At 40.8% G+C, this 60,948-nt stretch overlaps 1 protein-coding gene across 1 annotated transcript; it reads left to right on the forward strand.

The window, feature by feature from the left end:
* Positions 1-7,423: 7,423 nt before the first annotated feature.
* Positions 7,424-47,131, forward strand: LOC125880698 (mothers against decapentaplegic homolog 3). The gene is made up of 8 exons (XM_049563406.1): positions 7,424-8,126; positions 34,499-34,692; positions 34,956-35,090; positions 36,254-36,376; positions 38,385-38,597; positions 38,751-38,888; positions 41,354-41,498; positions 44,549-47,131. The coding sequence occupies exons 1-8, from the start codon at positions 7,924-7,926 to the stop codon at positions 44,670-44,672; spliced, it is 1,275 nt and encodes a 424-aa protein (XP_049419363.1). The 5' UTR covers positions 7,424-7,923; the 3' UTR covers positions 44,673-47,131.
* The last annotated feature ends 13,817 nt before the right edge of the window (positions 47,132-60,948 follow it).

The following is a 60,948-nucleotide window of genomic DNA, read 5'->3' on the forward strand; positions in this document are numbered from 1 at the left end:
GACAAGGTGCAGAAAAAATATAAATTTATAGCAAAGCCAAATGCCAACTGAGAGTGAATCTGAAGTTGGCTTTTACTTTCACTTTTGCTGGTGAGCTGTTTACAGCAATTTTGCATAGTGTACCTTTGGCCTACAAAATCCTGGCTACAGCCCTGAACTTTTACCAGCATTTTTAATTCCTATAAAGGAGTATGAAATTGAGTTGTTGAAAACACATCACATACTCACAGCAAAACCTAGAGAAGTGTAGAGCATTTACAACATGTCTTCATAAATGAGAACACTTCTTAGGCTCTCCTCTGTGCACTGTACGGTTAAATGTTCAGCTGTTACAGTTATCTGGATTTAGTTTGAACTCTGTCCTGCTTTCCTTGAAGAAACACCAAATTAATGTTTTTCAGTTTTGTTTCATTAGAACATAAACACGGTATTATTTTACAGTCCACTGTGGTCCAAGCTGGCAGTACATATACTGTACATTATAGAACATCCAAAATTAGACAGACCTCTAGTATGTATAAGAAGACGACAATCCTTGTGTATATATAGCACACAATCACAAACGTTATTTGTACATAGTTTAGACCAGTGGTTCTCAAATGGTGTGTTGCGGTACATGGTGTGCCATGATGTAAATCCAGGTGTGCCCTGGGATTTTCTGATAACCACACATTATTATTGCAGTATTCAACTGGGCACAAAAAGTTATGAATGAATTTTAATTGACTATATCAGTATGTTGTGCACACTCATTTCCTGATAAAGAGGCAAACTCTACCTAAAAAAAATACAATTTAATTTAATTTAATTTAATTTAATTTAATGTAAAAAAAAAATTTTGTCACCGTTTGTGTGAGGGAATTTAAAGTTTGTGACACATCACATTATCTTACATTATCTTCCTGTTAAAATAGATGTGTTACTCGTGCTTTGATGTAATTTTAAAAAGTTTAACATGAGTTCTTGAACAATTTCGTTAATAAATATTTCATGATTTATAGTTGGTTGTCAATTGTTATTTGATATCAGTTAAAAAAACAAACATTTATGTCGTGATAAGAGTGATAACACACGTTATAAAGGCTATAGTGCACAGATGTAAATGCAGGTGTGCCATGAGATTTTGGCTTGCCCTTTGGTGGGCAAAAAAAGTTAGAAAACCACTGGTTTACACTGCACAGTACCAACCAGATCACAACCATGTATATACGCTATCAGTTACAATCTAATCTGTAAATAGATACTGTTCCTATTTCTTGCCTACAAATAAACATTTTTTGTCTGCTTAACTGTTTTTGGCTTTTTTGTGAGTTCAGTTGTTTGCCTACATTTGTATATTACTATGCATTTGTTATGAGCGCTGTGTGTAAGCAAATTGAGAGCAGTCAAATTCCTTGTGTCTCTCAGCCATACACTGTATGAAAATAATAAACGTAGCCATGGTGACGTCACCCATTGCTTGGTAGACTTCAGTTTGAAGCCTCACATTTGTCATTTCAGCCATTGCCATTTTGATTTTTTGAATCCAGAATTGACCATATTTGGATGAGAGGGTGGAGTTGTGGAGGATTAAAGGGGTGGATCTGACTCCCAGACTTTAGTGATGCCTTACCTGTCAGACAGCCTGTCACTCTAGGTGGCCACACCTTTAATTAAATGCATAACTTTAAGCCCTGATAAAATGTAAACAGGTGAGTTATATAAGAATTCACCCTCTGTACAGTTGTCATGAACGGTGAAATTAGTACCAAAACCGTTTTTTTTGTACCAGGCTGTTTATTTCAGCTGAAAAGTTGAGCATTTTAACATGGGGGTCTGTGGGGACTGACTTGAAAGCACTTGTCCAAGTCCACAGAGGCTTCATTCCTCCCTTTATTCCTAAGACAGGTGTCCACTTGTTCAAACCAAGTTAATGGTCATTGTATCATGAACAAAACACATTGCCCACCACCAAAATTCAAGCCTGAAAATGTCTGCCCTTCCTCAATTGATTGGTATGTGGCCTTTTGCTGTAATAGAGGGACTAACACAGGGTAACAACTGTAAGTTATTGATTCAAATATTTGTTTACAACAGGAAAACAGCCCTCTATTTTCAGTCATGACCAGCTGACAAAATGCCTCAGCACATCATTATAAAAATGTCTCCAAAACAAAGAAAGTTTAAACTGATCTCCAAAGCGCCACATCTGAAGTATGTTATTTTAACAAACCCAACCTTTATACGTGGTTTGCATTCATGCACACTGCAGCTGAGGATTTTGCTAAGTGACAGGCAATTACCCTGAGAGGAAAAATAGCTGTCTTCCTGTTATTCATAGAACAGTGAGTTGTGCAACGGCCTGAAGTTTCAAAAGATTTGTCACTGGGGACCTATGATCCGAGAAGTGTTTCCTTTGCTTAAGTGGATTATCTGATGCAAACACTGGTCACACATAAATAAACACATGTTTACAGGAATACATTTGTATATAGGTGAAAATGAAGGGAGTGCAAACAAAAGTGAAAAAGACTAAATGTCATCCAGGGTACTGAAATGAGAAAGGAGGGGCCAGCTGAATGTGGAAGGGTACGTTTTGTGTGTGTGTGTAGGAGGGTTGTGATGTTCAGCCTCCGGTACACCATGTGCTCGTTGGAGGAGCTGTCAGGAGCTGTTGAGCGATTGATGGCTTTCTCAGAGAGAAAACACACTGTGTCACGTTATTGCCAAGGAGATCAGTGAAAACACCTTTTATACGTTTCCCAACACCCAAACTGTACACATGAAAAAACAAGATTCTGAGAAAAACTGTGTTGTGAGGAGATATTTAAATCTTTTGCTAAGACACAACAGAAAAAGTTGTGACCCCACGGACATTTGTGGCTCCATATGAACAAACTGTACACATTTTTCCGTAAAAGTATTTTTATAGGTAGATTTATAGTTGTATTGCTCCTGACTGATTTGCAGGTTACCTTTTAATTTACACACACAAACCATAATCAATATGGTGCATTGTTGTGGATTACGCTACTAAAGAGTATGGTAATAAAATGATCTCCATCTTGAGCAGCTGTAACATTAAAGGTCCAGTGTGAAGGATTTAGGGGGATATATTGGAAGACGTGGAATATAATATAATAAGTATGTTTTCCTTATAATGACCTGAAAATAAGAATTGTGTTTTCGTTACCTTAGAATGAGTTGTTTATATCATAGGGAGCAGGTTCTCGTCCACGGAGTCTGACATGTTGCACTGCTATGTTTTTACTGTAGCTAAGAACAGACAAACCAAACACTGGCTCTAGATAGAGTAGTTCGTGTTTTTGTGTCAGCCACCATAGTAGTCAGCCCCTCCACAATAACAGCATTGGAAAAACACTAATTTTTTTAACGTGAAAGTGATTTATTCAGAGTTTTTCCTGTTTAAATCACCGGGTCTGCTTGCTTTCCAGAAGAAGAGACCTCTGCAGATAATTTGGCTCCCGGTAAAAACCTCCCTAAACATCTGGACCTTACATTATCAGAGCAAAAAGATGAGCACATATTGGCAGGTGTTGGGCTAGCAGCTCATCTTCAAAATGCTGAACAGTGTCAGAGAAACACTGATTTGAAACATGAAACTGCTTTATTCAATGTTTTTACCGGTTTCAATTACCAGGAGCCAGATGCATAAAACTGTGAAGATTTATAACTAACACTGTGGGTTTGCACAGAGGCAGAAATATACATACGCGTTGTTTTCGTCAGATTTATAAAACCATGTGTACATCTGATTCTATTTTTAAAATCGTGATCATTGCGGCATCAGACACATGTGCACAAGCCTCATTTCCACACCCACACTTTGCTATTAAGACACGTAGAAACACCCTTAAATATATACTTGCTCCTCCACTACTCATCAAACCTCAATGAGTAATACGTCAAAGAAAGTGTGAGGTCACCGACTGAGTCGCCTTGGCGTGATTCTCTAACAGTGCCCAGGCAGCTGCTAGTATGCTGATATAAGCATGAGGTGATTTATAGCATCTGCGCTACTAATGGTGATTCAGTCATAAATTAATGAAAATTACATTTAGAAATGTGCCTTTGATTGACATTTTACGGAGCATTGTGTAGCCTGCAGAAATAATACCACAGTAAGTTAAGCTGGCCAACATCCTGAAAACAATGGTATCCGTCTCTAGGATCATAGCAGCTATCTCGACTAAAACCACGTGTACGCCTGTGCTGAAGAATGCATGAGGTGCGGGCATTCTCGCTGCACTTTCTTCTTATGTGTGGAAAAGACATTAGCATGGTTTTTGTGGGTACACATTGTTTACGCATCTGACTCCTGGTCTGTTTGTTTTGGAGAGAAGGAGACCCTGGAAGACAATTCAGCTCCTGGTAAAAACTTTCTGAACAAAAATTACTGAAAGACTCTAACCGGGAGAAGTTTCAGCTGGTTGCAATCTGCAATCCTCACCACTAGGTGCCACTAAACCCCCTAAATCCCCTAAATCTTAAACACTGTTTCTTTAAAATACATACACCATTTTGAATGCAAGGTTCGCACTTAGTTGTAGTGAAGTATTTTTTGATTGTGGTATTGATACTTTTAACCTGCATGATCTTAATACTTCTCCAATTGCTGTCAAATATAGAACTTCCTCTTTTATATTTCACAATCCTGAACTTTTTTAAAGACACAGAGTAGTTAATAATATGGAAATGTTTATAAAATAATGAAAAAGCATCTGCACTTTTCTATTTTTGTTTAATATAACATTACTTTTTATGCAATGAAAGTGTAGTAGAATATCACAGTGTTTATGTATTTATATATACACAGTAAAATTATACCACAGATGCAAGAGTTGAATGTGTTGTTGACAAGCACTGGGATTATTTTCTAATCTTTTAGGTTTTTTGGATACTGGATTAAAATGAAGAGGTAAATGCACTCTACAGGAACTAAATAAGTAAATAAAGTAAATTCATTGTGAAGATAAGTTTTAAAATGAATTAAGTAAGTGTTTATCAGCATAATTAAAATTTCCTCTTAAAATTGGCCAAACATTGGTCATCTGCTTCCTTATCACATCTCTCCAGACACCCACAGTTTCTATTCTTTCTGACCCTTTTACTCCATGGGGACACCAGCTGACATCACACACACACACACACACACACACACACACACTTTGGACCAAGTCCCTTGGGGTCGAAGCCAGCACAATGTCATTATCAAGCATCGGATTGCACGTGGTCACTGCCCATTCAGTCTTGCTGACGTGCCTTTTGTGCTCAGTAATTCTTCTCACAGAAGGACCCCCCCTCCACACACACACACACACACACACACTCCACAGTCCCCCAGTCCGCCCTGTCCTGCCCCCCGTCTACTGCGGCCCATCTGTAATCCCATCCCCCACCCTGCACCCCCATATCCGTCCAGTCTCGCCCTGCACTCCTCCAAAACAAACCAGCTGTCTTGGCCGGTTGTGTCCCCGGGGGCGTAAACAGGTGCCGAGAGGGCCGCAGGGCCTCAGCATGTGACACATGGCAGCACGCTCCTCCAGTCTTCTCCTCCAACCTGCCAACACACCAGAGAGGAGAGAAGAGAGTGGTGTGTTTTACAGCTGCAGACTTGATTGTTATCACAGATGAGGAGCTGTTGATGGCTAATAGCAGCGAAACCACAGCATATAAAACTTTCTCATTCCATCAAATCATTGATGCAGAGTAAATGTTCCTGATGGTTAAAACGTTTATATTTCACAATTATTAATGTAGTTAATAAAGATTTTCTACGTTGTATGTGACATTTTTATTTGTATTCATTAGTGTGCAGTGTGAATCTATTTATCCGACATCTTTTGGCTGTGAGCATGAAGGAAGAACCTTGACATGCCTTTAGAGGGTATAAAAATATACATCGCTGTGTGACCAAAATAGATAAAAGGAAAGGGGTCTGTCCTGCTGAGCCTGAAGCCAGCTGTATTTTTAGCACAAACTACACACTGTGCACAGAGAGGGGGACTGTTGGACGCAGGTCAATGCGCCTGTACACACAAACCAAAATGGTAACCACAGGTCAATGTTACTATTCGTGTATAAGTGTGAACTGTCAATGGAGGCACTGATTCTGGGGTTTACACTTCTTAAAGATAAGATGTGGGATGGTAAAGTTGACAGTACTCCTTTAATTTTGTCTCAATCACACAGTTTAATTTGGTTGTAAAACACTTAATGAATAAACTTTTTGTATGCATATTTTCCTGTGCTATTCGCAGTCTTTCTGAGGCCCTAAGTGTGAGGTTATTCTGCCTTTGCCAGCTGATACCTTTTTGTTTTACATTACTTTAAAGTTGGAATTTGTAAATTGACAACCAACAAGTGCACCATCTCCTTTGTGCAGAGCATTGACAACTTTTACAACTCTTTCAAGCGCTTGCAAATACGGCACCCAAGTTTGGAAACTGCTTTTGAGCGCAGTAAAGTCTTCCTTTTGAAGCCTAAAGAACAAAGGCAGCCTCACACCCTAAACTGTCCGACTATCACTCTCTCTATGTGGTGAGCTCAGCTGTGGAACACACTCTATTGTACATCTGGCACTTTGACTCCTTGACATTGTGTGTGGACTAGTGAGTGTGCGAGGGAGGGGGGTGCACGCATATGTGTAAGCGTGTGCAGACTATAGCTGCGGTTTTAGAGGGCTGAGCCACGCTGCAAACCAAACTGCCACCTTGTTGAGTAGGCATCCTGTACTCATATCTCTAACAAGCTGAGGCAAGTTAGTGGCTTGGCTTGTGTGTGTGTGTGTGTGCATGACTTTTATCACCTTCCATCTTACAGCAGCTCCTAGGTTATCTACCCACGTGGAGACAAACAACTCAGTAGCAATGGAAGCCTTGTGTCAAAGATGCTGAATTTCAAACCCCCATAAGTCTTTGCACAGTAAACACACACAGGAATGGATCCTTAAGCAAAAGCAGTTAACATGGCTGCCTGTTGGATAATTAAGAGTGTGTGGATTTCCAAAAATAAAATGGAAAAAAAAGAGTCCTCTTAAAAGTTAAAAAGCTCAACTTTATTACCCTGCGGAGGGAAATAAGGAGGTATGAACATCATGGCCTTCTTTGGACTACAATTACGTTACGTAGATAAACTGAAACAGATGGATGATTTCATTTTGGGGAGTTTTCAAGAGGATTCATAAAGAAAAAAATAAAGCATATTTGTGTATCTGTGCATGTGTGTGATTCTGACAGCTTACTAAGGGCACAGCCACACGTCATTTTTATCAGGGAGCAATAGCAGGGAAAAGGCAGAGATTGTGCAATATCAGGACAGAACATTTGGCCAGCTGCTCGGGCTGGCCTCTCGCAGGTCTGCTGTGCAGTCTGCAGCCTGAATGGTAACTCTCAGCAGCAGCTCCTGCATTTGCATTTGATGCAGACTTCTTGCAGACTTTAGACGGGGGGCACCCAGCACGGCGGATGAATCTGAACTCAACAAAACTTTGCTGATCGGAGGTTAACGCAGCAAAGTGGGGAAAACACTAGTGAGGTACATTTGCTTCAATGTTTGAGCCTTTGGTGGAGTTAAAGACGTAGTTTAGGTGCGACTTGCGTTGGTTGTACTTAAAATAACTCCGGTTTGAAGAGGTGCAGACGGGACTAGCTTCCCTGGCGGAGTGGCACTAAATCCACAGCGCAACAGACTACCGGTGCACAGTTCACCGCTGAGCTCGAGCCAGACAGAGTGCGCTTAAACTGGAGGGTTTAACTCTGGGATGCTTCTGTGTGGCGTCTAATAAACAACAATAATATATATTTTAGCTCACTAACAACTTCATCTGCACTGTTTGGACCGTCTAAGGAGCAGTTTGTTCCCGTGTTTTGTCCAAACCGCCGGGACTTCTCGACACTGGAAGGACTTTAAACTGAACTCGAGATGTCAATTTTGCCTTTCACCCCCCCCATTGTCAAAAGACTTTTGGGCTGGAAGAAGGGAGAACAGAACGGCCAGGAGGAGAAATGGTGTGAAAAGGCGGTGAAAAGTCTAGTGAAGAAGCTGAAGAAGACAGGACAGCTGGACGAGCTGGAGAAAGCAATCACCACCCAGAATATCAACACAAAATGCATCACTATACCGAGGTAAGGGGAGTTGGAGCGCTGTGTTGATGGTGACCGTGAAGTCAGCATCCTAGCTAGCTGAGGGGGGCTACTCCAGTCCAGACGTTTAATTACAGCTTTGCTACACAAAACTCAAATGTTATCCCAGTGTTTAGCTAACTGTATGTAGCATGTTCACCTATACCTATATACACACATGTATGGCATCCTCACTTGACTGATAAGTTTCCACTTCCTGCCTCGCGTCAATATTTCAAACCCCTGCTTTCCTTTACGTTGATTACACAGGTGGCTAATATAAGTTATGTAAGTATGCTTAACGAGCTAACAGTGGTCCATAAGGAAAGCTAGCAACTCGTCGCAGTCAGTTAGCTGCCATGCCATCATATGTACACTTTGTTTAAGTGACCTGAAACATTTTCAGCAATTTCTTGTCATCGAATTGACATTTGGCTAAAATAATGTTGTTGAATGAGGGGACATAGTGAGTGCATTGAGTGGCCAGCAGCGCACATGCAATGCAAAAGCACAAATGGAGTCCAAGTTATATAACTTGGCCTTAATCTGGGACGCTTTCTATCGCTGTGGGTGTTAGTGCGTAGGCGAGTCTGTGGAGCTGGGCTCCTGTGTCTCCTTTCATTGCATCTGTACAACCATTTGTCCATCAGTAAGTTATTTAAAATAAACAATCAACACCTGCATTCAACAACAAATTAGTTATTGTAGTTTTATGCATTAGGCTCAATAATAAGCACTCAATTCCATGCCTTGATGAGAGGCTGTTACAGGTAAGAGCTGGTGAGGCGTTGTTTGTAAACAAAGACGATGTCTGACAAAAGTCTGAGCAACAAAATGCAGTGTAGCATCTAACCAGAAATAAAGTGCAGAGTGATGTAGAAATACGTAGTGGTAAAATGGACATAACAAACAGTAAGGGCTAGATGTGAATACCCTAGGTATAGTGAACATTTGCAGCAGTTACAGTAGGCATGTGTAGTGCAGATCCTAACACACTACATGTAAATTGCATTTTGAGATAAAAGGACAGCATCTATTATGTACACTCAGTGTCAGTTTTCTTTGCACACTCAGCAGAATTTTGTACAATTTACATACAGTATATCAGTGAGGGCGAAGCTGCAGTGACAATAATTATAGTCCATTTGATAATCGATAAATTATTGGAGTCATTTTTCAAGTGAAAATATTGAACATCTGTTTTTTCCATCTTTTCAGTTGAGAGGTTTTGATGTTTTACTCTGTCATATGTGGTCGTAACTAGATATCTTGTGGTTTTGGACACAAAACTTTTGAGTTCATCTCCTTGGACTGTGTATTTAAAAGGCATTTATAACAATTTTCAGGCATCTTGACCTAACAATAAGTCGATAAATCAAGGAAATAATTGGCAGATGGATTGGTAATGAAAACAATCCTTTGACTGTATTATAAATAATGGAAAAAAAGTGTTCAAAGAAATTCAACAGCCACACAATCGACAGCCTCCTAAATGACAATGAAGTTGAATCAATGCCTCTTTATAATAGTCTCAACAAAAACTAAACATTGGAACCTTAATGAAAGTAAGGTATTGGTATTGCAGGGTTGTCATATTAGACTTCATTAGTTTCAGTCAGTTGTAACTATTACTAATTGTAATTATTACTACTATTGTATTTCTGATTCTGAACTAATAAACTGGCAACAGAGTGTATGTTCGCAGCTATTTTTACGTCTCTTCTATTTTTGCAGGTTGTAAGTAACAAATAAAGGCCTCAAAGGTTTGCTTGTGTCCACAGAATCTCACTAGCATGTGTGGGCAATTTAGATTTAATAGCATACTGTGTGTCAGATGAAAATTGAACCCCGCGCAGGGCACTCCCACATTCTTTATTGCCACAAGTGTGCATATCACAGCTTGCACAGGCCTGGGCCAGCGTTCAAAGTTAAGCCTACCCGGAAAGTTAAATAATGTTTGTCATGATCCAGGTTTCATGTTGCCCACCACTAATGCAGAGGGGAAGAGGGAGAGTGCATTAAGATGACCCCAGATCAGAGCTGGCTGTCAGTGTGGGCTAACAGTGTCCCTGGAGAGCTGCTGTTTCTATTAATTCCCCTACGTTCTGGCTCACTGACAGCAGCTGCCTGCGTGTTTAGGCCTGTCCATGAGGAGGTCAGCTCCTATCTCTCTGACATATGAACTCCCTGATGAGGCGCATCGCTACCCCTCTTGATGACGGTTTGCCGTGATGCTGAGTGCCTGAAGAAGCAGGCGATGCGCATTGATTGAGTCAGTAGTTGCATCCGGTGGTGGATTAGCAGATCAAGTATCTGTTGAGGGAATTTTAGGTAGGATTATCAGTACTGAAAAATGGGGAAACACGCAATTTACTCATCACAGCTGATTCAGATGTCATCTCTTAAAAGGCCATGTGCCAGAAGTGGATTTTGAAATCTCAAGGCTTATGTTTTCCAGTTGTGTCAAACAAAGTTAAGGCTGTTTATAGGTTTGTCTTAAGTAGCTCCTTCCAGTAAGTTTGTCCTTCGATCTACCTTGCCAAGTGGTAAAAAAAAATTAGATGGTTAGGAGATTTAGGAAAGCCAGCTGTCAGCTGTCAGCTAGATGACATTTAAAACAACATGACGGTCTCTGGTTAGAAGCCATGGTATCACAACTTGGTGTGTTTGGTCCAGACACAGTTATTTTTGGGTGTGGGCGGTGTGTGGGTGGTTTATGTGGGCGATGTGTGTGTATGTCCCAATATGTTTACACTGGAGATAAAGCCCGCATTCCATGAAAAAACATTTGTCACAGTCACTTTGATTTAAATTCCAATTCGAAGTAGGAAACAAAGGCCTTTTAACAGCACATCAGGTTGTGCCTATCACTCGGGCAGGGCTGCAGCTTTACGTGCCTTTCAGATCATTGTGGTTTTCACAGTGAGCTGTTTTCACTTTTTTTCAGGAGCAGTAAGCAAAGTGAACGCTGAGGCTCCTGTCCAAGTTCAAGCCTTAGTCACTCAACAACGGGCAATTGTGGCATTGTGGTGTTGACCTACCCTCCCTCCCTCTTTTTCTCCCTCTTTCTCCTTTTAAAGTCCTCTCTTCCTATGAGCTGTAAACTTGGGTTAGTCACAAACACTAGTGTGTAAAATGCGTCAGGCCTTGAAAGTCTACTAGTTTCCAATGATGGATGTGAAGTGCGGTAGCCGGCACTGTTTGAACTTGAAAGGATGACTAACAAAAATGACTTTACCACATCGTGCATTTATTAACAGAAGCTAAGTCTGTTTCAGTTATACCTGTGTGTTGGTAAATATGTGGTTAAAATGCAAATGCCCCATAACTAAATTTTCCAAAGCCCTCAGTAGCCATTGAAAATTTGACTTTTGTCCCAATTGACGACACCAGCAGTCAGTGTTAGTTTCTTTTAGCAATGATTGTTCCTTGACCTTAACCAAGACGATAAAGCTCCTGTAACCTTAAGGAAGTAGGGATTTTACCCAAACCACAGTGTTTCCCCAACATAAACCAAAAAAGTTATTTTAACCCTAGTCTCACTCACCAGACCTTTCTCAAGAAAAGAAAGGTCTGGCTGGGCCGACTCACTTTGAGATTGAAGAAAAAAACACCCCGACTGCTTGTATTTCTTTCAACCAATCACAATCGTTCTGGGCGGTGCCACAGCAACGGTGCACTTGCAAAAATATTGCCGGGGGGAAACAGGTTTTGGTGTAACACGCCCAAAAAAATATCACCTACAGGACGCGAACCATGGCAGAAATATGGCTACATCCCCGCAAGATCAAACACCGCAAAAGTTAGTAAAGGACGTGTTGAAAACGGTTGAAAACTACTACACAACCGGAGGTGGTAGGGTGGGACTTCAGCGGGTGGCTCGTTCCGCCCAATGAGAGGCTGATCTCTGCAGCGAACTTCCGCCCACTCAGACTATTTTAACCCAAACCATGACCTTTTCCTAATCCTAACCAAGTCATTTTTTGTCAGACCAGGATGTTTTTTTGTCTTTACAATAGTAATTTGTAACTTTTTTGGAAGGCAATTTGATGTTGTCCTAAGCTGTCAGAAAGTCTTATTTGTGTCCTTCTAGAGGACATTTACGCACAGTATATTTTGTTGGTTCACTCTTTAAGCAGTCAAGCATTTACCAAGTTCCTTCTGTAAGACATGTATCTATGTGACTCCCAGTGTTATGTACTCTACACTTGCCGTTAGTTACGCTGCAACAATAGTGTACTGCAAGTTTCTATATTGGTTACTTCCTCAAGATACAATATTAGGTCTGAGTGCATACATTTCTGACGCAGGCTACACACATTTTCTCAAGTTCACACTGACAAGCAAACCTGTAGCAAAACCATATGTATTTAGTTTTGTGATTTAAGAAGGAATAGCAGTATTAACATCGACCCACACCAAGCATGCCTGATGTAATTAGCAGGCAGACCGTTAAAGCAGACTTGTGTGAAAACTTCTGTCGGGCGTGTATTGTTTCCTGTAATTTTACACTGTCGCATTATGTAACATTTTGTGTATGTACCGAAAGGCTGCAACTAACAGCTATTTTCATAATTTTTTTGATTACTCAAGTCATTGTTCACCCTCTGAAACCCACCATAGACCATTTTTGTCTTTTTATGGGGGAATCCTTCGAGGAAGATAGAAGGGTTAACAGTATATGCCACATAGAAGTGATACCTATACATCATTTTATAATCTTGTATGTTCTTATACATACTTAACTTTCAAGAACATAACAGAAGTATGCCATTCACATGTTCAGTTATGTCTCATAAGTCATTGAAGCAATATTCAGATTGATACCATATGTTACACATTTTTGGTACCCTGGAAATCCAGAGTTCTCGCGAGAGCACAATTTGAATTTGCTCAGCGAGTCACTCTGGCAATCAGTAATGATGCTCATTACCTATGCCCATGAAACCGAGCTGCACCAATCACATCAGTGTATCTGATATAGGCGGGCCAGAGGCGAGCTAAACAGGTGACGACAGCGCTGTGACGACAAAGTCCGGAATCAGTCAGTAAACATTGCAAGATGGCTACGGATGAACACCAGTTGTTTGAAACGGCTTTGGCCACTACAATGAACGAGTTAGACTTGGCTTTTTCTCTAAAAGAGGAACAGAAGACGGTGCTCGAATCTTTCCTTTGCAAGAAGGACGTTTTTGCTGTTTTGCCGACCGGATACGGCAAGAGTCTAATCTACCAGTTAGCTCCGCTGGTAGCTAAGCATATACATCACCCTGTGTATTGTTCTGATTGGTCGTAGTGTTATCCAATTGTGAGCAGTGATATTTACAAATGCAAGCTTGGTGCCGCCCTTCAAGATGGGCCATTTTCATTACTCATGGCCAGACCCTAAATCTTTCTAGATTTGGGTCTGGATTTCCAGGCTCCATTTTTGGTGCAAAATTAAGCCATTTTATAGACCACTCGAGAATTGATAAAAATGTCCAAAAAAATGCTCAGGACCTTGAGGAACACCATAGAAAAATCCATGTTATGATTTGGTATGAAAAGCTTTTGACATTTGGAGATTTCTTTAAGAACTGCATATTTTTATCTTGATTTACACTGTTGTCATATACACACAGGCCCAAAATACACACACATGCACAAACAGGACCCATACATGCATTAAATGGAGAGATGTCCGAGCGAGGGGGCTGCCTTGGACGGGCACCCCGAGCAGTTGGGGGTTCAGGGCCTTGCTCAACAGCCCCTCAGCAGTGCCCAGGAAGCGAACTGGCACCTCTCCAGCTATTAGTTAATGCTCCATACTTTTGGTCCGTACAGGGACTTGAATCAGCTACCCTCCAGCTCCCAAGCGGACTGTTGACTGAGCTATGGCCTCTTGTGCCTCTTTGGTACCTATAGAACCCATTTTCATTTCGATATCTTGAGGTGAGAGCTCTAGGGACCCTTTTGAACTTTGAAGCATTATTTAGCCCCTTTTCCGACAAGCTAGCATGACATGGTTGATACTGGTCAATGCCTTAGGTTGTCTAATTTCACATAAAATTGCCACTGACTTGCTAATATCAGCCAAGATTGCTGGCGTCCTGCGGATCTCTGAGGGTTAAGCCTATAAAATGTCAAAAAAATGAAGGAAAGTGAAAAAATGAAGTGAAAAATGCACCATGCAAGTTCTTGATCAAGGGTCTTGATCATGAACATCACATTGAAGGGGATTTGATTCTGAAGAGAGACTTTTACAAACTACAACTTATGTAACAATGAATGGAAATTAGTCTGACGTTGAAATGAGTTAACAGGTACAGTCTCTCAGTAAATCCTTGAATTGTCTAGTCTTGCATGCCAAATGGCAATTATGACACGAACATTGTGTACCCATCTGTAACGGTCCTGTTATGTTTGAACAGAGACAGCTTTTTAACAGAACTGTATAGGAAAGACAAACAGTCCTTAACTGAAAGATAAACACATTAAAGTTTAGGTTCTATGTCTCACAGTGGTTAAAAAGGGGGGAAAGGATCTAATAGGAGCTTATAGAGCAGCAAAATAATGTTGGATTCCAGCAGCAGTTGAGTGGTGGAACACTGGTGGGAAATTAAATAGAATTATTCAAGATGTGTGTTGCATATATGTGTGTGTTATGTCTTTTCACAAAGCCTGGGGGAGTGGATTCCTCATTCTTACCTACCTTTACTTAGTCTGGGTTTTGGCCAGTGCTGGGGAGTGCTTTGGTCTTGTCCACACACATCCCTCCTGGCAGCGAGACGACAGTCTGATTCACCCTGCTGCATGTCAGGGCAGGAGGGAGGGAGTGAAGGAATCCCAAGCACAGAAATAAAAGATGGGATGAAACAAAAAAGAATATGGACTGAAAAGAAGAGAGCTGCATCCATTACAAAGCAGAAGAGAAGAACAGAGAGACCCCTATCCATTCACAGGATAAGACCTGTGTCCACAACCATGTAGAGGTGTCGCTGTGATCCAGAACAGCACAATTTATGACCGAAACAGCTTGAAGTCAAAACCAATAGATTTACTTTAGCAATCCCATAGTGGTCCTGTGGTAATCCTCTAATTACAGAAACATGTGGTCACCATTTTGAGTCAAGATTTGTGCTCTTGTTTACTTATTCTGTTCTGTTTGTCGTCATTCCTAAAACTCACATATCCCATTAGTCCCTTTGACACTGCCTGTTCAAAGCGGGAATATTGCACCGTTATTCTGCCTCGTAGTTCTCTTTTAGAAGTACGGTTGTGGAAAGGGGGGACAGAGTTGTCTTGCCTCTGTCTGTATAAACGGGAAAGCTGGCAGAACGGGATTGTGGATGGCACGGGTGTGACGTTTTGATGATGTATTTTGCTTGTGACCCACCGCAGGAGAATTTAGTGGCTAACTCAAAGAAGAAGAACAGTGGCTGTAAATGTCCGCAAATTGGGAAAACAATGAGGTCCGTGAGCTCCTTAACGTCTGAGCAGAGGAGTTAATTATGCCATTGCTATTGTTTATAAAGCACTGCTGACACATAAGTTATGTGTCACATTAGAGGCTAATGTGGTAAATGTCACACCCGTCACACCTCTTTGATTTTGTAATGACGGCATACTATCTATGTAATATCACAGGAGTGACATGCTGCGGTTGTTGTTTGATTCTGTGTAAAAATGCAAAGGCGGCATAAAGAAGGGGCTTTGTTGCGGCCCTATAGCACAATCTCTGTGTGTAAAAATGGCTATTTCCTCTTCACAGCACTAACAGGTTAATATGTTAACATCATATAATTGTATTTCATACAGATTCATGCTGTGGTGTCGAGCTCTGAGAAAGTGACAGAGTGAGAGACAGTATGTGAGAGATAAAGGGAAATACAGAAGGATGTGGAGTGGAGTTGGGGATTCCCAGTGTTGTGTCTGGGCTGCAGGGGAGGGCGGAGGTGTGATTTAATGAGGGAGGATGATACACAAATGATAGACAGAATAAGATAGTATAAAAAGAGTGAAAACAACAGAGGGGAGAAGTTTGAGGAGCTCATAATAGGAAAGAGAAAGGTACACCAGAGAGCCAAAGGTTTAGATGAAGGAAGAGAAGGAGACAGAATATTTGGCAAGAGGCAGCGTGTTGGATTCTCAGGCTTATCAGAGGGAGACTGTGGTTACTGTGGTTGGCATGCAAAAAAAGAAACACGCTAATAGCTGAGATAGAGTTGTTGTGTTTTCCAGATAGTCAGCAGTTGAGCATCAAAAGAAGCGTGTCTGAGTGTGTCTTGATGACACACATTAAATGACACACAGACACTGCAGCTACTGTGTCAAGAAGATATTTACGCACACCAGGTCTGCTTGAATACCGCACATACACACTGTGCAGTACACATAGCCGCCCTACACGTCCTGTCATTTGGCATAGCAGAGGTCTGCGTATCCTGTTTTTATCAATGCGTATTGTTTGTCTGAGTTGTGTGGGAATGTTTATTTGTGCTTCCTAGTGATTTTCATATTGCCACGACGTCTCGTGAATCATTTGTTAGCCATCATGTGTGATGGATGCTATTGTTTTCTTACTGTGGTTGAAGTTGGTAGATGACACAAACAACAACAAATGTCGCTTTTTTGTCAGTGGAAATAGACATGATGATGATACACCCACAGAGATTTACCTTTAAGCAACACCTGCCCAAGTCAAGTCCAGATTTGAAAACAAATTTGGAGTGAATTTTTAAGTTGAACCAAAGCTTTATTTTAAAGGCTGGCATTATTTTCACAATCTATAAATTGTTTGTGTGGTCTATAAAACATAAGAAAACATCATAAAATGTCTCATTTATTTATCATGCCCCAATATTTTCAATTAACTATAAAGTTAAGACACAGGAAAGCAGCTAATTCTCACATTTGACAAGCTTTCACCAACAAATTTGTCATTTTTGATTAAAAAGCGACTTAAACTAGTGCTAGTGTGAAAAAGATCCTGCAAGCAGGGCTGCTCAATTAAATGGAAATATTATTGAAATCACAACATGGCTAAGTGCAATATCCAAATCGCAGGAGCTGCAACTTTTTTCATAAAGGTACAATATGTCATTATAGAAGAAGCATTTAGTTCCTACAGAGGTGCCAGTGCATACAAATCATATTTCATATGTAAGGGAACATGCGCATTTGGTACAGACCTAAGCAAAAATCACATCGTCATCATTTTTATATTGTAAAAATTACCATTTTCACTTTGTGACTCATATTGCAATCACAGTCTCTGTCAAAACAATCACAATGCGATTTTTTTTTTTTTGCTTATCTTGCAGAGCCATCTGTAAGTCACTATAATGACAAACTCTCTCAGAATAATGACTTACTTATCTCAAAAAAATGAGTTAGTATCTCAAAATAAAGGCAAATTTCCTCAAAGTAATGATGATAATGACTTACAGGATCTTTTTTTTTCATCACACTGGCAGGAATAGCCTTTCATAAATTATTAAAAAGTTGTTGATTAATTTTCTGTCAATAGACCAATAAATTAATGTTGGGCAGCTCTAGATTAGATTCTCCAACAAGGTACGTTGCCTATCTCGTTGCCTATCTCATGATGCACCCTTTGCAAAGTCCAATATTTATGAAGTCTGACTGGAAATCATAAAATGATCACAGTATCTATATAATAACTATTTTTAATGGACACTTAAAGAATCAATACATTTAAGTATGTGGGAGATCCTTGCTGATTCCCTCCTTGCTGTTTTCTCACAACTTTATCTTTATTGTGCTTCTGTCTACTATATCTTTTTTACACCAACACACACACACACACACACACACACACACACACACACACACACACACTATCTCTCCCTCTTTGCCTCTCATTCACTTAGCTTTCATGTCAAGTATCACACCTGAGTCATCCGAGACAGCATTGTTCGACAGGGACACGATACAACACAGGTCACAGAGAGTTTATGTGTGTTGTCTGTCTGTGTGTGGTTGGCTGCTCTAATGATGGTAATAAGCTGCCCTTGACAGTTGGGTTCAGGATTCCTGTCATTGTTTGATTTGCTTGACAGAAAGTGAATACTGCTGCACCGTGTGTGTGTATGTGTGTGTGTTTGAAGACTACAATACCTGTGTTGTGTTGTATACCTTGTAACCAAAGAGTATTAACCTGAAAAAAACCTGAATGAGTCAAAGCTCAGTGACTTCACCCAGCTGCTACTGCTGGGTAATAATTTAATTTAATTGTTTACTGTTTCATACAGTGATGATATTATGATACCAGTATGCACAATAACATATATTATTTCTGATATTTGCGATGTTTAAATGGGTAGCAGCTCATTATTAATAAGAAAAAGACAAGATGAGGGATGAAACAGTTTTTTTTTAACAGGCTAATTGAAATCACACTGAATCACATTGGACTGCATGAACTGTCATGTAGTTTTAGTCATTATGTACTAACAGAAAATATGATTACCGCATTCAGGCCGCTTACTAATATCAAATGGATTTTAAGTCATCGTACATGTTGAAACTCTGTATGTGTGTGTGTGTGTGTGTGTGTGTGTGTGTGTGTGTGTATGTGGTTAGTCAGCTCAGAGGAATGCTCCCTCTGCCTGCCGGGGCCTTGAGGAGGGCGTCGGCTGCTGTTTGGTTTTCGGCTTGCTCCAGGGGTGGAGGGGGTTAGAGAGACAGCTCTGCCTCGACTTGGCCTTCTCACTATCTGCGGGGGAGTGCACGTGCACAGCGCAGAAACACACACACACACATATGTACTCAGACACGTTCACCAGACAACAAGTCGGTCTTTGTGCTCCACTGGCCACCACCACCACCACTACTGCTGCTGCTGCTGCTCTGGGTTGCTCTGGGACTACAGCTGGATGTGTGTGGCAAAACAACTTGATGTGAAGGAGCAGTGGTTTAAAAAGAGAGGTGGGCATTACATTTAAGCCACAAGTACAAGTAAACATCTTAAAACACAGAACGAGAGCAATAGATGGCTGAGAAGGTTGGTAAAAGGATGTTGTGGGATGTTGTTTGGGATAAATAGCGACCATCGTCAAAGATAGCACAGTGGCCCATGACTCATTTAAAAAGACAGACAAGAATCCTTGTGGGACTCTGATCTGACTCAAAAATCATCTGTAGTCATGTATTCTATTAGGTTGTCAGAAACAGATGAGAGCACCACTTCAGCCAGAGTTGAAGAACCCGAAACTTAAGTCCACCAAAGAGCTATGCAGACCCTTAACTGTCAAAGATACCAAATATAGCAACACAAGATTTTGATGTCAGGGACCTCATCTGCCACGATTTGTAGAGAATTTTACTGTTGTAATTAGGGCTGCAACGATTAGTCGACTAATTGATGACTAATCGACTATCAAAATAATTGGTGACTATTTTAGTAGTCGACTAATCAGTTTGAGTCATTTTTCATCGAAAAGTACTATAAAAGTACCCCAAAATACTCTTATTGCAGCTTCGTACGTTCAAATATTGGCAGCTTTAAACACTCTCCCATGACAGTGAACTAAAACTCTTTGGCGTGAGTATGAAACGTAGATCACGTAATTTGGGGGTTTGGGAAAGACAGACCGACATTTCTCAACATTTTAACACATTTTTCGATAAAATGATTAGTCGACTAATCGAAGAAATAATCAACAGATTAGTCGACAATGAAAATAATCGTTAGTTGCAGCCCTAGTTGTAATGTACCCTGTTATCAAAATATTAATCCTTAAATTTTCTTGTGACATGCCACCATTTAGGTTGTGAAGTACTAGTGATATTTAACAATGCCTTAATTTGCCTGGACTGCTTGGAACCCTGGGTATTCTGATTTCCGTACACAGTTCAGAAACACGTGATGAGTTGGAGGCTCAAAACTGTTTGTAAGGTGTGAATATGTTTGTCTCTTTGTACACTGTTCAGGTGTGCAATTCGTAATCTTGTTTACTTGTTTTTTGATCAGATAGTTCCTGATTTAAATCTGAATTTCAGCATTTAAAGTCTGCTTTAGTTCTTCTATCTCTGCCTATGTTAAGTAGGGGTGTAACGGTTCTGAAACCGCCACTGAAACTCCAACACTAACGTCCTCAGTCGAAGTGTCACAGATCAGTCTTTTGCATCAGTCCTGTTTCAGTCCTGACAGTTGTTGCTATTATAATGCATAAAGATGGCAGGTTGTGGGTCCTGTTGAGTCTTATTGGATGATTAAAGTGTAGTGCAGATTGGGGCTCATAATGTGGGTGTGGGTATTAAAAAAAAAAAAAAAAAAAACCCTGATGCACACATCATGAGTAGGTGATATTTTGGTTATCCAGTGGTCAGCAATGTGCATACCATAGATATAAAGTTAATCTATCTGAATGTTTTTTAGCGTCTTCAGTGTTCTTGTAGTTGATTTAATGCACAGATTCCAGCCCCCACAATACTGATCAGATAATCAGTTGACAATATGGATAGATGGATAGAAGGATGACAAATATTCTCTACTCTCTTGCTATCAATTCAGAAAAACTCTTATGTTTGTCCATAGAAGGTAAAGCCCCGTTTCCACCAAAAACTTTCAGTATAGTACCTGTGGAACCAAAAGTAACTCCTACGGACATGTAACTAGACCCTGGATTGGTTTCGTGTTTCCACGTATTAAACGTGGGAGAAGATGTTGTCACTCACTGCTCCGTCCAACACTTGCTGTATTTCCTTTTCGTCGATGATGCAGAGAGAAGTCTGCACCTTGTTTGTCGTCCATAGAACAGGGTTGCACGCAGACATTTTCAGAACAAAAAAGAACAGGCTGGAATGAGAGTCTCGTGATGGGAATATGGGATATTTGTTTGTGCATTGAGTCCTTCTCAGGCAAGAGCAGGAGTGTAGTGTTGCCGGAGTGCACCAGAACAAGGCTCTGCAAGGTTATTTTTTTCTCAAGTGAGGAGTAGAATATATGCACTTCACGTAATGTGGTCGAAATTTACATATGTTTTTAAACACTTGAAGATCCACTCATTTCTAAAATCGCAAGTCATCCATGAGAGCGAATAAAAACTAATGGAGTGGAAAAGTTGTCATATTGAAATGTGAGGTGTGTTGGTGGAGTCACGTCATCAGCCCATGCATTGAGTAACATTTCAAGTAAACGTTCCACCTTAAAAGTTGCCGCCAAGTTTACTAATGTATGTAAAGCTTGCCACGGTATGAACAGTGGTTACATAAGCTTCAAAACCAGCCACAACTCAGGTCACTCTTGCTCCCTGAGCTCCCTGCAATCTATTGACCAATTAACAGACTGCAGTGTCTCTAGCTCCACCTTTTTAGTACTGGAGCAGTGTGCTAGGTACCCCAACAGAGGGGTGACGAAAAATGGTGACGGAAAGGAACGGTTCTATTGGTGCCATCCACACCTTTTCACAATGGAAACGGAAAAAATGTGTACTGAACTGAACTGAACTGAACTGGACTGCTTAGTAGAAACGGGGCTTGATTTGTTAAGGATGGGAATCCTTATTTTTGCTGGTATTTCAACAGAAGTGTACTTTTCTCTCAGTATCCTCAGTGTGAATGTTGAAGGAGCATGTTTTGTAAGTTGGACAGTAAGCACTTGCCACAGCTTTTTTGTTTGTTTGTTTAGTTTTGAGTTGTAGCCACATCTGAGCTCATACAGCTTATTTTTCTGGCCTATATTTCAAATCTCTTCCCGTCAGCTCAGAAAAATATTCACCCCACTGTCAGCCACTGAAGGAAGTCGTGGGACTGATGTCGAGGTTAACTTTTGTAGCTAAAGTTACTGAACAAACTAATCTAAATCTAGTCTCTAAAAGTAACAGGAATGATTAGTTATCAAACATGGAGATGCCATGTTAAATAACAAAAGCTGTATTAAATCTTAAGTTTAAGTTGTCAGTGAAGCTCAGTTGTTTCTTGCCACTGAGTCCCATGTAATATTTTCAATTTGTCAAGTGTTTATCAGTTGTTTATCAAATCACACTCAGTATTCAAACATGCTGCAAATTGTTTCTTTTTGATGGTTGAAATTTCACTTTGTGGGATATCATATCCAGGTGGAGGATGATGGATTTGGTTTAAAAGAATGAACAGATTCATTTCACTGGACTAGTAGACCTGCCTACACTCTGCCCTACTGTAGGAAAAAAAAACTTTTTAGGAAAAATGAATTGATGACTTGCATCTGGAATATTTTCAGTCATTCATCATTTTGATTCAGAAAGAGAGGCTGTTCAGCTCATTGACTATTAGCAGTAAAACTAATAGTTCCCAGTCCTCTATTGTGTCCCCGTTTTTGAGGCCAGACTATGTTATTTGTCGTCTAGCCTTGCCGGTCATCTGTCTGCTGGTTTCTTATTTCACATCCTTCACTGGTCCCAGCGCACTCCAGCCCCATGATATCACCTGTGGGTTACAGTCCGACTTGCTTTTCTCTCACACTCTATTCTTGGTTCTCTTCCTTCACACCCCCTCCTGCTTTTGTAAGAAAAGGAGAAGTTTGATGGGTTTTCCAGAGAGAGTGGGAGGTGTGTGTGTGTGGAACACGTTCGTCTGTGTGAGTTACACCACTGCTGGAATGAACTCACAAGCCAAGACTTTGAGCACTTTAAGCATTTTCTTTCTGTGATCAAGTTGATGACTGCTGCCTTTCAATGATGAAATATTTGTATGAAACAAAAAATCTGAATAAGAAAGAAAGAATGTTTTGTTATCAATCAGACGTTTGTGAAATTGTCCATGTGTAGATAAACAGACCCAGAGCAAGTTTTTATTTGCCCCCCCCCCCTATTTTTTTTATCATCGATTGATTTTTCAATTGTTTTCTCAGTTAATCTTTTGATATCTTGTTTTTGTCCAAAACCTCAAAGTTAATCAGTTTGATACAACCTAAGACAAAAAACTCTGCATATATTGAGAATCTGGAACCGGAACATGTTTGGAGTTTTGCTGAGTAATGACTGAAATGATTGATAAATTATCAAAACCAAATCATTTTGTGCCAGTCCACTAATCAATTAATTGAATAATTGGCCAGCTTTATGTTTTTAGTCTCACAGTTTTGCAGAAGAGATTAATTTCTCTTAATTTCTCTTGACTTTTGGCTTTAGCAGACCAGAATGCAATACAACCACGAGACAGTACTGTTTTAAGTAGAGTTGACTGATGCGAGTACTGTACTTTTTCTACTTAGATAGTTACCTCTTCCAAGAAGGTTATGTTTTCAGTTTGGTTTGTTGGTTTGACTGTTTATCAGCAGGATTATGGAAAATCTTGTGGTCTGATTTTCATAAAACTTGGTGGAAGAGTGTAGCATTGGCCAAGGAGTAACTTATTACATCTTGGAGCAGATCGCAATGTCATCACAGAAACACAAACTCTTTTTCACTTTGTTAACATTGCGAGATAGGGCATTTGACTTGGGCGAAGGTCTGTACTCTCCGAGTGCCCTTCTAGTCATCCCTTTACTGTTTCTGGTAATATTGCAAGAAAAACTGAGTATTTTGTTAACAGAATTTTTGCATCGGGATGGGGTGCCTTCTTTTCAGGTGTTTAGTTACCTGGATTAGCCAAAAACAAATATAACTTCCTGGAAATGAAATTATTGTTGTCATAATAACTTCATAAAATCCTGTCTCACACTATTATAAACCTCTGTGTAGGATTTTAGCTCAGGACTTGGTAGTATAAAGAAAATCAAAAACCATGACAATATCTCTTCATATTGAAGTTGCTGATATTGTAGGGTTGGCTTTGGGTGCTTTTTAAAAATATTTGCAGAATGAGATTTTTGATAAATAATCATAAGTAATGTGGATATAATAACTAAATGGGTAAAGGTGAATGATAAAAGAGCTACAACAGTCTGATAAGCTCAGAAAATGTTATCACTTAACTGTAATAAAGCCAGAAAATGGCAACATGTATGATACGACAATGATATTATGATGACCATGATGACCAGCCCTATTTTGGCGTCTGATGGGATTTAAAACTCGTGAGTCTGTTTTTGTAAACCGGCCTTCCTGGATTGTTTGATTGTCTCACCAGTATCTGAAACAACGCCCTCCGACCAACGCAGTCCCTTGCATCATTTTAATGCATATCTGTTTTTTGTCTATATAACACAGTGACACGGGTTAAACTCATGTCAGTGACAGAACTGAAGGGTCAGTGCACATCTGGATTGTGGTCGTACTCCTGACACTAGTGCTGAATGTGGATGCTGCTCAGCTTTTCTGAACAGGTGTTTCCAGTAGGGGCTTTAATTCAGTGTTAATGTTTTTTAAATAACATTTAACCACTTCCCTAGAACCAAATCTCATGGGAGAGATGAGACATGAGCGTGCAGAAAGAGAGAGAGAACTGAAACTGTGACTGTTTTTGTCATTATGTAATGTAATTAATTCTGTGTAATTCTTTGGTTACAGATTTTTTGAGTAGTGACACAACAAGGGATTAACCTGTAACAACTGACACACAAAAACAGATTCATCATGGGTTGAAAATACATTTATTAATGTAACGTAGTAGAAGCAGATGAGGCACTTTTAGGGAAAATCAAATCACCAACAAGCCCTGTGTCAAGTTTCAAAACCAGAACTTTATTGCCGCCCCTTCTCCAGAATTAGTGAATGATTTGCGTCTTCACGTGTTGTTGTTGGAAGACAGCAGCTCTCTGCTAGATGTCATTGGACTGCAGCCCTGTTGGTCGTGTCTCGACAGACCGACCACAGACTTTATGAAAGGCACAAAGGCCATTTCAGCCCTGCGCCCCCACCCTCACCCCTCACTCAGTACTGGGACGGAGGCAGGGCAGTCGGGATAGTGGGACAGTGGGACAGACGGAGGAGAGGGAAGGAGGGGGTTTAGGGGCCCCGTCACAGACACTCTGAGCTGCCCTGAACTGCTGAGACAGTCTGCCAGCCCTATTGTCCAGCAGCACCCTCCTTTCTTTATCCATCATCCACTTTGTCCTCCCCCCTCTGTGCTCTCATAGGACAGATTGTGATCAGAGACCCTGATGTTTACATGCACTTTCAGGCATCTGAAATGTCCAAATCATTTCTTGTGATTTTTAGATAAAACATGAGAGCAGCAGCTACGAACACTGGAAAACAAAAAGTAGACTCTAAAAGGCATGCAGCTCCTTACACTGTTTGCTGGCATCTTTTTAGTGAGCTTAGACTTTCATTTGAGTTCGAAGCTTGGCAGAGAGTTGTACAGAGTTCATGTCAAAAGGTCTGAGCCCACAGGGAGAGTGTGTGTGTGTATGTGTGTGTGTGCGTGTGTGCGTGTGTTTGTTCAGCACTGCTGGGACCATCGCCAGTCTGAACACACACAGTGTATATGTTTGTGTCTCTGAGCGTAACTGGGCAAGCCTCAGAGTGTTTGTTTTGCCCCCCTCCCTCCGCAGCTCAGTGAAGCTCAATCTGCTCTGTCTGAGTCTGTTTTTCGAGTCAGACAAACACTCACACGTAAAATTTTTGCATCTAGTCCTCAAGTTACTGACATCTGTGTGACCTTATTTTCCATTCAAACACATCCTTTACACAGATGATTACTAAATGTGTGAATCCCTTTGAAGTACTCATATCTCACTCCATCATACCTTTGAGTGTGTACGTGTGTGTACGCACAGATAGCACTTCCTACTATCACACAAACAGAGCTGGTTGTGCGTAAAGGTCAGGTTCAGCCTCCGCTATGGGTCATGAAACACAATGATGTTGACACAATTTCCCCCGCGGCAAAAAATCTATACCAATTTGTTGCTTTCCTTTTTGAACATCAATTTCACTCTGACTGTCCCTTGATAGAGTAACGTCAACGCTTCGGCTCTTGTCCTCAATCTGAAAGGGAATCAAGATGAACTAGATGACGCAGGCACGTTTCAACTAGCCTTACATGTGTCTAGAGAAGGAAATAGAAATGCAGTGCAGGGCAGAAAAGTGGAGGGAAGTTTGTTCAGATATTTAAATTCATTTTTTATTCTGAGTCATCAAGTCAACTTTTTGAAACCTTTGGTAAACTTTATGTGGGATTTTTGTTTTTTGCTCATCGATTAACAGTCGTCAGTTATTTTGATAAATAATCGATTAATCTGTTGACCTCATTTTACAACATCCCCACGTTCTGGCCTCTGAATAGTGAATATTTGCCGCTGTATTTGTTTTATGTGACACTAAATGAAATATCTTTTTGTTTTGGTCTGACAAAAGGAGCAATCTGACAACATTAAGAAATTTCAGTCGGCATTTTATCGACCAAAAGATTTATCAATTAATTGAGAACATGACTGGCATGTCAGTTGATGATGAAAATAATGCTTAGTCGCAGACCCAGTACTAGCTTTGTATTTTCAACTTCAAATCATTGTGATCATCACGTAGTTGGACTGTGACAATTGTTGTTTAAAAAGTGGAAGTAAAGTCACAATCAAATGTGTGTGTGAATATAAGTTTTGTGAGATGTAAAATACTTGGCACAGTTTTTTGTTGATCAATGGAAAATAAAACTAAAGTAAGTAATAGTAAAAATGTCAGTAATTTGCTGTCACCAGCTTCTCCAAAGTAAGAATTTGTTCCTTTTCTCTGTGTCATGAACAAAACCAGAGACAGGACCCAAATGCAAGACTCTAAGACGAGGGTTTCCCAAAAAACGTTGTTTAATAACAGACCGGGTACAGTACACAGGAGGGCAGTCAGACGAGGCAGAGGTATCCAAAAACGAGAGGCAAAAGGCAAGGTCGATAAACAAACAGGATCAAAAAAACTAGAGAGCAAGACAGGAACAATGCTGGAACGTGACATGAAATTCAACGAACTGGCGACGAGACAGAGTGAGACAAGAGGTAAAATACAAGAGGTAATGGGGAGTGATTGGAGACACGTGTGGGGAGACACAATCAGGGGCTGGTGCGCACATGACGGGGGGAAGGGACAGGACACAAACCTGAAACAGAGACAGGGGTGAGTGATCTTCAAAATAAAACAGGAAATGCAGAACATGAAACATAAACAGATACTAAACCGAGACATGACACTCTGTTTTTATACACATTTATATAGACTTGATCTTCAGGTTTTAGACCATTTAAAGGACAAAACAAGACATTTGAAGATGTCACATAGGATGTTGGGAAACTGTGATGGGTACCCTTGACAGTTTTTGACATAATAAAGAAAACCAGAGTGATTATTAATTAAAATAATTGTTAATTGCAGACCTTATCCAGTATCACGCAGTATACTACTGAATACTCTGAATACAGTCATCTGGCAACACATGCTAAAGTCCTAAAGGCTTCTCCAGCCTCAAATCGTACATTATCAATTTCAAAGTTTTGAGCTACTCTTTGCTTTTTTGAAAGTCAAATTTGAGGCACCCAAAACCAATTGTACACACAAAATAAATCTTAAGCATTACAAAAAGAACCTAATCTTATTCATCAGTGTCCATCTTAATTGTTCAGTGTAAATTTATCTGTAAGTAAAGTCTGTGTTGATCAGTTTCTGGTGCTGTAGGGAGGAGCTGTAAGTTGAAAACTGCTGGCCTGGATTCTTGGAAGCCTTCAGATCCCACACATGTCCAACCAGCAGGGAATTTGGGGTCATAGTCTTCCCCCCTTTTTGCCCCCCTCCCTTACATAGTTGAAGAACTCTGAGGTCCAAATCATTTTCAAGTGTTTGCAGGATCTGGAGTTGCCTGTTTAGACGGTGCTGCTCACTCTTCCTCTAAACAGCAGGCTGAGGCTTGATGGTGGTGCAGGAGTGGTTTTTACTGTGTTTTTCCCATTCAAGTCTCAATAAACTTGTCGTCATAAATTTCTTCATTACAGTGAGTCATTCAGATTGAGGAGGGTATGGTGTGTGTTTGGGCCTGTCCATGTGTTTCATGTGCACAGTGCTTTAAGTGTTGCTGTTTTTCTTCTTGGAGATAAACAATTACATTAAATAAAACTACCGCACAAGAGCAAAAAGTGAAATAATCTGTGAATACTGTCGTGTATACCACTTAACTTTAAGTAGTGCTATGGAGAAATGGTTTTACGAATGATTCCCTGTTCTGTTTGTATTGCATGTATCCAACATGCATGTCTTATGAAAGGAAATGCTCTCAACATGTTTGGATGTACACCTGTTCTGGTTAGAAACACTGATATAAACAAAAGTTTCTTTTCAAGAAAACATCACAGATGACCTTAACTCCCAGGAACAAACTACAAATCACATCAAGACAGTTCCGACATAGGATGTGTCAAGGTTCCTGTCACAGAAATAGACTGGAGGCCATGTTGCAATGGGATCACTCTAGCTGTAATACAGTGATCTGTGACTTAAAACAAATGTGAGCCAAGGAAACAAGTGTAAAGTGAGGGGGCATTGGCCACTTCTATACCTCATACCTCCCTACTTTCGGCCTAGTCTCGCGTGACCAGCCTCCCTTACTTCGGAATGGGAGTCTAGGGACATTCGTCTTTCGTTTTGTAATAGAAATGGATGGGAATATCCAGCTGTAAATCCTTAATTTCTCCAATCTTGTGGACGTTGCAGCTCTGCAATATACCTGAATCATTTTAATCTCTTCTTGTGATGTACTGAACACTTCCTTTTCTGTTGTACTACGGACAGCAATTTGGGGAACAGCAATTCCAGTGTAGGCGGGTGTAAGGCAAAGCTAATCAGCCGTTGGTCGAGGAAGTACGGAAGTACACGGAATTGAATCCAATCACATCACTGCCGCTTGGAGCCAGCGCTAGTTCTATTACAATTTTCCTATGGGTAGTGTCCACAGACGACAGAGTCAGCCAGCGTGCTGACGTCATCGGTGTCTTAAACGTCTTAAACATCTTGAAGGGCGCATTCACGTTAGTATAGTCCGTAGTAGTAATAGTAATTTCACACCTTCAATTGGTTCGGTTCAATTGGTAAAGCGGACCAAACTGCCTGGACAATGTCTCGCAGTTCCGACAGCAGCTCGTTTGGGCCCGAAATGACCACTGGTCAGGAAGAAAAAATGCATGAGGAAGAAGAAAATCCAGCTCATCGACTGGCCAGGACCGAAAATGGAAATCCACCCCTTTCAGTCATGGACCTTAATATGTTGCTGTTGTAGTTTCTTTACCTTGATGAGACACTGATCCGTCAACCGATTAAATCTGCATGGCGCCATCCTCTCGCTAAACAGTTTAAAAATGGCTTCTCTTGGTTCGTGCTGTTGGCTTTTTTTTTTTTTTTTTTTTTTTAAATTTTATTTATTTTTTTAAACCCAAAATGCGCTGCGCTCTATGTCACTTCCTCTCTTTGGTTCACTTCCTCTCTTTGGTTCGCTGGATAGTCTGTTTGCATCTCCCACTGTAAGCAAACCGCACCAGTTTTCAAGCAGACCTGAGTGCGTTCATTTGGTCCGCACTAGAGTTCGAATGAGCGTACACACCACTCCAAACGAACCAAACTATCCGTGGAAGTGGACCAGCGTTCGTTAAAGCGGACCAAAAAGCGCCAGTGTAAATGCGTCCTAAATGTGAGGTCAGTCAGGAGGCTCGAGATTCTAATCCTCAACATCCTCACACTAGGTATTACTAGTTAACATGTGGTGGGCTGTTGCTGTGTTTCACTGAGCAGTTCAGAGTTCAACTTGACATCGACCTCTCCCTGTGTTTCTTCCATTTCTTTACATTCCCAAAGTTTTAGTGAAACCTTTTTCTTGTCTTCTTGGATAATTTTGGCTCATTTGTCAACTTCTGCTTTTGTGCATGATCTGTACATCAAGCTGAGACCTTGTGCTGCATGAATATAAATGAACTTGACTTGATTTGACTCCCAGCATTGCTGTCAGCCTGAGCGCTGGTGCTGTTGGTCGTTTGCTGTTGCATAAACTCATATTCATTGTTTCTGGTTGGGTGTAGATCCTCTGCTATGCTGTACTGCACATCTGCATTTCAGCTATTGAACTTATTAGTGTGACTCATATCATACTTTTACTGTAACTCTTTAAGTGAAAACACTGACTGGAAGGGGCTTTACCAAGAGAAGGACACTAAGTATTATAGGACACCAAGTAGCTAGTAATGCCACCACAGCCTCAGCCCACGCTGAGTCAAGCCCCACCAAACACCCACTCAGCAACAGGGACCTAACACACATACCACTGACATCAGATCAGCCCTGGCTGACCATTTAACACATCTACAGTGGAGAGGGAGTTTTTCTTTTTCTTTTTTTACTTGTTCTGCTTCAAACAAGTAAAGGAGTAAAAGCACAATAACCCTGCATTAAATAATACCTCTTTGAAGATTGTATATCTCTTTTGTCTTTTCTGATCACACAGTTGTGTTGAGAAACATCTCAGTGTTGTGAGTCTTCTCGTGATCACTGTTCCTCTTTGCAAATGCATTTTACATGTGTTTGCCTTGTGTCATCATGACATTTTGGACAATTTCCCATGATTCACTTTGTAGCTGCGTTTGTTTGCCTAACTGTGATTTAGTTGCTTCAAAGCTACTAACTGTCTTTATAGTTCCTTTATTCTGTTCAACCCTTGGTAAACCGAGTCAGCTACTTTAATGCCAGTGTGACGCATCTTTTTAGTGAGTTTTGAGGCGACTTACAGAGGTACATCATGGACTGAATTGCTGTTGCATCAGTCACAGCTTTTAAAAAAAATCATGCGATGTGGTAAAGGGAAACAGCACCAATACATCATGGCAATAGAGGCCAAACACAGGAAAACTGCAATAGAAAAGAGGAACAGTGATCACAAGTAGACCCTCACAGACATTAAGTGAAAGACATTTGACAAAATGTGAAAAGCTATAAAACAACTCAAAAAAGATTAACACTATTAGCTTTACAAAGATTGTATTTATTGCAAGGTGCTGTACTTGGTTGCATAACAGCCCAAGGTGTTTTTGTTTATTTGTCTACAGACTGTACTTGTGGGAGCAGCCAAATCTCTCAGTCTTGTTGAATGTTTTCTCTCAACACTGAGTTCAAAAGCAGAGTAGTGGGCCGAGCACTGTTGTTTGTCCTTAGTTTAAAAGCCTGGAGTCTGGGAGGTCTTTGATCAGACACTGTGTTAACATTGAGACATCCCTAGCGGCATTACATTGTTATGTTCTTAGCTGTGATGTGACAGAAATATTATTTTTTTGTGTTGTTGTGTTGCTCACTTCCCTTTTTGATGTGTCAGCAGTGATATCCTGCATGATGTTGCTTTGGCTCACTCTGATAAATGACTTCTTACTAAGGACAAGCTTTAATAGAAACAGTACAAAACAGCCTGAACTAAACAGATTGTACAAAGAGCGAGACATCATTTCTGCTTTTGTTGTGACATTTATGAAGGAAAAACCTGCTGTTTTATGTATTGTTGATTGGACATAATAGCATTTGATGGCTGTGGACAGCTCTGCCGTCAACTTTCACTTCTCTAATAGTGGCTACTCTACCACTAAAGTGTAAAACCCCAAGAAGTGGCTGTTTTTTTTTTTTACAAATTGTGAAAAACGTAGGCAGTTAGATTATAGCTTTTAATCATTAGCTGTCTATAACAGGATCCCCTCTTAACCTCTTGTTATGTTACGTGCATAGAAATGGAATGAATAGAAAGGACATTTTAGTGTTTGCTGTGGTCGTTTGACTAGTAAAACAGTAAATGGTGATTGTTGCTAGTTTGAGAACTCCGCTTAATTGCTTTGTCAACTCGTCATAAAAAAACATCTCATTCAAACTTGACAGAAACAAAACAAAACTCACCAAAACCATCATAAGTAGACTTGCTAGTCATCTAGTTAGTTAGTCCATTGTTCCAACAGTCGTCAGCCCAGGTTTGGATGAAATGAACCCTTAAATCATTGAGTCGCTGTGAAAATAGCCACTGTTCAGCTGTCCACTGGGCTGTGGCTCTTTATGGAAGGCAGCTAGAGTAACTTAACATCACTCTTTCAACAAACATGCAATTAATGGCAGCAAAAGAAACAGGTAAAAACATTTTCGGTAATATTTAAAAATAAGCTTGTTGTTTATTTGAAAATTTAGCCCACTACTCTGCTGCCGATTTGGTTGTTACTTCAAAATCTCACCTCAGTGAGTTTGCAACTTGCCGAAAGTCGGTTTGTTCATACAGAAGTCAAGCCTTTGCACACTGAGTCCGATTTTTTTTTTCCCGGATGCGTTTTTTTAATCCGTCATCCGAAAAAAATCATTACACAGAGAAACCTTGCACGCTCATACCAATGTTTTTTATTGTTCTATATGTTGTGAAAATTTGCAATACTTGACAAATTAAAAGACACATTTCCTCCTTTGCCTCTTTCCACTGGCTTTACCTCTCTGGCTGTCACCACTTCCTCCCCGTCTTTCATGTGTAGTCCACATCCTCCTCCTCGTCATCATCATCCACCTGAGTATTACTATTTGACCTATTGAAAGTGATCCATCTGGGTTATGAAATGATTCAGTGCGCCCTGTTCCTCTGTCTTGTTGCACCTGTGTCCCGCTGTCATGTTCTTCACTGATTCTTGGTCAATCATCTCTAAAGGCTTCTGATAGATGCGACAAATGCAGTAAATCAAACGTTTCAGACTCGGTGTGCAAACGTTATTGACACAACATGAAGTCATATTTATTTGAAGACGTAGCAGACTAAAGGCCTTTGCACCTTTGTCCAAAATGGTCACACAACGGTTGCAAAGGCAACGATACACATAAAAATCAATTCTACTGTCATTGTGTTTCTATGGTCATGTGACTTTCATCACATGGGGAAGCACATCATTTAAGGTTTGTAAGGTCCAGAACAATTCTTCTAAATTATATCAACTTATTTTTGCAGGATTTGGTCTCTTATCAGGCTGTTGGATGCAGATTTGTGGTGCCAGTCAGCTGTACATTTACACACCAGCTCTCACTTTCAGGCGTGAATGTGTTTTCAGCTTTCCTCCCCTGATAGTCTGCCTCTTCTACTGTATGCTCCTGTATGCTTGTGTGCACATAAAGTACTCAGACACCATTTACAAATTCAAGACACCCTCCCCCCTGACACACACTCTCGAGCCCCTTTTAAAGTACAGAGGCAGTGAATGAAAGCCTTTGCCATGAAAAATTAAAACACCATTATCTGCTTTCTGGATGTACAATGGCTGACCCAGATGAGGCACTGCTGAGTTTTCAGTAGCTGAACAGTATACAGCCTTGTTTTTATGTGGCAACTGACATTTGTCCTTCTAAAGGGCTTTAGCGTACGCTTTTGACCCTTACTCTGTATTTGTGTGTGAGAGTGAGTGGGGGAGACAGAGAGATGGTGGGGGCATATGTGGTCGTTGCCTCTTGCATAAGATGATGAGTGTGTTTTTGGGTCATTGTGGTCTGAGATTACAGGCTGCATCCCCATTATGACAATGTGCATTACTGTATGGCAGCAGAAATCATCATTCTGCCAGCAGTACTGTATGTCAGATGAGTGCAGATGTTACACAACACAATGAAAATCCTGTTTTACTTACTGAAATCTCATTACCGGTTGTTTATAATTAGACATCACCTCATATCCAGTGCACACACAGCTGGGATCCTCATTAGTAGGAGGCAGTGTAGGAGACCTGACAGCAACAATAGTAAATACTGTACCACACCTAGTGTCTGATGTGTGAATTCTTCCTCTACATCTTCATCTTTTTCTTTTTCTTCTTCTTCTTGATATTATTATTATTATTATTATTACATTTTGGACATGAACCCTGGTCAGGTATCACTTTACAATTTGAAAATACCCGTGTTTATACCAAAGCCACAGGCTGCAACAGCCAGTCAGAAATCAGTGCCAAATCCGAAACACCTGAGTCAATAACCACATCGAAAACTGTTCAAAACATCCTTAAAATGAGGCAAACAATCTAAGATAAGAGATGTATTAAAAATAACTATTTTTTTATGGCAAAACAAAATTAGATTTTCATTGTACTAAGTGCACAAAGGTGATAGGGAGGACAGATCACACAATAACTTGTCAGAGTCTCATATCTGGACTGGTAATTCATCATAACCGTGAAGAAGAGAGAAGATCACATATCTATAAATGAAGACGTGGCAATATAATTAAATACTATTATTCAAATTATGAAATTTTAAGTAAACATTCAAATATTCCACATAATATCAAGTCAATATTTCAAGTAAAAACCCAAGTAAATAGTTAAATGGCAGACATGTTATGCATATGGGGCCAAGAAATAATCAAAATACCAAACAATAAAACTTTTTTGTTTACGATTGAAAATGTTTAAAGTCACATGAGTCAGTATTTCAAACAGAAGGTTACAGATGACTGACAAACCTTTCTGCTTCTTCCTCTCGTCCTGCCTGCAGGTCTCTGGATGGCCGTCTGCAGGTCTCCCACAGAAAAGGTTTGCCCCACGTCATCTACTGCCGTCTGTGGCGCTGGCCCGACCTGCAGTCCCACCATGAGCTGCGAGCCGTGGAGCTGTGCGAATACGCCTTCCACACGAAGAAGGATGAAGTGTGTGTCAACCCGTATCACTACCAGAGAGTAGAGACGCCAGGTACGAAAGCTTGGACCGTGTTTATCCCTTATTTAGATTTTATGAAGGAATGGAAGTTTCTTTTCCAATAATATGAAGGATACAGTTTGTCCAGATTTATTTCACCTTCAACTTCATCCTACTTGTTAATTGCATTATTTATTGTTTGTTAATGAATTTAATTGCATTATATATTTATTTACATTGCCCATTATGAAGCCAATGGCTGTTGTTATGGTCTAAGGAGCTATTTGTGTTTGTGTGTCTTCATGTCCATTATACAGTACTCCCACCAGTGCTGGTGCCCAGACACACAGAAATCCCCAGCGAGTTCCCACCTCTGGATGATTACAGCCATTCAATCCCAGAAAACACCAACTTTCCTGCTGGTATCGAGCCCCAGAGCAACTACATACCAGGTACCAGCATGGTTCCTTAGAGGACTCACACTCAGATACTTTTACACCAACACTTGTGTAAGAATCTGATTTGTTTTCCAGTGTTGAGCTGTAAATATTTAACAACCGTGGGTCAGGAAGTGCAACACATTTTTGTCTTTTCTGGCATTTTATGACTTCACTTCTAAGAGAAGATTTGATCTTGTGGACAGATAGTTGTAAGGGATATTATCGGTTAACCTGGTCTTAAGTTCAAGAGTTGAGTGCTGACAAGCTTGTGTTCCTGCGTTGTTGCTGAGCAATGTTAGAAAATGATTGATTTAAATAAATTGGAGGTGCTTCCTCGTTTGAGCAGAATCTTGTATCGGCGACCTGCTAAAAAAGGTGACTCACGGGGTGGTATTTTGTCTAAATATTATATCCGCGTTTGTGTCTGGGTGAAGAAAAAGTACATGTGGGTCAGATCGCAGGTGTTGGGTGATAAATATATTATGATAAAACGAGAAGAAAAATAATGTAATTTAAAGTTTTAATCCTCTTACTGCTGACTTCATGTTTCGTTTCTGTCTTCTGTGCCAGCTGGAATATGAGAATAAGCAAAGACAGTTAATTTAATTAACTTAATTTGTATTACTTGGCTTTACTTTCATGAAAAAATATATCATCCTAGCTTAACTTGTATAAAATGTCCATAAATGATTACTTTAAATGTGCTGCCTAATCATATTATTTAAACAGCGCATGGTTATGATAGGATTTGTGATTTCAGGTCAGGCTATGGATCTCGTGTCGACGCGTTGGGTTATATGTGCGGGTGGTTGGGCGGGTGCAGTTTTGCATGTCAAGGTTCCGGTTTTAGAGCAGGTCTTGAAAATCAGATCTGTGCAGGACTCATGATACATGTTTGTTGTCAGTCTGAATGTGTTGATGATTGTTATCTGACATGGCTTCAACATACTCATCAGTCATTTTTAAACACACTTGGGAACTGAAATTTTGCTGTGTTAGATATTCATTTTATGTAATGTGAATGGTTTGCCAGTGTGTATTATTGTCCTCCTTATGTTTTTGTATTGTGTTGTGCCAGCCACTACACAGCAGAGATTTCCACCCAATCTATTTTAGGAAACTTTGCCACGAATGTGATGAGTTATTTTCTGTCTTTATGGTTTTGTGTCTCTCAGAAACGCCACCACCAGGCTACCTCAGTGAGGATGGCGAGACCGATCACCAGATGACCCACAGCATGGACACAAGCTCCCCAAACTTGTCACCAAACCCCGTTTCACCCACACACAGCAACTTAGGTAAGGACTGTGCGTCTGTGTGTGTGCGTAAGAGTGTGTTTGTGTACTTTTCTGTCTGTCTGCCCTCACTTACAGACAAATGTTTCAATAGTGTATCTCCCCAGTGGGAATTCTCTGTTTGATTTGATTCCAGTTTTGTAAGAGGAATCCAGGTGATGAAAGAAGCCTTTGTCTTCCCTGTTACGCAGGCCAAGACACCATTCAGCCCACACTCACTTCAATGACAATATCCTATGTTTATTCTATCAGGATGGAAAAACGCCAGGGGGGCTTGGCTGGAAAGCGTCTGGTGAAATAACAAAATCACACCAGTTTCATTTGGCAGTGCCGTCCAGCTCTGTTCTGGACTTCAAAGCCGAGGACAAAATGTCGGGGTTGTTAGACAGTGGCCATGTTGAGGGGAAAAAGAGCAAATTAACGGAACCAGTTGAAGTTACTGAAAATGATCATGGATAAGCCTGTAATTTGACCATTTTGGCTCCAGCATCCCACCAGTGAGGGTTGAGTTTCCACATTTCGTCTGGTAGAAGCTTCTGGGAAACAGTGTATGGGTTTGACATTTTGTGACGCAAGCTCAGCCAAATGTTTTCTTTGGTTGGGGTTTTTCTTCCCCCTCTAAGTCCACCTCAGCCCCTTTTCTCCTCGCATTTTGCATCTTCTTTGCTCCTGTTCATTTTCATTTTCTCCCCCATCTGTTTTCTGGCCGATACTCCTCTGATTTGCACCAACCTTGACTCCCGTCTCCTGTTATCCATTTGTTTTTTCCCCTCCTGTATTGTTTTAAGCATTGAATTTCTTTCTTTCTTTCGATTTTCTTTTCTGTGGTATTTTGCAGGAGTTTTCATCAGATAACTTGAACAGCTCTGTTTGGAAATAATTACACATAACATAATTGTTGGGGTGATTTTGTAGGAGAGCACATCTGCATAGAAAATAAAATACTTGGAAAAAATAAAAGCTGAAAAATTAGTTTTTACTCTGAGGACTTTCTTGATAGGGAGGAGGGGGGCAGTAGGTAGTTTAATGCACTGGTTGCCTCACCATGACTCCATTGTATTCATATATTAACTCTTCTATCAATCCAGGCTAAAGTCAGTAATTTAACATGTCATATTAATAATGCATGTTGTTTACCCTACAATAAGGGGGCTTCCTTATGTTGCTCCCCTCCTGCTCCTCTCTCATTTTTAGGTTGTGGTTGACTGCTAGCCAGATGTGCTTTGGTTGTTAAACATACAGACTACTCTTATAGATTATTATGAGTGTTAACGTTATCTTTCCAGCCTTGTGGCTCCGAGCTGTAGATGGGGGACTCCTGGTTTCTTTAGGATAAGTCACAAAACTTTAGCCTGGCTTGCGGCTGGTAACTAGTCTGGCAACTGTGAAGACTGTGGGGTAAAGACTGATTGTGAGATGTTGTGATAAAATTGCATTAAAGCTTTATCTCTTCTGTGGAGTGAACACAAACCACAACCCTTCTTTACAGTCGCTTTACTGGAAGCTGAGCTTATCTCAACACTTTATGCTGACTGCTGTCGCTTTGGAAAAACATGCTCCTTACTGTCTGTGGCACTTGCCAGCCCGTTTTTTGTGCTTTTACACACACGCACACACACACACACACACACACACACACATGCAGGGGAGTCTCGCTTCCCGTAACAAACGCTGCCAAACTACATCACATACACATGTAACCTGTATTAAAGGGGAGGGCTTGACCGGTAACATAAGTCATGAAAATGAGAACCGTGCAAGCTTCAGCAGATAAAGATCTAGCATGACACGTTTGATTCAATTTACTGTACTTGACATTGCATGTCCTGCGATGTGATGATTGTGTGTGAGCACATTGCAACATCAGTGCTGAAACAATATGTTGCACAGTCCTAATCTGCACAGTTTATTAGCCACCCTACTATCTACAGTGTCATTCTGTCATCTCTCTCTACTTCCTATTTGGGCTTGATGAAATCAAACTGTATCTTTCTCCATCTCTCTGTGTCAGATCTTCAACCAGTGACATACTGCGAGCCGGCCTTCTGGTGCTCTATCTCATACTACGAGTTGAACCAGCGAGTTGGAGAAACCTTCCACGCCTCACAGCCCTCGCTGACAGTGGATGGCTTCACGGACCCCTCCAACTCGGAGCGTTTCTGCCTGGGCCTGTTGTCCAATGTCAACCGCAACGCAGCTGTGGAGTTAACGCGCAGGCATATTGGTGAGACATCATTCAGTGCACATATAATTCATTTATAATCACATGCTCATTTTTAGAGCTACTCCAAACATGACGTGAGTCGGCATTTGTGATTACTGCTCATGTCTTCATTGTGGCATTTTATCTGAGTTTGTTCTGTCTGTTTTCCTCAAGGCCGTGGTGTGCGGCTGTATTACATCGGAGGAGAAGTCTTCGCTGAGTGTCTCAGTGACAGCGCCATCTTTGTCCAGAGCCCCAACTGTAACCAACGCTACGGCTGGCACCCTGCCACAGTCTGCAAGATCCCTCCAGGTGTGTGCCAAGCTGACAGAGGCAGTTTTCTCATACGATGTAGCACACAACAGGAGATAGTCTGTGTCAGAAGCATTCTCGCCTTCTGAAAGTACGGTGGCGCCCTGGTAGAGCATGCAGGAGGCAGGATGTGATGCAGATTACACTGTGGCCACATAGCTGCTCAAAGTTTGGTCTTAAACAACAGAGTCACTTGCCGTTTCATTTCAGCTTTGGCCCTTACCAACACACATTCCCGTATCTTTTCATCTCGCCATCTGCGTGTAAATGGCCCTCTTTTTTCACCGCCAGACGTTATTTTTTTTTTTACAGTTTCGGGTAGGCCGCATCATAGAAACATCATCAACACGCCAACTCACTCGACAGTTACCTGCTCTTTTCACGCATGGACTCAATCGGAAATTACGCCTGCTATGTACTAGTGAGTTGGCAGGGTAAAGCACACTTAATTTCTGATTAAACTGATTCGGACATTTGCGTTCTCACATACAGCTCCTCTGGGTAATGCCTAGATAAATGCAGAGTTGCAGTGCATGTGTCAAAATGGCTAGAGACACCTTTTTCCAGTGTCCACCATGAAGTTGTGCTGTTCTTAACTTTCATAACTGAGTGAAGTCCTCGGGGCAGGAATATACTTCTGGAGACACAAGTTAAAATTGCAGAGGTGGATGACTTTTCCACTTCACAAATCCTCCAGTTTGAGCACTTTCAATGTCTATGGCAAAACTGACGACATTGGAGGATTGTTACCCAGCCAAGTTGTGATTAATCTAAGTTTAGTTAATTCTTTTAAAATGGATGATTCAGAGCAGAACAGCAGAGGACACATCAGGCCCATCACTTTCCCTCACCACCAGTCCAGGGCTGTCCTCGTTGGTTAAAGTTTTCCTCTCCACAGTAGTCTGTTTACTTTTACCACATGATTTGTAAAATTGGTACAAGTTTCCCCTTAAAACACATCACACAAGTCCTAATAGAGTTTTGCTGTTGGCAGCAAGATGTTTACACAACGCATTGCTGCCCTTTGTTTTCTGAGTCACTCGTATCCTTCCCAGACATGCACATCTTTATCTGCATGTGATGACAGTTTTACATGTTTGTTTCATGTCTGAATAAGCACCTGGGTTTCTTTGATGTCAAGGTCATGTATGAGGTCCAACCCTGTAACACTATTAACACAACACAAGTCTGAAGTGATTGCTGTCTGATTAATGTAAAGGCTACAAAAGGTTACATAACCAGAGAAATTAAATGCGTATCTTATTGAATGCATATGCTGATCACTGTGTCAAGTATCATCTAGAAATTGAAAAATTAAAGTTCCCTTGAAATGAAAAATACATTTTCCCAGTTGTAATCTTGTTAACTGAGCATTTATTTCTGTTTATAAGCTAAATACATGTTTGAAAATAATAGTATTCAAGTATTTTTTACATCAAATCCAGTCTTTCTTCTTCCTGTAAAACCAGGTAAAACTTTCAAATGTTTGATGACTCATCCTCCACTCAGGGGCGTTTACAAAAGTCCATCCAATCACATGAGACTTTGAGCCACAAGCTAGCCACGCAGGTCACACTCCACCAACTGTGGGTTGTAGTGACTAACAAAGCAATATGGAGACAGAGAATAGAGAGAATATGGCAAAACCTTTGATTTCATTTCCGAAATACTGTGGTGCAAGTCTAATTCATTAATCTCCCTCTTGTCCTCCTCCCTATCTAACAGCGAGGGAAGTCTTAGTGGAGCCAACAGTCTGCTCAGCCACAAACGAATCGCGCTAAACTCTAAGCCGGCCCACTTAAGCGGTCCAGTAAATTGCGCAAGATTTGATTTAAATCAGTCTTATAACTGTACAGTGCTCAAAAAGTCTGTTTCACTGGGAAATTCATCACAGTACTGAAGCACAAAATGCCTTAACTTCTGTTTCACTGGGACTTTTATGTATGAAACTATGTGAATCAGGTGATTTTACAATTCTAGGAAGATTCCTTTCCCTGTCAAATTAGGCTAAATAAATTGTGAGCCTGTAGAAACACAGTAACATGAAGGCCAGCTGTCTCCCTCCTTCTATTAACTTTCATCCCCAGTTCCCACCCATGTTTAAAAGAATGCTCCGCTGATTTAGCTTTGCATTCCTGCATCATTGCTCGGCACACGATAAACAGTTAAAGAAAACAGTCTCAGAATTGAATCAGCAGAACCAGAGAAATAATCTTTTTTATTCCATGCATTCTTGTCAAAACCTGGCGCCTCCATTACTCATGATGCAGTGTTACATCATCTGAGGCAGTTTATCAGGTTTCTGCTCCCTCTGGAGCCACAAAAGACTTTATACGAGTTCCCCTTAAAGCCACACCGCCCCGAAAGCTGTCCCCAGCTTTATGTACATCATGTCTTAATACCACAGTTATTGTGACCAGCTGTTGTGGCCTGACTTTTGGTTCTGTGCTGGTTGTTTCCTCCAGGATGTAACCTGAAGATCTTCAACAACCAGGAGTTTGCTGCCCTGCTAGCCCAGTCAGTCAACCAGGGCTTTGAGGCTGTGTACCAGCTCACGAGGATGTGCACCATCCGCATGAGCTTCGTCAAGGGCTGGGGAGCCGAGTACAGGTAAGCTGCTCATCAGCTTTGGGTTCATGACAACCGCTCACACGTTTTCTAAACGGTAAACCTCGACCGCTACAAAGCTGAACTGCTTAACACATGATAAAACCCACAGCCAACTTGTCAGCAACATTATAGGCGCTGTTGTGCAAAGATCAAGTCCTTAGCAAGCCCTTATGTAAACACAGACAATAGAAACAAACAGACTGTGAATCACATCCCACAGTCCAGCCGCCCCCGCTCTCAGGCATCTGCTCACACTCTGGTGAGTCCGGTGTGACGTCGCCGGGCCCTCATCAATAGGAACAGGCCCCAGTTGGCACGCCAGACTATTTTTAAACAAACACACATGTGCTGTGTCAAAAAGAGATGTCAGACTTTCCCTCTTCCATCCCCTCCCTGTTTTCCATACTGTCTGACTCACTGATAGTGAAAAAGGACGAGACGGAATAAAAGGCGAGCCGGTGATTGGCTGAAAGTTGGCTCTGCTGAGGAGGTTTCCTCAAGGGGGAAACCTTCGTGCTGCGAGCGACTGCTCACCAGTCCTGTCCAGACCAAATGCTGACATGTGGAGACAGTTAAAAACAGGATTCAGGTTACTGGACCAGCCGGGCCTCCACCCACACCTCACTGTCTCTGTCTTTTCCCATGCTGACTGTCGGATGTTTTTAACCCTTTTGTCCCTTTTACCTGTTCTTTCTTTAATCCAGTAAAAGAAAAAGTCCACAAAATGTGAACAGGCGGATGTGAAGATGAATGAAAGATCTCACTTTTGCATCCTTGTTGCACCTAATTTATTCAGACAGAAGCTTTATTGCCAGCAGTCATGAAACAAACCATATAAACCAGAGGGAAATCATGCAGCTGGCAAGTGTCCCCGTTCATCTGGCTCTGCCAGTACATAAATTAGATGTATAACAACGTACAGGATACGTTTTGCCTGCTGTTGTCGTTGGCATTGACAGAGATTATGGTGTTTGATTCACTTTGCTCGTTCAAGCTGGATTAAAACATGGGGTGTGGATCTTTATTTTCTCACCAAATGAAATCAGTTTTGAATGATTTGTCAGGCAATTCAACACAACACAAAGAAGTCAGCGGCAGAGGACAGAGGCTGAAATGACAGGGTTACTATCACCGGGTGAGGCACATTGAAACCAGAATCCTTTCGGAAATCTGATCCGTCTTTTTTTATAGAACATACAAACTCTTGTGCATTTTTTAATATAGCGTCTGCAATGTTTTCTGCAGCTGATGTTGCTCTTTCACCAGGCACTTTAGACATAAGAGCAGTCATTTAACTCCACTCACACTCATACATTATTCTACTTTGAACACGATTGCCTCTCCTCTTTATGGGAAAAGCAGTGAGGGTTTTTGTATGAAGGCTGTGGGGAATCACAGATGTGCCAAAGGATATGGAGATCAAATGTTGAATGTGTGGAAAGCTTTATTTATATTGCCTCTTCTAAAGTTTTAGTTTTTCAAGAACCAAAAACAACAGAAATAAATTACCCTCTCAAAACCATTTTTAAAGAACATGTAAGTAGAGAAAACTTACCATCACTTTGTACATCCTTTTTAGATGTTTATAAAACAAATGTTCGTGAGATAGAACATCCTCTTTTCAGTTTCAGTATGATACCTATAAAATCACATTTTTTCCTGAGCATTATTTCAGCAGAGAGACATAGAGGACAGCAAGCGCTAGCCAAGGTCATATTTATTCTGGTTTAGCTTAACTCATCACTAAAACACAATTGTTGTAGGCATGAAATAAAGATGACAACACAAATAGAAAAGACAAGGTTGGTTTTTCAGCTCACCTAATACTTTTGGCTCAGTTGACATTAAACTGATTTTAAAGGGGACCTATCATGCCTCTGTGTATTTTGTGTCTTATTACAATCAAGGATGTTTGTATTAAACATGTCAGAAGCTCTAAATAATGAGGTAAACATATGTAGAAGTAATCCCTCAGCCTTAAGACTGCTCTGAATACTCAGTTTTTCTACTCTGGCTACAGTATGATGTCATCGTGTGTCAGATTTCTCCATCTGGTCGTCAGCTCCAGGCACGCTGCTGCACGTTTTTATATTATGTAGCTTACACTGCTACATGTAGCTACATGCCAACATCAGGGAAACATGTCAGCTTGGTTGCCAATGTCATAAATATCTCCCTGATTTCGGATCATATTCCTGCTTGAATATGTTCGGTTGTGTTGGGAAGCTTTTGTTAGTGTTTTTTTAGGGTGGAAAGTGGCGCCATTCTCTGTTACAGTTATTTCTTCGGCTGCAGATATATGGAAGACCCAGAAAGTTTGACTTATTAGAGCAGACTGGGTTTATTCAGGAAGAGGGCGTAAAGAGAGAGGCGCTAAAACTGAGCATTTCAGACAGAGGGTGAATTCAGGTGTTCCAGCCATAGACTGTAAAACTAATAGGCGTAGCGACCATGACGTCACCCATTGGTTTGTGGACTCCCATTTTGAAGCCTTGAGTTTGGCACTTAGGCCGTCACCATCTTGGGTTTTTTGAGCTAGAAGTGACCATTTTTGGGGAGGATGGCGCTGCAGGGGAGTGACGGGTGATTGTGAAGCTGAGGATGCTACACACACACTGGCAGCCAGCGTGCACTAAATGTTTTGGCCTCTCTGTACTGGCTTCATTATTTAGCCTCAGAGGTCCCCGCTTGGTTTCAACAACGACAGTATAAAGAGTGTGTAAGTGTTATCTGACCGGTAAACTATGTAAACGTGTTCTTATAGAAATCAAAAATGCAAGTACCTGAAACCTGAAAATGGGCATAATAGGTCCTCTTTAAATTCTGTCTTAATTGGCATTATGATGTCTTAAAAATGGAACTCAGAAATCTACATACATCCAGTGTTGGTGTTTTCTTTCTTTTTGTTTTCTCAGGCCAGCTTCTCAGCTTACATGACAGCTAAAATGAAAGTAGTTTGACTTTGCTGAAACTTGACTTTATAAGTTTACTCTCATCAGCCTTCCCTGTGTTCTCAACATCTGTCTCTGCTCTCCTTGTGTCTCTCCCAGGCGACAGACGGTGACCAGCACCCCCTGCTGGATTGAGCTGCACCTGAACGGCCCCCTGCAGTGGCTCGACAAGGTGCTCACACAAATGGGCTCCCCCAGCATCCGCTGCTCCAGCGTCTCTTAGGGAAACCCTTCATCCACCCACTTCCTGTCAGTGACTAAAAAAACACACAGACTGCACGCAGGCAAGAACGGCTACACAAACCCGGAAAGATGACGAGCCCCCCTCACTCAGCCAATCCTCACTCTGTAACTCAGTCCTTCCTCCCCACCAGCTGTCAGTAGCACTTTTTATATACATGTTGTTTGTGGCAAAAGGGGACAAGTGCATTAAAGCAGTACCATGTTAGTATGATCTCCACAGTTTGTCCTGAATTATTATTCTGGCAGATTTTAAAGTGCCAGAAAGGCTGTAGCAGTGGGAGGAGGGTTTTTTTGTTTGTCTTTTCAGTTAAGAGATTCTTATTTCTTTCCTCTTTTGTTTAAATTTCATTTTTCATGATTTTTACGTTTGTTTTGTACAGATGTTAACGTGAACCGTGGACATAAAAATGAACTTTTGTAAGCATTAATGACAGTTTTGTTCAACGTTTAAGATCATGTAAAATGCATTTCACTTGACTTTGTTTCTGTATTTGGGCATTTGATAGGTTATGAAGACATTTACAAATGTGACCCAGAGAGACGGATTGAAAATGATCATATAACGGAGATGTTAACCACCGTTTTTAAACACTGTGTGAAGTAATATACTGTTAGCCTAATATCTGTTTAGGTTTTCATACTGTCATTTCACGCAGTCTGTGTCACTGTGACTCGGCAGATAACAGTGTTTAACTCAACATTTGAGTTTCATACAGGAACAAATGTTACAGTAAAAACAAGAAATCAGTCACTCTAGATAAAGCAGACGGGAGGTACAACCTTTAAACCCATACATGAGTACTTAAAGACAGTGGCATTCATCAGATGTCATCAGGAGGATGATGCACTTTTGTAAAATGTTAATATTCTCATGAGGCAATGCTGGCAGAGAACATTCAGTTGTAGTTCACAGCTGCAATAAGGTTATATGAAATATTTTCCTGCATTAATTTCAGGAAGCTTTGCCAATTTGCAAAATACTTTTGCATTGTACTGTGTAGTAAGTAGCACAGGATCACACAGAACTTGAAAACATCTCACAGACTGCGCTATTCTGCAAACCTGTAGTTAAATTATCATTTGAACACACATGATGTAGTTGGAATATGTGTGTGTGCTCCGCAGACAGCTGTGTAAAGAGAGCAGGAAGATGCCTTTGCTTTTTATTTTTTAATTTTCTTTCTCAGCAGTCCATAACATTGGTCTTATTTTTAGCCATCAGTGATAACGACTTTTTGCACACTCAGGACCGTAAAAGAAAAAAAAAAAAGCTGAATTATGTACAGAAACCAGTGAAAAGGACGGATGCATGACTGTCGAGACTTTAAAATCTATTTTGCTACCAATTATTTTTGTAGGACAGTTAGGTGATAACAAAGTGTTTTTGCATGACATGACAGAAAATACTGCGAGCAGGTGTGGGGATACGAACCTCGTATTTTTGTACCTGTGAAGACGAGGCAGTTTAAGTACAAAGCACAGCTTTCTACAAAGGGAAATGTTTAGACAGATAGAGGCGTGTAAATAACAGTAGTAACTAATAACTCCTTGAAATCTGAAGTCTCTGTATTTTTTTTTTTTTTTTTTTTAGCTCTATGTACATGTAGTACATACTTACATACATGTGTTATAATGTGACCGTTAACCTTTATAATGTTGATGGTTTTGGAAAACAGAGGCTCAAAAATGCAAAAGGAAAATGTTGAGTAAATATTGAGAGAAGCTTTTGCTGGAATAGGAAAGCATAGTCTTAGTTTGGGTCCTGTTTCCTGTCAGCTACCCGCTGTGGTGGAAGTGGATCGATTTCCTTCTGGTTCTATAACACTAGACAAAGACACAGTGGGCGAACACGGACGATGTATTGAACCCTTTTACAGTACTTATTTACATTAACCCAGCTTTTGATGTTAATGCCAGCCCAGTGGTGCTAATCTTTAACATTTTAGGGACTCAAGAGAACAGCAAAGCCATACGATTTTAAAGCTGGTAGATTTTTAATCTCTATTAAATGATGATGACTTGTTCAAACTATAATGTGGGATTGTTTCAGAGACAGTAGCATCTACCGATCTGAGACAAGACAGCTCTCTGTAGAGCTTCTAGTGTCCTTAAACACAGCAATCCTGACCCTGACGGGCTCTTTAACCCCGCGGTCAATGTAATTACCCAGTAGGGAATATTTTGCAAACAAATTTGTCTTTTTTATACACTCTTCAAGTTATAGTGCTTGTGCTTTCCCCCTTGTTTAAATTGTTAACTGTAATCGTTATTATTAGTCATGATTTATGTGTTTGTGCTTTGAATTGGTCTCTTTAGATGTCTTGTATAAAATTATACCCTTTATTTTTCTCTGCCTATAAAAAGTTGATGTGATGCTCTATATTTTTGTTTATTTTTGTTGGTCTATGAATAAAATATATATCTCATGGTGATACTGGGGCCGAGTAAGAAGGAAACTCAAGCTCGATATTACAAACCTTTAAATGGAGACTAAGGTATTTCTCCAACGTGGACCCTATTTTCCCATGTTTTTGTGTCTAAGTAACTAATGGAGACAAAAAGTACTTGTTTTTGCCTCTGACAGGCTCACATTGAGATTTTAAGTGTGACAACATTGCACAAAACTTTGCGTCAAAAGGGGCCAGTTGAGGTGGTTCAGGCATCTGCTCATGATCCTCCTGGGCGCCTCCCGTTAGAGGTGTTCCAGGCACCTTCGACTGGTACGAAGCCCCGGGGCAGATCCAAAAGACGCTAGAGAGATTACATATCTCGTCTGGTCTGGGAACCCCTCAGGATCCCCCAGGAGGAGCTGAAAAGCGTTGCTTGGGAGAGGAGCATCCGGAGTTCTTTGCTCAGCCTGCTGCCCCTGTGACCCAGCCTCGGATAAGTGGTTGAAAATGGAATTGAACCCCCACAGAGAAATGAAACGTTTTTCTTAGCTTTCGCTTGACTGCTTGTTAGTGTGCGTCACGAAATCTCACTCAAAGAGAAGTCTCGTGATAAAATCAGCTAAATATTCTACCATGATACTGAAAATCGTTTATCATAATAAGCTACGCTTTCTGTACTCCAAAACAACAAGCACTTCCCGGCATTCCTCTCTCAAACTCTTCACCACTTTTGTTTTTCCTGCAACAAGTCACATCTCGCCAGATTTAGGAATGAGACTTCTCCTTGAGTGAGACTTGGTCACAATAACAAAAACGCCAGAGAATGGTAAAGAAAATTGTTTCATTTCTCCGTAGGGTCTTTTATGTAACGTTAGACACTTACAATCTGAAAAAAACAAAAACAAACATTTGTTGGACCTAAATTGACAGTGCAGAGTTGCCTATAGGGATTACATTGCAGCCTGTTTTGCTGCTGTGGCTGCAGTGTTCTTGCTCAATACTGGACCAATGTCAAAAATTGTTGTCTCCATTAGTCATTTAATCCCACTGCCAAAAAACCCCACTAACACCTGCTAACAATTCACTCTTGTATTTACTGTAAAACTTCAATTCGTAGCCCAGAGTATTATTTGCTTAAATCATTGAACACCACAGACTTATGTTTGGGACAGGCCCTTGATTCCCAAAACTGTTGCTCAGCAAAGATGGGAAATATTTATTTAAACCAGTGTGAATATTACTTGTATAAAAATTTGTTTCAATTGTGAATCATTTGATCTAGATCCGACAGACAGCTTCAACAGTTACAACACTAGTTTTACGCTACCCAAGGATTATAGCACCCGGCATACTGACACAACACCTTTTTAACATGTTAATAAATAATAATATTTGCAACCTGGACCCTTATGGACTAATGGGACATGAATAACTTAGCGGGGTATCAAGGGATGGACACATATTCTGACTTCATGACCACTTAAGAGGACAGGAGTTACCGCCTTTTTCTTTTCTTCTCCCTTGTTTACTATGGTGGTAAATCTGAACTGATTATTCTTCGGTGCTCCTGGTTTCAGTAAAATGAATTGAATGATTGAACCGTGGAGAATCTAACTGAGCTAAGGATGTGTAGCATCTCCATATTGAAAAAAGGTTATACAAATATATTTGTATGCACGATCTAAACAACTAACCAACGTTAGCTCAAGTGGGTATCCAACAATCCGGTTTTATTACACCCAAAGAACTTCTATAAAAATGAACTGCTCAGCAGCCAGACCAGGCTTCTCATTGAGACAGGCCTTTATTTGTCAAAATGTGTAGCCACACCAGGCTAATAGAAGGGACGGGGTGTTTAATTGGGACTAGACTTTTATTTGAAGTTGTACACTGCAGTAGTCACAGATATTTATCGGCTCTGGCTCCGATCAGCAGCGATAGAAATACAACACCCGGGTGAACGCACTAATTTTAGCCTCTTTACCGGTGAGATACAATGACACGCCTGCACAAAATACCGTCCGTCTCAAACTAAGTAGCGCTGAAATAATGCTACAGATTGGTCTGTGCTGAGTTTGAAAGAGAAGCTGAATAGGTAAAGAGATATAAAGATGTTTACCCTGGCCTCCAAGCTTCTTTCTAATGTTTACTAACCTGTTTTCTGGCCTGTTTGTGACGTTAGCTTGACACAGTAGAAAACAGAGAGGCATGCTTGTCTGCTGCAGAGCCCTGTTCACAGCTCTGGTCTACTGGCAAGAGGTATATAGGCAATAGGCTATTTTTAGCTTGTCTTCCTGTGTTTAAAAAACCTGCGTACACAAACAAGTTTTGGTGGAGAAGGGTTATTAAACACAAAAACATGAGAAAATAGGTCCCAGGTTCAAAAACACCAAGTTTTCCTTTGATGTCAAACCACATCTGTGTCTCAGTAACAATTAAGGTTATTTTTTTACCCAAATTCACTTTGTTGAGCTTAATCAATCAAATATGGAATAATTTCAACATTAGAAACTGACTTGATTTTACAGCTTAATGAGTTTTGTTAGCATGAAACGTACTTAAAGGCAGTCATTACAGACGTCTCTGGAGACACTTCAGGTTCTTAGTCTCTGTGTTCTTCTGTAGTTTGGGGATTTCCTGGTCTGTGGTGGATAATTTGGCGCTGTCCTCAGAAGCAGACAGAAACAGTAATTACAGACCCAAAGCAGACACTCTAGGCTCTTCACTTATTGCTGCATTACAAGTTAATGCAAACCATAACCGTTCCTGCCGTCACAGAGGCACGACATGGCTTTGAATATGAATGCTGGCTTTGTTCTGATGCCCGTGAGGTAAAGACGGCTGAACAACCTGCGAGGCATGTCAGGAAACACTTCACTGTGGGGACAAATAGTTTAGGTGTGTAAGTTAGGTGTGATACCGGTTGTTGAAGTGAGAGGGAGCAGGAGGTTTTAATTCTGCTGGTTCCCTCCTTGTAATATCTGTATTTATAACAGTCACTGCAGTGGTAAAAATCTTCATCATGAATTATTTAAGATTTTAGTACTATACATATACGACTGTGTGTTGGCATCAAAAGCTGAAGCAGAAACTTCTGCACAGTCAGCTTTTCATTACATCTCCACCACAGTCTCCTGTTGTTAGAGCCCAGTTCTGCCTCAGCTTCCTTCCACACAAACAAACTTAATAATTAAACACACACACGGAGCTGAGACTGTATATGTGTATGTGTGTGTGTACATACTGCTGCTGAATAGGAGGCTGCTTTGTTTCTCAAAGGATTAGCACACTACTGGAGCTGTTATCTTAAGGTATATGGTGTACAGTCAGCAAAATAAAAACAGCTTTTTACAGTTTCTGAATACAGTTTTTAAGCTGTTTGACTCATTAGTTTGAAAAGAATATGTATTCTTTAATATATTGGCAGTTTGTGAGCACTTAGGTTATAGAAACATAGACAGGTGTACACAAAAACTTTATTCTGGAGATTTTTGTAAAACTCTGACCAAGATTTATGCCAGAAATACAGTTTAATGTACTTCAACTTACTTATTAGAAAGTCACGTTCTTCTGAAGGGTAGCTCAAGATCACTCTAAACAAACACGGTGCTAAACAGTACCTGAAAATGGTTCTTTGGCCTGTAATCATAGGGGAACCTGTTTTTGTGCGACTCAACGCTACACAATTATTTTTGATTTTTTGAGCCTAGGGTCCCTTAAGTAATGCCACAAAACACAATTAACGAGTCAATATGCTTCTAAATGACACTTTTACTTTAAATATTATTGAAATATTAATCAGTTCTTATGAATCGTTGGACAGGTTATCATGTCCTCTGTTGGAGGCACTGGAATATTTGTCATGTACATGGGGGCAGGAGGTTATGAACCACTGGTTTAATGTGTTATCCTCACGAAATACACTGTGTCTAAACTAAACTAAATTAAAGCTGAAGAACTGTTAAAGTACCTCTAAAGAATATTACAGGGACTTTAAAGGTTCTCTTTAGTGTTTTTCACTAGTAAATTAAATAAACTAAGATAAAGAACCAGTATAAAACCTCCTAAGAATAATACAGAGGCTTTAACGGTTCTCTACTTGTTCTTTAGCTTAGTTCAGTGGTTCTCAAATGTTGTGCCGCACCACACTGGTGTGCCGTGGGATTTTGTAATAACCACACATATTTATTGCAATATTCAACTGGACCTATAAAAAGAGTGAATGAATGAATTTTTAATTGACTGTATCAGTATGTAGTGTGCACAAATTTCCTAAGAAAGAGGCAAAATCTACCTTAAAAAAATGTATTTAATTTAAAAAAAACAAACAAAACTTCATGGGGAACCTATTTGTGGCCATTCATGCGTGGGAATTTTAAGTGTGTGACACATCCAAAGCCCCGACTGGCAGCCAGTGTGAAGGATGATAACATTTAAAAGGAGACAATGGATCACTTTATTGTACGGAGCAAATTACAACAAAGCACCAGCGAAGACGACCTGCCAATAATAAAAGAAAAAAAAAACTGTCTGTAGACATCTATTGTCTTATGTCATGGTAAGAGTGACACATGTTATAGAAGTCGTTGTGCACAGATATTGCAGGTGTGCCTTGAGATTTTGGCTTGACAAGTTTATTTTAGTTTCCTGGGGAAAGAACCAGTAGAGAACCTGTAAAGAATAATACAGGTGCTTTAAACGTTCTATATTGACTCTTTATTGTAGTTTAGTTTAGTTTATTGGGGAAAGAACCAGTATAGAACCTCTTAAGATCCATACAGGGGCTTAAAGACTTCTTTGTGTAGCAGTGGTGCTATATAGTGCCTCATCCCACGCCAAAGAACCTCTAAGGAACCAACAGTTTTTGTGTGTAAATATAAAATAATTTCAGGTTAATGCTCTAAACTAATAAAGACCTGGATGGATCCTGTCCACAGGGTTGGTCAGTGTATCACAGTCACACAGAACATGGTATCAGGTAGCAGACACTGTTGTTTTTTTCTTGAGAGCGTGGGGAGTGGTTCCTGTCTGAGTGAAAATCATTTATAAATCATGATTTGTTCCACACAGACTGAAGCCTTTTTAAAAATGAGTGAAGAGTAGGAGGGTGGGAAATGTGTTCAAGTGCATTATGTTCTGTTATCACTGAAACATCTAAATATTTTCATTCATAATGTTATGTCTGCTAAAACCCTCACAACTCCCCACATTATCTCAGAAATAGAACCAACCTAGATTTTTATTATTATTTGGATGAACTGTGGCGTGGTATCACTCACAGCTCATGTCACAGAGGAGGTACACCCAAAATTTAACATGTATCTGTTAAGTCCTTACTGTTTTCAATTAAACACAAATGCACCCATACAGAGGAAACCATAATTCATTCAGCAGATTCAGTGATAGTTACTATCAGCAGCAGCAGGGTTGTTTTAGCTCAACACTGCCATCTGCTGGCTGCAGGCATTACTGATGGGCCTGACACAAAGGGAACTACATTAAAACGAGGAACTCCAGCATGTTGTAATGGCTCCAAACTATTATTTATTTAGTTAGTTTTGAGATCATTTTGCATTTATTTGATAACTGACACTAGAGAGATGACGCAACACTATTATTAGTTTGAATGTGAGCCCGTTTGCTTGTATCACTGTGATGTGAAAATGATCATCTGTAACAGGACAGATCCAGTATTGACAGTCTGTATTCTCTCAGTCTGTGCAGCACACACTCAGCTGAAGATATTTAACAAACTGAGATGTACATACAGTTCAGACACACTTTAAATACAGCATGTCTTCTTGTATTTTATGTAAACAAAGACAGTTTTTCTTATATTTTCCAGTTGAACTGATCAAGACGTTTTAAAGTTAACTTTTAAATCTACAGTTGGTTTGTGAGGCAAATTTTTTTGTCATGCACCTTTAACTGTGCACTGTGAAAAATATTATTAGGGTGCAGATTCAATCACTGCACAAATATCAAACCCATTTAGCAGCAGATTCATATATGTCTACCTGCATTTGTCACTCAAACCCTTAAATTAAAGGGACAGTTCACCTCAAAATCAAAAATATATTTTTCCTCTTACCTGTAGTGCTACTTATCACCGAGACTGTTTTGGTGTGAGCTGCGACATGTCTGTCTTCTCTCAAATGTAATGGAACTAGATGGCACTCAGCTTGTGGTGCTCAAAGCGCCAAAAAAATGCATTTGAAAAACTCAACAGCAATGTCTCTTTCTAGAAATCATGATCCGGTTACTCAAGATAATCCACAGACCTTGTTGTGAGTAGTTTCATGTAGGAACTACTTTCTTTCTACTGAACTACACCCACCAACTGTATCACTGCACAGAATGAAGCGTGCATCTACTGCTAGCTCACCTTGCACTGCTGAGCTAGCTAACGTTACAGCTCAGCCCAGGAAGACGCCATTCATGTTTACATCTTGCTGTCACAAGCCTCTTGTCCACGAGTAGATGCACGCTTCCTTCTGCACTGTTATACAGCTGGTAGGGGTAGTTTGGTAGAAAGAAAATAATTCCTACTGTCATGGCCAGCTCAAAAACCATGACAAATATTGTTTCAGCAAATGAACAAGTACTTTATTTGAGAAGTAACACAACTACAAATGTCAACAGAAGATGAGGTGTGGCTGTCAGTGAATCACACAGAGTAAATCAGGTACACATTTATAGTGCTGGGAACACCAGGCCTCAGGTGTTTCCAGTAACCAGTGACCTGAACACACCTGCAACACAAAGACAAAACAATCAGCCAGCTCAGCAGCCACAAGAGGCAGGGTCGTCACACTACATGAAACTGCTCACATCATGGTCTGTGGATTATCTTGAGTTACCGGGTCATGATTTTTTGGAAAGAGACATTGCTGCTGAGATTTTGTTTTTTGTGTGTGTGTGATTTGAGCACCACGAGCCGAGGACCATCTAGTTCCCTTATGTTTGAGAGAAGGCAGACATCTCTACAGCTGATATCTGGATTAATAAACAGCACTACAGGTAGGAGGAAAAATATGTGGTTTTGATTTTGGGGTGAACTGTCCCTTTAAGTGAATAATCATTAGCCTGTTAGTGTTTGGGCCCTCATGGTTACAGATAATAGTGATTAAATGAACATGAGTGTATGCAGTGAAACAAAAGGGCTCGGTGCATCGACAGAGACGTAGGAAATATGGCTCATGTTGTCTGTTGAATTGATACGACTCAGTGTCAACGAGTTGCACAAAGATGAACAGATGAGTGCCGTCAGCTCTGTCTCCACATGAAGGTCACACTGGAGCAGGTGTTGACAGCGAGAACATTTGTTGGTAAACAAATCCATCTTTGCAAAGGTCACCATTTGCTTCATGTCATCCTCCCTTAGTCTCTCTTCATCCTCTCCTTATCTCCTCGACTCTCCCTTGTTGTCACGTCTCTGCCCTCTTCCTGCTCTTTCCTGCTCTCTGTTTACTTCTCTGGCTGCGGCCTGAGTTATTTTCATGAGGAATGCCTGTCATTGGCCGGTCACAGCTCCGTCTGCCAGGCAGGGAAAAGCGCAGACTGCAGCATTATCAGCATTCAGTAGCCACCAACCTGATTGCACGGCCATGGGTGGCTACGTTACAGCTGTCTCTGGACAGCAGCAGGTACCCGGCCCTGCATGCCAACCAAGATGGGCACCCACTTCTCCAACCGGCTGCCGTTGGCCCTCTGCCTGCATGTCACCCACACCCACACACACACACACACACACACACACCAGCCAGTACTAGCCAACACTCATCCCCCCGTTGTCAGCTGTACCACCCGTGCAGGAGAAGAAACTGTCACACTGTCTCAACTGAGCAGACGTTTTGTTCCGACAACATTCATAAGCACCTGGCCAACACTTATGTTCAGTGCAAAAAAAACATGCATATAAGATGTTCGAATGCAAGCTGGTTGTAAGAGAATGTTTGGTGCAGCAGGGAACAAGAAAAAGAGTTTAATTTTGCACCTCGCAGCAATTTTCTGCTCTTTGGTGAAGTCTTTTCTCTCCTGCTTCCCAAAAACACCTCACACTATCCAACTTTAATGTGTAGTAATGCTTCTACTGTTGAATCCTGGTGTTAATAATAAAGATCAAAGCAAGAACAGGTCAACATTAAACCCCACAGAACAGGAAAAAAGAACAATCAGAGGAGCGGTGGAGAGAGTGGGGAAGGAAAGTGGTGGGAAAAAGAGGCAGTGAGGGAAACATATTTACTGACATCCATGGGCTGTCACCACTCTGATTAATGGTGGTTGGAATCCCTGCCTGGTGAAAAGGTGTTGTTGGGGTGTAGAGAAAGCCCAGGCGCTGACCTAGAACTAATAGCATTCGACTTGAACAAGCTGTCCAACCTGAGAGAGCGGGCTCTGCTGCTGCTGCTGCTACAGAAGAGGAAATAAGAAAAGTTAGAAACATGGAAAGAAGGTTCACATGGAAACCTTTGAACTTTGAGCACCTAACCTGACTCCACGCTGTGTCCAAAATCACTTTGTTCACTCACTGACTGTTGTCTGCATAATACACACGAAATAGTTTACACAAGTAGTGAGCAGTAAGTCTCATTTTGTGCTTTCAATTTCAACATTATAAAACATCATCAACTGATTGCTCGGAGGACTAACTGAAGCATTAATGAGCTTTAAATGCCAGAAATATTAAGTACTTAATTGTTTTGTGGTTGATTCATCCAACCGTTACTTGTATGCTACACCTGTGTTTGATTCATCCTGATTACGTCTGACTCATTTATCCAATGCTTTAAAAAATGGTTGGTATTGGTAGAGGACATTTATATGTTGTTCACAAAAAAATAGGGTCACTCTAAATAAATGCATCTTTGTGCTAAGGGGAAATACTAAACAGTTATACTTTCATCCCTGCCCTCCTCTACTCAGGTAACAGTTTGCAGGATATTGACTAATGAGCTTAGCTTCCGAAATTCTGGCTATGGTCCTGGTGGTATTCTGCAAAGTAGTGTTTCTTAAGGCTAATTCTGATTTATTTATTTATACCGTTTAAGATTACAGGGACAGGTGTGATGGCAGCTACGGAAAAACACATACAGTACAATAAAACAGGGACAGCAGTACTGTACAGAAAACAAAGTGTACTTCATACGAGCACATAAAATACATAAAATCAGGGAGAACAGTACATAAAACATAAAAACAAAGCACAGTTCAGATTTTATCCTCCTGAGACCTTAACTTTTGTTTGGTATGTATTTTTAATTTCTCCTAGCTACTGGGATCAGTAGGACCTGATAAGTATAAAAAAATAAACATTGACAACGACAATAAAGTCCCAAAGTCTTCAAATGAGTACGTCCTAATTAACAGTGTCTAAGCTTGTTACTGTTGCTAAAATTGGTCAAATTTGTCACCATATCAAACAACAAACATTATTAATCATAAATAAACAAGTTTCAACCATAAAATGTGATCAGGTTTTGGACCTTGTCGACTTCTGTGTCGGGATCAGCTGCAGACTGACTTGGCACAGATGGCCGCCATCTTGTTTTTACACAGATTAGTGTATTGTGCTCTTACTACCACTAGATGGCACAAAAAAGTGTCCATGAACAAGGACAACAGGTGTGAGTTAAGTAGAATGAAGTATAAGGTCCAATAAACCCATAATTTGATGTGCTCATATGAGGACACGGTCTGAGGTTAAATAAATGGTCACACACTTGATTGTCTTTATGCGGTGATTTTAGATTATTTTCAAATGAACAATATGTGTCACAGTCTCTCATAAGTGTTGACATACTGTTTTTGTGTGTGAACTGCTCTGCTGTCTGAAGGCATACCTGCTCATAGGTGTTGCACAATCCCCTCTTGTTTTAGATCTAAATTGTCTTTTGTCAGTTGTTTCCTGTCAAGTTAGGTCTATTTGTATTGCCCACAATGTCACATAGAGATAATACTATGTTTTAATTGGGGTGCAGGGCCACAGTATTGGCTCCTGACAGCTCAAGCTCCTGGAAAAACTCCAGAGAGCAGGAAAAAAAGAAAAGGAGAAGAAATTCAAAAGTGATTCCCTTCGTCTGAGTGTCCATGTTTAGCCACATGTTAGTACTGCTTCCTTGAAAGCTCGGCCCCGTCATGCACACAGGTCAGCTCACAAACACAATCACCACCAGCAACTGCTCACGCTTCCCTGCAACACAACACAAAAAAAGGTCTTGCTTGAAATAATCTGCAGCGTATTTGCCAGGAACATCATCCTGCAGAAGTTGTTTTTGCTGAGGGCAACAGCAAGCCCAACAGCTGGGACATAATGAAGCTTTCAGGCACTTGTTCTCCCATCGTGTAGCGCCAGCCCCTGTCTGCTTCCACCAGATGTTCCATGTTTTCCCTCCAAAAGGCTCTGGTGCCAAACTGGGACTGATCGTGAGCAAAGCGGGAACCAGCTAGCTCCACAGTTGATTCATGATTATAGGGTGATAGCTGGGTTAATTGCTTGTTTCGTGTTTATTGGGCGAGGCCCTGTCACTTGGTTGTCATCTTTTGTGTAGCTGAGAAAATCAGTTTGACAGTAACTAGAGCTGCTGTTATCAGTCTGGCTGGTCTGGAGTCAGTTGGGAGTAGATAAACATGATGTTATTGATTTGTTTTCAAAGCTCAGGGGAGCTGCCGTCATGAGTAACAGAGTTTGTTGATTAAAGATGTTGGGAAACTGTGTCGTCACGTGTCCTCAAAGCGGGATGTCCACTGACACAGGAAGTACTCCACCACGCTAAATTAGTGCAAGATGTTAGGAGATGCAGGAGCAGCGTTATGTGTGTGACTCAGCGCTGATCACAAGCTGCTGAACCAGCCAACTTCACAGAGTTTAGGGATTCAGCAATCTCTCTGATATAAATCAGAGCTGCTGAATCGGAGCTACAAATAAACAGATCACAGCAGGCGTTGGTTAAACTGTGCTGTGTGAAGAGACCACAAAGCTTCATAGAAGTAACTACACAGATTTACTGTCTTTTCGTAAGTCCTTATAATTTCTTGTTCACATCTGTCCTTGACTTCATGACATTTTTCATCAAGGTCAAGTAAAAGAGTTTAGGAAATATATTTTTGTGGACCATTCGACTGCAGCCACAGACTTCGAGGCTCCTTCCCACTAAGTCCACGAGGGCTTAGAGCTATCCCACTGTCAAATCACCACATGCATGAAAGCTGTCCTGCAGATTGGTTGTGCCTTTTATACACACTTTCCTTAAGTCCACATTCCTGCAGACTTTGCCTCAAGGACTAACCAACAGTTCATTGGGTTGTGACGTTAGATACAGGGTTACAGATAAAACAGGAACTGAACATGTAAGAATAAACACATGGCTCGCTGGTGTTTCATCGCCAGAACTAGCAATTTGTCCCATGATGACGTGATGATGATTTCCGAATATGCTTTCAGGCAGTCAGTCCCTTAAGCTTCTTGGCTGTGGAGATGGGAACAAACAAAAAAAGTAAAGTAAAAAGTCTCAACCCCACAGTTGTGCATCATTGTAATTTGGTGTCATCTAGATCAGTGGTTCCCAACTGGTGGGACGTGGTCCATTCTGAATGGACCGCAAGTGACTTGGAAACATGTCAGGTTTATTTAAAAAAAAAAAAAAAACACTTTATTTTTAAGTACAGTGAATTTGAAGTACTGTGTCCTGCTGTAGAGTGACTAACGGACAGCTACTTAACAGAGACAGCAAACTAGCTGGACGACATGGCCAAACCTAAGTATGACACTGAATGTATTACACTGTGCGGACCTTGAACAAACGACTAAGGAAAAATCTGGACCCCTTGGCTGGACCATATGGGAACCATTGATATGGACTTCCATTGTGGTGGTGGTTGTGGATAAAATATCATTGTTGCCTATCATGGCAGCAACCTAACAACCCGCTGAGTGACACCAGCAGTGAAGAAGGCAACAAGCTGAAGAAGGAGGCCTTTTAGGCTTGGTCGGCCCAGGAGTTTCCTGAAGAAGCAGACAGGTACCGTGCAGCTGAAGGGGCTGCAGCCGCAGCCGTGGTGGTCAACAAAACAAAAACCTGGGTGTGGGAGGAGTTCAGGGAGGCCATGGAGATGGATTTTCGTTTGGCCCCAAATAAATTTTGGCAAACTGTAACATGACTCAGTGGGGGAAACCATATTTCTCAATAATCAGTTTGAAGACATGACAGCCCCATCGGTTCGAGATTTGTCAAAAGAACATTGATTACTTGAGAGCCGAATGCTTCAAAGTTTCTTACGATGATGAGATATATTAGTCACATTATTCCGACCTCTGTGTCAGCCCTGTTGATGAGGGCTGACACAGAGGTGAGAGTTGTCGTGTTTGCACAACACTCACATGGAGACCTCAGAGCAGAATGGCTGCAGTCACAGAGCTCTGCTTCCTGCTGTTTGCTCTCATCAACATCATTCATGCAGAAGAACTCATCATCATCAAGGAGAGATGGGACTCCTACACCTTCGACCTCCCCAAAGAGGTCAGCTCCTGCCTGATCTCCAGATTTCTTGGTGCGGAAAAGCTTGTCCTGTGGAACACCTCTGACCTCTGGTCCAACAACTCCACAATACCTCAAGACTGTCAGTTGTCAGCAGGGAGAATATTTCCTCTTACATGACCCACAATCTGATCCATTCAGACTCCGGCCATTCAGACTCCGGCTTGTACCAAGAGGAGTGTTGTCACTAAGTCCAGTCATAATAATAATCAGAGCCATTAGTAAATTGTTCTAGTTATAATATGATTATAATCTGTTCAGTGGTAATAGGCAAGCATCAAGTAATGTGCGCTTTTCAGTCTGGTGGAAGGATATGACAACATGACAAAGATAGGATGAGTCTAACCCGTTCTCACCCGGTCATCGAAATCCGGCACTGGGGCAGTGACCTCTGGTGTCAGACAAACAAAAAAAAAGCCGACCTTTAATGTCAGTGTGATACGTGGCAGGTCGCTGTTATAATTTAATGTCTCCCGTGACATTAGGCGGAAATACGGCAGGACAAGAACGAAAATTAAGGCGGTAAAAGTAGGTTGAGTGGGAAGGGTCCAACAAACACAGGCTTTAGGTTATGAAGCCAAACCATGTTCTTTTTTCCTAAACCTAACCATGTGCGTTAGTTGTTGAAGGGGTGTTGTACCAATGTAGTGCGTTTGTTATGAAAGAGACTGTATGTAAACGTTAAGTTTCCTGTGAAAACAGAAGTGTATTTTGAATTTAGACAATACATGTAACAGTCAGAACTTGACACGGCGTCCCAGAATATCAAAAACCAACGCACCCAGGATACCTTGCATGTGTCTGGACGTGGAAAGTCCATGACCAAACATCGATATATGACGAGGTCGGGGTGAGAAAGAACAAAAGAACAGAAACCAAAGTCTGGCTCCTGGAACGCTGCCACTAATGACCTTCCTTCTTTTTAGTTTCCTTGGTTTTAGGACTCATTACTGAGGCACTCTTTGACGTGACGATCAAGCATTTTTAACTTCTTGAACTTGTCGCAACATTTTGTATTCTGTGGCTTTGGTGCTTGGTAACTGGAGGTATCCATAGCAACAGCACTTGCTACAGTTGCGGCTTGCTAACAGTTAAGCTAACGGATATCTATGAGTTGAACTGACTTCATTCAAACTTTACAGAAGTTCCTCTTTTTACTTGTGGTAAGTGGTGATAAATTAAGTGCACACTTTGAGGTGTTGTGACCTCAGTAGAGGAAACATCCTTCCCCAATGTCACTTAGCTAGTTTTGGTTAATTTTACATAGTGTAACAGCTAAAGTGTTTAAACTTTGCTGAGCAGCTGTGTCAACACTTGGTAAATTTATTCA

The sequence above is a fragment of the Epinephelus fuscoguttatus genome, linkage group LG2, assembly GCF_011397635.1.
Source record: "Epinephelus fuscoguttatus linkage group LG2, E.fuscoguttatus.final_Chr_v1".
In the NCBI taxonomy this organism is placed as follows: Eukaryota; Metazoa; Chordata; class Actinopteri; order Perciformes; family Serranidae; genus Epinephelus; species Epinephelus fuscoguttatus.

Bases quoted from the DNA above. Each gene is read 5' to 3' on its own strand.
- LOC125880698 (XM_049563406.1), top strand. From the start codon at position 7,924: ATGTCAATTTTGCCTTTCACCCCCCCCATTGTCAAAAGACTTTTGGGC. The intron at 34,693-34,955 runs GTACGAAAGCTT...TCCATTATACAG, and splicing joins CCAGAGAGTAGAGACGCCAG to TACTCCCACCAGTGCTGGTG. The intron at 35,091-36,253 runs GTACCAGCATGG...TGTGTCTCTCAG, and splicing joins CCAGAGCAACTACATACCAG to AAACGCCACCACCAGGCTAC.